The sequence below is a fragment of the Dioscorea cayenensis genome, chromosome 4, assembly GCF_009730915.1.
Source record: "Dioscorea cayenensis subsp. rotundata cultivar TDr96_F1 chromosome 4, TDr96_F1_v2_PseudoChromosome.rev07_lg8_w22 25.fasta, whole genome shotgun sequence".
In the NCBI taxonomy this organism is placed as follows: Eukaryota; Viridiplantae; Streptophyta; class Magnoliopsida; order Dioscoreales; family Dioscoreaceae; genus Dioscorea; species Dioscorea cayenensis.
This window is the reverse complement of record NC_052474.1, coordinates 12866630-12938718: the sequence shown is the minus strand read 5'-3', so window position 1 is coordinate 12938718 and position 72089 is coordinate 12866630. Positions and strand designations below refer to the sequence as shown.

At 41.9% G+C, this 72089-nt stretch overlaps 4 non-coding genes across 4 annotated transcripts; 2 read left to right on the top strand and 2 right to left on the bottom strand.

Annotated features, from left to right (window-relative positions):
- The first annotated feature begins 23307 nt into the window (after positions 1–23307).
- On the top strand, positions 23308–23414 carry LOC120259755. The gene has a single exon (XR_005536307.1). It is a non-coding gene; the product is annotated as a small nucleolar RNA R71 (small nucleolar RNA).
- Positions 23415–41324: 17910 nt separating this feature from the next.
- LOC120259665 lies at positions 41325–41431 on the top strand. Its single transcript, XR_005536222.1, has one exon. It is a non-coding gene; the product is annotated as a small nucleolar RNA R71 (small nucleolar RNA).
- Positions 41432–52303: 10872 nt separating this feature from the next.
- On the bottom strand, positions 52304–52410 carry LOC120259718. The gene has a single exon (XR_005536273.1). It is a non-coding gene; the product is annotated as a small nucleolar RNA R71 (small nucleolar RNA).
- A 6529-nt stretch (positions 52411–58939) lies between these two features.
- Positions 58940–59046, bottom strand: LOC120259731. Its single transcript, XR_005536285.1, has one exon. It is a non-coding gene; the product is annotated as a small nucleolar RNA R71 (small nucleolar RNA).
- Between the last annotated feature and the right edge of the window lie 13043 nt (positions 59047–72089).

Sequence of the window (72089 nt, the reverse complement as noted above, 5' to 3'; positions counted from 1 at the left end):
TCCCTGTGGATTCGACTACCCACTCACCGTGGTAATTATTACTTTGATACCTGTGCACTTGCGGTTTACACGCAACGCGAGAGCGTGTCAAGCTTTTGGTGCTGTTGCCGGGGAACGGGATATTAGGAACACTAGGACTTGGTTACTTTAGTCATTCACATTTTCATTTACTATTTCTACATCATATTTTCCTCTTTCACCACTCTTTCCATTCCATCTTTTTCTTCTTTTCCTATTTCTATTTCGGTGAACATTAATTTTCTGTTTCCTTTTTGATAAGTGCTTGTGTGATAAGAATAAGAAGTGTTATTTCCATGTGTTGAGCATTACTTTTCTCGGGTTTTAACGCTAATATGGGTGTATTTATGTTAATTTCATGCAGGTAGGGTTGTGAGGCTGATTATGAGAGAAAGAAGCCAATGTGGGTCGTAATGCACTAATTTGGAGAAAATCTTGCTAAGGTTCAAATGCGAAGACATAGGTCGGGTTCCAGATACAGGAATGTGTGCCAACATCCTCATACTCGAGTTAGCACAACTATTTGGAGGGGCACAAGGGCAGTCACATTCAAGCATTCTGACTTGTGCATATAGAATAGGATCTCTACCAACATGTCCGTTATTAAAGAAGCAAGGCGATCCACGATGTAAATGTGTGCCCGTTTGCGTTACCTCAATGAAAGCATGGATTCGGGAGTATTTCAGGCCGATACTGTAGCAAGGTATTGTAGAAAACACTGTAGCAAAAAATATCGCAGCAGCACTGTTTACAACCAGCCGAGAAAATAGGAAAATAGAGAATTCACTCGAGCGTGTGGAAATTCCACAAGCCCATGTGAAAAATCCTCAGGGGCGCCCACATGGGCGTGTGGATTCCTGATTCTAGCCCTTTTAAAGCCGATTTTAGCCCCGATTTCAGCATTCTTTTCTCCATCTTTTCCCTAACTTGAGAGAAGGTGGCGGTTAGGGTTTTAGAGGTATTGGCTAGGGCTTTGGAGGGGTTCTACGGCTCCGACATCGCGTGCCATTTGGAAGAAGATTAGTGGGAGAGTTTTCGTCGGCACCGATCCGGCGAGTTGTATCCTAGGCCGGACAAATGGACCCTTGCGACAAGTAGAGGACTCTCCACAAGACCATCTCCATAACTAACAAGGGGGTTTTCTATGGATGCTTTGTTTTTCCATTCGATTTCATTGATTGTATCTAGCTCCATGGAGAGCTAAACCCTAGTGGGTACTTGGGTATTTGTGAACCCTAGGATGTATTCGTTTTATTTAATCTCTTTATTATGCTTTCAATTAATTGATGCTTATTGTGAGTTCCAATCTTGGAGACTTAATTGTACGAATATTCCCCTAGAGTGACACTTCGGTTGAGAGTTCTTGTTGGTAACTCTTGTGAGTGTGTGACACACCATGAGAGTTAGACAAAACTAGATTGGAGAGGGTTGAGAGGGTGAGTCGAGAGGTAGTGGAGGGTCCCCTTTCCCCTCCGGTGTGATCTATCCTACCTCCACGTTCCAAGAGTTCTTTGCGGCCATAGTAGAGTGAATGGGCTAAGTGATAACCTTCCGCTGGGGCTTAGTTGCGAGTGCAACGGAGTGAAGCGTTGAAGTGATTTTATCACCTAGGGCTTAATTATAGCTAGGGATCTTCCAACTGGACCAAAGGGTTAGGTCTATACATAGGAATAGGGTTTATCACTTGGAATCCCTAGAGCTCATTGCAATTCTATGCGAGTGAGAGGTAGAGAGGTTATTCAATCTCTCCTCCGGGACATGTATAGAGTTAGGCATGGTTGACCTTAGATTTGGGATCATGTAATTAAGGATTTCCATGACTCATTGTTGCATCAATTAGGAAGTATAATAGAGGGTTCTTGCACTTGAAACGATTGTCCTAAGAGGATCAATATCCGGGCACCCCATCTTTATCGATTGCCTTGCCTTCTCCTTTACCTGTGCTCTCTATCTTGTTGCTTTTATTTTTGTTATTTAATATTTTGTAACACTTATCACTATTCATCTTCCATATTAGTTAAGAAGCAACTTAAGTGTCGTTATTCCCTACTCTCTGTGGATATGATACCCACTCATCTGGGATTATTACTTCGACACCCGTGCACTTGTAGTTTACACGCATATTCGGTCATGTCAAGTTTTTGGTGCCGTTGCCGGGGAATATGCATTTAGGGAAACTTTGCACTTTGCTATTTTAACTATTTATCATTCATTATATTTCACACTTTCTTATTCTTCCATCATTCTCATTTATTTTCTTTTGTCATGTCTTACTTTTTCTTGCAAGGAGTTTAAATGATGATTGATCCGCTCATTGCTCTGTATTCTCGAGTTGAAGCTCTGAGTGGAAAAGTTGATAGAATTATTGATTCACAACAACAGGGCATTCCTTGTTACAACACATATCACTCAATTGAAAAGGGCTACCCAAACTTCTTGTGGAATAGTGATGGACAATATTGGGAAGCACATCAAGAGGAATGTAAAAAGGGTGAGATACTCGGAGAGGATGCACTTTAGTTGCAAAGAGTATTAGCTAACTTCATTGAAGCATCCGATGTCTGCGTCCAAAATATGGAGACCACACTAAGATGTCATGAAGCCTCCTATAAAAACCTTGAGCATCAATTAGGAGGGATGCTTGGCACACTCTCCAAGGAACAACAAGCATTTGAGCAAGCAATTCAAGTCCCTTATAGAGATGATGTGGTAGTGAACAACAATGAAGAAGTTGGGAAAATTGAGTACATTGGTGTATAAAATGAAAAGGGAAATCTGAATACCATTTTGAGATTTTGGGCACTGTGAATGAAGATTGTGCTTGTGAGCGAGAAACTTTTCAAGGGGATTTGCTAGTGTCATGTTCCTTTCAAGCTGAAAATACACAAGAAGAAGTAAATCCTAAGGTAATGGAACAAGCACCACTCTTTGGGATTGATCAATTCATAAATTGCAAGAAAGGGATTTTGGGTTTGGAAGACGATGTGGGTAGGAGATTGAAGCCATCTAATGACCCACTTGTGTTAAGCTTGGACAATTCCCAACCCAAATTGTTTTCTTGGAGGCCAAAGATAAGATGGTTGGACTCTCCAACAAATATTCCACCCCGATAAGTAGATTTTTGGTTTAAAGGAAGTAGCTATGCAATATCTAGTCGGGAGGAATACACTCTTTTCAAGCTTCCATAAGGTAAGGAAGAGGTACATCAAGCTAAGTGACGTAAAACAAGCGCTTCTTGGGAGGCAAACCGAAGTTTTTAGTTAGTATTTGCATGAATAAGGCCTTGAGTGTTGGTATCTTGATTCTTAGATGCTTTCGATATGATTTTCTTGTGGATATTGTGGTGTTATCATGTGCCTAATCATGTGTGGTGAAAAATCTTGCTCGTTTGAGCGTGTTTTTCCTATTTCTCTATGGTTAAAATTGCATTGTTAGGAAGGCTCTGAGTATATATTTGTGTTCAAGAATTTTGTGCAGAGCCTGCAAAGTTTTCTAATTGTCAATAGAAAACACACTCCCGTGTGGAATTTTCGCACGGGCTTGCGTTTTCATTCATAGCTCATCCGGAGATGGCACAGGGGTGTGAACTCGACCCTGTGAGCGACCTTGTGATGGTACACGCCCGTGCGGAATTTCTGCACGGGTGTGTGTTTCTCTACAAGGAATTTCTCCTACATCCCAAGAAGACACAGGGGTGTGTGCCTGCACATGTGAATTGCCCAGTAAGGATCAACGCCTGTGTGGAATTGTCGCACGGGCGTGTGAAACACTTAGAGAATTTTCTCAATTGGACAGAGAAGCCACAGTGGTATGCGTCTGCCCCTGTGGGTCTCTCCTGGGGAGTCACACTGGCGTGGGTAATTTCGACATGCTTGTGTGGATGCACAAAAACTCCCAATCACTCAAAGAACACCCTTGCACTCTCCCGACCTTTCACCATCATTTTAAAGGGTTGTTAATAGAGTTTTCCGGTCGTTTTCTAGTCTCTCATTCTCATTTCATCGGTAAGCTTTTCTTTCTCTTTTCTTCGCCCAATCTTCATTTATTTTGCAGCACCAACGTCATCTTCACCAGTAGCGGCAACAGATGCACCAGCAATTGACACCTACACTTGAGGCATCTTTACCTTCTCTGTTCTTATTTTTCACATTTTATTTTGGACTTGTATGCTCAGAAAGGATCCTCCTTCAAAGTTTATCTTTTAGTTTTATCTCGAGTTGTATTTCATTGCTCTATTGTTTTTTATATACTCGAATTGTTTTTGTTTATTGAACCTCACTGAATCCCCTTGTGTATGCGTGCAGATGGTCTTGTCAGTATGGAAATTGAGGGTTAGTCATAGACACGGTCAATGTGTTTTACACTTGGTCGTGTGTGCTTCATAACCCGTTGGAATTCAACTCCCAAGGATTTGGCTCCATCAAACGCACCACTAGGAGTCAGGGGAGTATTGTTTCAATTGCCCACTCCCACATGTGTTTTAAATTGTTATACTTTTATTGTGCTTGCATGTGTACATTGAGGGCAATGTACATCTTAAGTGTGGGGGGAGTTCACATTGCACATGTCCCTTACTTAAATTTTTATTGACATACATGCTCACATAGCCAATGGGGGTTCACCTTAGTTGCAATGATTGTATTCTTGAGTTTAGGAGAATTTTAAGCATTGAATGTTCTCATGCTCTAGTTTTTGCTTGAATTTCTAGGAATTTTTTCCTGATTGACATTTGTTGCACTATTCACTCTTTAAAGTCTTTTGGAAACTCAAGTTTGATGTAAAAGGGACTAGTTATAGTTGCTTCTTTTGTTAATTCTAAAAAAAATGGAAAATGAAAAGAAAAAAAAATATAGTTTTATTGCTTAGTTCTCCTTGTTGGGTGGAAATAGCTACCACCTATGAAGTATGAAGCTACTATCATAAGTCAGATACTAGTTATGCCCTAATGAGCGAAAGAGCTATCTCATAGGATGAGTGAAAGCTACCACTCCGGTAGAAAGAGCTACCACCTCGAAAGTGTAAAAGCTACTTTAGCGGCTGCTTCGGAAAGGGCTAACTTAGAGGATGTGTGAAGCTACTACCATCTTTGAAATTTTTGTTACTTTGTGTAGATAAATAAGTCCCTTATACTTAGAACTTTGAGGAGTATACCTTGGTTTGACTTGAGTGAGTTCACACACTTACACGATTTCGGGTTTGTTGTCCTTTTTGATTCAAGTTTTTAGCTAAAGCATTGATTTTTTGTATTTAGTGTGGAAATTTTCCTTACTTGTAGAATGCTCTCTTTGTATGCTTTGGTGAACCTAAGGCCAAGCACTTCCAATATTTCCTTCATCCATGCACATAATGTTTTAATCTTTGCTTGAGGACAAGCAAAAGCTTAAGTGTGGGGGAGTTTGATAAGTGCTTGTGCGATAAGATTACGAAGTGTTCTTTCCTTGTGTTGATAATTACTTTTCTTGGGTTTTAATGTTGATATGGGTGTATTTATGTTACTTTTATGAGGGTAGGGTTGTGAGGCCGATTATGAGAGAAAGAAGCCAATGTGGGTCGTAATGCACTAACTTTGGAGGAAATCTTGCTAAGGTTCAAACGCGAAGACATAGGTCGGGTTCCAGATGCACGAATGTGGGCCAACCTCCTCGTACTTTGGACGAAATGATTGTCCTAGGTGGATCAATATCCTGGTACCCCATCTTTATCGATTGCCTTACCTTCTCCTTTACTTGTGCTCTCTATCTTGTTGCTTTTATTCTCGTTATTTCATATTTTGTCACACTTATCACTATTCATCTTCCACATTAGTTAAGAAAAAACTTAAGTGTCTTTATTCCCTACTCTCTATGGATACGATACCCACTCATCTGGGATTATTACTTCGATACCCGTGCACTTGCGGTTTACTCGCATATACAGACGTGTCACTTTTCCATTTCATGACCAATTTGAATTAAGCATCAATTATGGAGACATTGAAGGATAGGATGGTATCCAATGAAAAAAAATGTAACAGTTTGTGGCTGAATTTGATTCGGGTAAACGACATGATGAGATGCTGAGTCTAAGTATAGTTGAGCCATTCATGATGAATGAGGATAGTGGAATACAATATCAAGGGGCTGAATTGACAACATTGTTGGAACACTTTAAAAAATCTGCGTTTATGTCTTTTAGGAATGAGGCTGAAATTCAGTCGGAGGCAATTCCCTCATCTTTTTGAATGACATTTGCAGCAAAATGTGTTGGGTGTGGATCCGAGTCAGATGAAAAAGATGAAGCCAAAATTTGTGTTGAATCAATCTCATCAATTGAAGTGTGTGGGTTGAGTAATCAAGTGGAAGATGAAGATAGCTTGGATATCCTTGGGTTAAACAAACCGGAACAAGAGGTACTCGAGGAAGAGTTAGAAGATACTTCCAAGGGGTTTGAAGAAATTGATAGGAAACAAGCAAATCGGCTACGACCTTCAGTGGAAGAACCTCCCGAGTTAGAGCTAAAAGCATTACCGGAACACATGGAGTATGCTTTTCTAGCCAAAGGATCGAAATTGCTGGTGATCATTGCTTTGAGTCTTTCTCCGGAGCAAAAAGAACAGCTGGTCGCTATGTTAAACTTGCACAAAATAACCATAGCTTGGAAATTTTCAGATATCAAGGGAATCAACCCCTCCTTTTGCACTCACAAGATTTTTATGGTAAAAGCTATGATTCAACCTCAACGAAGACTGAACCCAAACATGAAAGAGGTGGTAAAAGCAGAGGTGGTGAAACTCCTTGATGCAAGAATTATTTACCCCATTTCGGATAGTGCATTGATGAGCCCAACACAAGTGGTACCAAAGAAGGGTGGTATGACAGTGGTGAAAAATGAGCAAAATGAGTTAATTCCGACAACAACGGTCACAGGATGGCGTGTTTGCACTGATTATCGGAGGTTGAGTGATGCCACAAGAAAGGATCATTTTCCATTGCCATTCATTTATCAAATGTTGGAGCGACTAGTAGGCCACAAATTGTATTGTTTCCTAGATGGTATGTCGGGGTATTTTCAAATCCCAATTGCTCCCGAAGATCAAGAGAAAACAACCTTTACATGCCCTTTTGGTACTTTCTCTTATAGAAGGATGCCCTTTAGACTTTGCAACGCACCGGCTACTTTCCAAAGATGTATGACGGGCATCTGTATGACGCCTATTTTTGTCCGATTGCTCTTTATGCACTTTTCTCACTCATTAGACCTATGAAAACTCTATTTCATTATTTTTGGGACTTTAGTATGCTAGTTATATTCGGAAAAAAATGGAAATTGTTTGTTGTTTGTACATAGGGGGTGGAAAGAGCTACCACCCATGATGTAGGTAGCTACTCTCATAAGTCGGATACTTGTTATGCCCCAATGAGAGAAAGAGCTATCTTATGGGATGTGTGAAAGCTACCATCCTTGGTAGAAAGAGCTACCACCTCGAAAGTGTGAAAGCCACTCGGGAGGCATCTTAGGAAAGTTCTACCTTAGAGGTTGTGTGAAGCTAATACCTATTCTTTGTGTTTATAAATAAGTTCCATGTTAATAAGAACTTGGTAGTGGACATAGTGTTGACATGAGTTGAATTTTTTTTTCTCACACACACACGCATTCAGATTTTATCACTTTCATTTTTGATTGGATTGTTTGCTAGAGCATTGATTATTTTGTCTAGTGTTTTGACTCTCTCAATGACTTTAGAATTTTATTCTTGTACTCTTTTGGTGAACTTAAGGCCATTAAATTCTCTTTTCTTTCCATGAGTTTAATGTTTAATTATGCTTGAGGACAAGCAAAGGCTTAAGTGTCGCGGAGTTTGATAAGTGCTTGAGTAGAAATATTTTTTATATATGTTTACATGCATTGAGCATCATTTTTTACCTTGGTTTAAGTCTCATATTGTGTATTTGGTGTTCTTTTATGCATATAGGTTGTGAATGCCTTGAAGAGTGAAAAGGAAGCAAGGTGGCTAGGGTTTTTGGCACGTGATGACACAGTTTTGGGCTTTAAATAGGCTGTTTGCCCTATTCTTTAGGGACTTTTTGCGAGGCTTTTCATGAGCACTTTGAAGGCAAGGCGGCTAAGGTTTTGGTGGAGGTCTTCGGTGACCTAGCTTCGGAGAAGGATTCTTCAAGATGTTGGGAGACCCATGAAGGCCATCATCATGAATTTAAGGGGGTTTTTCTTCATGTTTTTCATTGCTTTTCATTGTATTCACCATTGTTTTGTAACTTGCTCTATGGAGGGCTAAACCCTAGTAGGTATTTGGATATGTGAACCCTAGGATCTATGTTTTTGTATTGATTTGCTTTATGTTTCTATTAAATCTGAGTTGATTTGAGTTTTAATCTTGTTTTCCCATTGCTTGCATGTTTTATTAATCCTTGTGGTTGATTGGATTTGCATGATTTATTGCGTTGATGAGAGAAAGGTCTCCATTAAAGTTAGAACTTCAAGGTTAAAGAGGGTTGAGAGGGTGAGTCATGAGATAGTGGAGTGTCCCCTTTCCCTTCCGATTGAGTGTTTCCTATCTCCGTATTCCCTAGACTCTATGCAACCATATTTGGTGTGAGGAGTAAGATTGAGAGATTACTCTGCCGCGACCTTGTAGGGGGTTAGGGATCCTTCACTGGGAATTAGGGTTGGATCTATCTTTAGGAATCGGTTTCACTCTTAGGTGTCCCTAGTGCGTAATGCGGTCATATGGGGTGTGAGGTGTTGAGATTGAACGATTTCTTTGCCGGGACCTTGTAAGGGACTAGTACCGGTGGCTTGGAGGCAAGGGCTGGTTGTTCTTAGATTACCTCGACTCATTAGACTCGGTTTAGATGCATTTAGTGAATCTTGAGCTTCATGTTAGATCCTAGGGGGAGCATTGTCCAGGGACCTCATCTTTATTGATTGGGATCTCTTTTACTTGTTCTTTTTCTTGCCCATTTGCTTGCTTATTAATTCTCTTGCAATTAGTTCATTACATCACATCCATTGATTTCAACTAGATAACTAAGAATTGGTTAATACTAATACTTCCGTTCCCTGTGAATTCGACTACCCACTCACTGGGGTAAGTATTACTTTAACACCCGTGCACTTGCAGTTTACACACAACGCGAGTGTGTGTCAGATGTCTTCCACGAACGCTGTAATAGGGGTGGCTTCATTCGTCATCTCCACGCTTCTCAAGGGTGGAATTGATGAAGATCTTGCCCAATGAGGCTTCTCCTCTCGATTTTCCCTCTCTATATCGTCAAATTAGGCCTCAATTAGCTCTGGTGAAGTTGTCCTCGCAGAGAGCCTCCAGGATGGGCAAAGAGATGATGATAGATGGGAAAAGGATTCCCTAAAAAAAAAAAGCTTTACTTAAAATCCATTCACCCCAAGCCACGCGGGTAGTCCGCAGGATGCACTGTGCCTGCGTGGCTTAATGTCTTTCCACTCGCAAAAACCCGGATCGGGTGCTACAATGCTCTTCTATAGTAACCAGCTACAATACTTTTGCTACATTGATTTATCTACAGTACTAGCTCTAAATTCTTCAGAGGGCCTCGCCGATGATGCGCGGGCATGCAATGTCCGTGAGGTTCACAGCTTGATTCATGTAGGACCAGATTTCCATACTGCATTACCGCTACAATATTCTTGCTTCAAAAATGAGATTTTTGGTGCTAATTTCACCCCAATCACGTTATCGAGCTAATTTTAGCTTCTTCGAGGCCTGCAACAAGAATATATTCAATTTAGGTGAAAAACAAACATTGATTCATCCGAAATAGCTTGCAAAGATATACAAAACCAATATATAAATACATATGTCTAGGCTCTTATCAAACATCCCCACACCTGAGCTTTTGCTTGCCCTCGAGCAAAAAAAACATGAAGAACATGAGGATAATGATAAGATGCTAAATGTATGACCTCAAGCTCAAGAGTAGAGGACTCCACTAGCATGAATGAAATGAAATCAAGATAATGAGCTGTAAATAATCAACACATCAGAAATAGTTCCATCCCAACTAATGTGCTTCTTCATGAGTATGTGTGTACTTCATCTCTTTCTCTTCCTAATCACTGCATGTGTCATGGCTATAGGTGTTAGGGCTGCTAAAAATACCCTGAATGATCAACCAAGAGTCTTTTGTTCCTTAGTAGAAAGTTTAGGTTCTAAGCGAATACAGGAAAGTGTTCAGGAGATCAACCACTAATTTTCTATTTTTTTTTTAGTCCGCATAACGTATACTTGGACAAAATCTTTCCTATGAATGCACATGCTGATTAGGCACAAGAGCCACCCAGCTTACTCGATTACAACCCTATATAGACGCATTCATGCTGCATGAGCAGAGGAATACTGAGATAGAGTGTCTTTTTTTTTAACAAATATATAAAAGCCTATAGTTCATGTCTCCTGACCTTTTCCATGCAAAACTTCATTTAGGACTAAAAGCAAAAATACATGATTGCTAGGAGCTCTTAGGTGATCATTGAATGTAGATTTTAACAACCTAATACCTTAAGTCATAGCAATGGGTCTAGTCAGAATGAACAAGGTAGAAGCATATGCTAGAAAAATTTACAGAAAGCACTAAAGTAGTAATAGAACTTCATTTCATGCATCATAAAAAAATAGCAACTCATATCTATCCTTCTTTTAGCTAGGAAATCTTTAACATTAGATCATAGCTATCATTAGTCAATAAGCATGCAAAGGTACGAATTAACCCATCCCCACACCTAGAGTCATACATTGTCTTTAATGTATAATAAATAGTAGTACATGATGGGGAACAAAATGATAAAAAGAAAATGCAAGATAAGGGTAAAAGGAGACTGCCCAATTTTGATGTAGAAGAGTGTATGGAGCGTGTACGACATGGGGCTATCAAGACTATAGAGGAAGGAGGGGTTAGAACCCACATCTCGGCTTTTCTACAAAAAATAGACAAGAATATCATGATTCCAATGACAAAAAATAGGGATAAAAGAAAACAATACACCATAAAAAGAAAATACAAGTTTAGCAAGGGAAGAACCCTTACTAACTAATAAGTGCAAAACATGACCAAACAGAAACACATGAAATAGTAAAAGATACAAAAAAAGGTCCTACTCTCTCAGTCTTTGAGACGAGTTTCTGCAGGTGGTACTCGGTGTAGTGGAAGTGGTGGTTCCGGAGGAGGTACCGGTAGAAGATGAAGATCGGCGAATGAATGAGAAAACCTCGCTCATGTCCCTTGTCAACTGACCAAGTATGATCATGGCCTCCTGATGTCTGCATCAGATGGACTGAATCTCACTCTGAATTTCTTATAAGTGAAGCTCAACCAAAGTCCCTTCTTTAGGCTTGAACTCGGACTGTGATAGGGGTCAACGATGTGCTCACCCATGACGGAATGATGAATGAGGGCATATCCACACCCCACATTGTTCTACTAGTCCCATGCCGCATAATGTGGCCATCCCAAGAGGGGACGCTCCTGTACCTCTCGACTCACCCTCTCAACCATCTCCAACCTAGCTTTGTCTAACGCTCATGGTGTGTCACTCACTCACAAGGTTACCAACAAGAACTCTCAACCCTAGTGTCACTCTAGGGGAAATGTTCATACAATCAAGCATTCAAGGTTGGAACTCACAATAAACATCAATTTATTGAAAGCATAATAAAGAAGTTCAATGAAACGAATACATCCTACGGTTCACAATCACCCAAGTACCCACTAGGGGTTTAGCTCTCCATGGAGCTAAGTACAATCAAAGAAATCGAATGTAAAAGCAATAAATCCATAAAGAAACCCCCTCGATGGTCATGTTGATGGTCTTGTGGAAAGTCCTGTACTCCGTCTTCCAAGGATTCCTTCGTCCGGTATAGGATATGCCTCGATCGAAGCTCCCCTACCAACCTTCTTCCTAATGGAATTGCGATGTCGGAGCCGTAGAACCTCTCCAAAACCTTGGCCAATACCCCTCGAAACCCTAGCCGAAGCCCTCTCGCAAGTTGGGGAAAAGATCGAGAAAAGAATACCAAAATCGGGGCTAAATCGGCTTTAAATAGGACTGGAATCGGGCAACTCCACGGGCGTGGATGGTACACGCGCCCGTGCGGAATTTCCACACGGGCGTGGATAATTTCCACACGCCCGTGTGGATTCTCTGTCTCTCTGGTTTCTCGACATATTCTTTTGCAACACCACCGAACTAGAAGTCTCTAGAATCGCAGATGCACTTTCCTCCAACTTCATCTTGTTGGTTAAGAGGTCCTTCAAAAACTTTGCATAACGAGGCATTTGAAACAACGCCTCCATAAATGGGATATTGATGTGCAACTGCTTGAATAGACACAAGAATTTCTTGTATTACTCATCATTTTGGTCGTTCTTTAATCTCGAAGGATAAGGGATTTTCTGCTTATAAGATGGGGATGCTACCTCCTTCCTTTTGGGTCTCTCCTCAACCTCCATGACCTCGGGTGCTTCAACATTGGTCTTCTCACTCGGGAGTCTACCCTCGACTTCACGACCAATTCTCAAAGTGATCACTTTCACATGTTCTCTTGGGTTTGTCTCCGTGTTGCTAGGGAAACTCCCTTGAGATCTTTCCAAGAGTGACTTTGCAATTTAGCCCACTTGATTCACCAAGTTGTGCGGTGATGCCATGTGGTTGCGAAGTGTGGCCTTATGATAAGTGCTTGTGCAATAAGAATGCAAAGTGTTCTTTCCTTATGATGAGCATTACTTTTATTGGGTTTTAGCGCTAACATGTGTGTATTTATGTTACTTTCATGTAGATAAGATTGTGAGGCCGAGTATTAGAGAAAGAAGCCAATGTGGATCGTAAATGCACCATTTGGAGGAAATCTTGAGAAGGTTCAAATGTGAAGACATAAGTTAGTTTCGGAATGCGGGAATGTGTGCCAACCTCCTTGTATTCAAGTTAGCACAATGATTTGGAGGGGCACAAGGGCAGTTACATTCAAGCATTCCGGCTTGTGCATGTATAGTAAGATCTTTACCAACATGTGCGTTATTGAAGAAGCAAAGCAATCTACTACATAAATGTGTGCCCATTTATGTTACCTCGATGAAAGCATGGATTCAGGAATGTTTCGGGGCCGGTACTGTAGCAAGGCACTATAGCAAAACTGTAGCAAAACACTATAGCAAGTACTGTTCACAGCCAGCCGAAGAAGGGTGAAAATAGAGAATCCATACTGGTGTGTGGAAATTGCACATGCCCATGCAAGAAATCCACAGGGGCGCCCATATAGGCTTGTGGATTCCCGATTCCAGCAATATTTAAGGCCGATTTCACCTTGATTTTAGGATTCTTTTCTCCATCTTTTCCCCAACTTGAGAGAGAGCAGCGGCTGGGGTTTTGAGAGGTATTGGCTAGGGATTTGGAGAGGTCCTATAGCTCTGACATCGTGCTCCGTTTCGAAGAAGGTTAGTGGGAGAGCTTTCGTCAGCACTGATCTGGCGAGGTGTATATTAGGCTAGACAAAGGGACCCTTGGACGAGTAGAGGACTCTCCACAAGACCATCGCCACAACTATCGAGGGGTTTTCCATGGATTCTTTGCTTTTACATTTGATTTTATTGATTGTAATTAGCTCCATTGAGAGCTAAACCCCCCTAGTGGGTACTTGGGTATTAGTGAACCCTAGGACGTATTCATTTCATTGAACCTCTTTATTATACTTTCAATTAATTGATGTTTTATTTTAGTTGCAATGTTGAATGCTTGATTCTATGAATACTCCCTTAGAGTAACACTAGGGTTAAGAGTTCTTGTTGGTAACCCTTGTGAGTGAGTGACACACCACGAGAGTTAGATAAAGATAGATTGGAGAGGGTTGAGAGGGCGAGTCGATAGGTACCAGAGTGTCCCCTTTCCCCTCCGGTGTGATTTATTCTATCTCAATTTCCTCAAGTTCTTTGCGGTCATAGTAGAGTGAATGGTCTAAAGGATGACCTTCTGTTGGGGCTTAGTTGCGGGTGCAACGGAGTGAAGCGTTGAAGTGATTTTAGCACCTAGGGTTTAATTGTGGCTAGGGACCTTCCACCTTGACTAAGTTGCTTGGGCCCGGCAAGAATTCCTTTGAGTAGCCCACCACAAAGTTGCTTGGGCCTCCATGGAAAAAGGTTCGGTCGAGAATTATTCAAAGTTGGTATGGGTGGGTCCTTGGACGGTTTCAACCTCCTACCAAAATTTTCTTCCTCGACCAATGTCAAATTGCCTTGAACTACCCACAAGTGTTGTTTGGGCTTCCAAGGGAACATGTTTGGTTGAGAACTTGTCAAGCTTTGCATAGGTGGATTAATTGGAGGCATCAACATCCTATCCATAATTTTTCTCTCAACCCTGTTGTGATGAACTTCAATGGCGAACAAAGTTTGCTTTGGCCGCCAAGGAAAAATCTTCGGTTGGGAGGCATTGGTGGGTTCAATGATGATCTTAGCTTAGTACCCACATCTTCAAATACAATTCCCGTAATTTTGTTTTTGCACTTGACAAAAATTGATGGATGGATGGAAAAATCTATGTTGAGGCAAGTAGCATCTTCAAATGTGGTCGATGGAGTTTCTTACGCTTCCTCACATGTTTCCTTAGCCATGATGCCATCCTCCCCCTTTTTTCTTCTTCAATTTCCCATTGAGGTGGAACTTCTACCATTTGCTCGAAAAAGGTATTGATGCTACATCACTTGCTTCTTCAACCTCCAACACCTCAATATCGGTTTCCACCTCAATTTCACTGCTTTTTTCTCTTCATTCATTGTACCATTTTCAGATAGGGCATCTATAGTTCATGGTAACTCGGTTGATATGTTAGAAGACTCAGCAATCCTGTTCACCATACTTTGAAAAGATGGTCGGGCATTAAAAGTTGCGGTATCCATGGCTTTTAAATTCGAGCATCGGTTTGCATCATGAATCTTGCAAACACATCTTGCGTATTGAATCCCCATTCATTAAGTTGCTTAGTATGAAAAAAATTGGAGGATGATAATGCCACGGTTCGGAAAGGAGGGTTCTTGCGAGCAATCCCCGGTGAGGGTACTCCCATTGTTGAGTATGATCATGTGTCGAAAAAGTGCGGGTGTCCTCCCCAATATGGATTATAAACATCGAGTGTATCTGATTGCTATGGCTTGCTCTCTTGGCATCCAATTCTTCCATTTGCTTTTTCAAGTGCATACATTTTTAGCGGCCAATAATCTTTCCCTGAAAATCCATGGCCGGATCGCTTCGGTGTGCTCTCATGGCACTTAATTCTTCCATCTCATTTTCAAGCGCATACATTTTGGCCGCCAATAATTTTTCTTCGAAGTCCACGACCCTGTGTAATAAAAAGAATAAAACTAACAATAGTAAGCTATCAAAGAAACGATAAAAGAAACAAAATAAATATTTACAAAGATAGATATTTACAACAACAAAGATAAATGACTAGAGCAATAGACTACAGGTTTTCCTAGTATTCCTTGTGTCCCCGGCAACGGCGCCAAAAACTTGATGAGCGAGATCCGCAAGTGCACGGAGTCGTCAAGTAATACCTCTCGTGCGAGCACGAGAGGGTCGTATTCCCTGGGCCCAAGGAGCTACTATTACTTCCCTTTCATCTATTTCCTAGGCTAACACTCCGAAAGATGAATAGTAATTATAAAAAGAGAAAGAATTAACTACAATGAAATCCGGTGTACTACTACACACAATACGAACTCAAGGGAGAATCAAACAGTGAAGGGAGTGATTTGGACAACGAATCCCCCTAGGGTTGTCATTAGATCCTAAATTTAGGATGAAATGTGAGATGGTAGTTGGGCCAAGAGAATCCTAAATTAGCTCAACCCGATGGTCACGGCAATTGAACCCTAATCCCAAACAAGTATTGGCTTACAATCGCTTCCGCCCAAATCCTCGTATGATTGTATTACACTCAGGGAAATCTCTAATCAGGGTCGATACTCAAACTAGGTCCAACCCTAATTGCTGGAGGGGTACAAAATACCCGATGGTCACGGTGTATCTCTACATGGATCCCTTCCAAGCCAAGTGCGTCTAGTACAAGGGCGATGGTCACGCAACCAAGTACAACCTAGAAGTTGAAATACAGAGTTCTCATGCAAATCAACACATCAAAGTACACAAGGCTTGAACCACAAACTACAAGATTCCATAAAAGAAATACAACATCTAACAAAGCATCAATAAAAATGATTATCCAAATTACAAACAATCAACCCTAGAGTTCATCATATCCAAATCACAAATAAGTTAGTGCCTCATGATAGAGGACCACTCATACAAGTCCAAGGAACAAATAAACAAGAAAAGAACTAAGAACTACTCCCTCTAGCTTTAGATCCCCTTCGATGGTGAAGGTCTTGAATATTTCAAGAGATCTCCCCTCAAATGATGCCTTGGACGCCTAGGATCTTCTCCCAATTTTCTCCTCCAAAGCTTGGCTCCCTTTTGGTGAAGTCTTGCGTAGTAGATCGCCGGGCGGGAAGAGTGGGGCGGCGCCTAAGAGGCCCAAGAGAAAACTGCCCCTCCAAAAGCTCCCCCTTTGCCCTAGAAAAATCGGTTTCATTTATATCCCGTCAGTCCATGCGGGCATCCATGCGGGCGCATGGAGCCCGGTGAAGCTCACGCCCGAAATGCCCAAGAAAAACATGTCGGTGCTACGAGTACTCAGCTACGGTGTTTTTGCTACATTATTTTTCAGCTGTAGTAACGAGGGTTGTGAGAATTTCCAACAAACCTCACGGGCACCCATGCAGGCGCATGGAGCCCGTGAAGCTCACAGCCAAATGCCGCAGCATGAACAGTGACCCTGCTACAGTACGCTACTGTTGCAGCTAGGTCTGGAACCCCCAAAAAAATGCTCGCTTTTTTTGGTGTCGAATTCATCCAATTTGCATTTTTGAGCTTCGTTCGGCTCTTTTAAGATCTGCAACACCGAAATAACCAAATTACACTTAAACGGGCATCAATTCATTAAAATATACACAAAGTAATACAAGATTAATACGTATAAAATACATACATTTAGGCATTTATCAAACATCCCCACACCTAAGCCTTTGCTTGTCCTCAAGCAAACACACATGAAAGAATAGGGGCAAGAAGATAAACGGCTAAATGTACGACCTCAAGCTCAAATAGTGAAGAACCCCACAAGCACAGATGAAATGAAATCAAGAAAATGAGTTGCACAATAACCAACTTAGTAAAGATAGTCATGAGTCCTCTAGAGTGCTTTCCTCGTGAGTGTGTGTATATACTTCTTCCCTCGCTCTTCCTATTCATGCCACATTCAATGATTACCGGTGTGAAAATGTTAAAGACACCCTCAATGGCAAGTCAAAAGTCCTTTGGTCTATAGTCCATACTCTAGCTTCTAAGTGAATGCATGATAGAGTCCAAGAGAATAAGCATTTTTTTTTTCATTTTCATTTTTTTTTTCCGAGTCCGCCTAACGTAGACTGTACAAAATATCTTATAATCTTTCAGAAGGATGCACATGCTGATTAGGCACAAGAGCCACCCAACCTACTTGATTACAGTCTACATAGACGCATTCATGCTAAATTAGCAGAGGAATACTGACATAGACTCATTTTTTCATTTTTCAATTTTTTATTTTTTTATTTTTTTATTTTTTATTTTTTATTTTTTTAAGATAACAAGTATATACATGTCTCCTGAGCACTTTCATGCAAAACTTCACTTAGGGATAAAGCAAAATGAACAAAAGAACTAAAAGCTCTTAAAAGACCATTGAGTGATGAATTTACCACTCTAACACTTTAAATCAAAGCAGTGGGTTAGCTAGGGCAAACAATGTAGAAGTTCTGTGTTAAAGTTCCGAAGAAAGCCCTAGAGAGAAAACATGACTTCCTTCTAGCACAAATAACACTACAACTCATTACTATCATTCATTCAAGCCAGGAGGTTCTTAACAATAAATCATAGCTATCACTGGTGAAGTAAGCATACAAATAACCCATCCCCACACCTAGAATCGTACATTGCCCCTCAATGTACATTAATCAGCAGTAACATGGTGTAGAATTCATAATAATTAAAATCAAGCATGAAAAGGGAAGGGTAAAGAGACCGCCCCATTTTTGTTGATGAAGATTGTGCAATACATGCATGAACAAGGGGTAGGTTCAATTCTTGAGGGGTGGTGAGAATGAAGCTCATATCTTGAGTCCTCGTAAATGTCAAAAGAAACATAGTTCATCTCACCAATGAATATGTAGGGAGCACACACAAACAAACACTCTAAAAAAACTATGAAAAACAAAAATTCCATGCAAGTTCTTTTGTTCAATCAATATCATGATGTCTAAATCTCTCTAGTGCAAGTGTTTCTAGGGGGTTATCAAAGATGCTACAAGTGTCAAACAAATTCAATATAAGCAACATTCAAAAAGTTACTCGTAGCTACGGACTGAAATTTTTGCAAGAATTTCCCCGACTTTTGAAGCCCCAAAAAAATTTACAAACCATGGATAAAAAAATTTAAATAAATAAAGGATCAAACAACCATACAACATTCCTCATGGTTCAAAGTAAGATAAGCATGCACAATCAAGATGAAGAGGCAAGGTTGCTCCAAAACAAAAACTAGGGCTTCAAAGCTTGAATCGATGAAGATTGGTGAGATAGATGGTAAAACTTCAATTAATCCACAAGATCTAAGTTGGAAGAGGTAGGAGAGGAGTGAAGAGGAAGAAAAATGAAGAAAAATGGTGAAAGAATGAAAGAAAATGGATGAAAAACGAGTGAGAACAAGGGAGAGAAATGTGGCTACTTAAGGCTGGAAATTCCAGACCGCAAGCCATATGGGCTCCATGCGGGCGCATGGAGCCTGTGAGGGTTTCTGTCCTTTTCTAGCCCTTGAAGTAGTAAGCCTCATGGGCTGCCTCACGGGCACATGGCACCCTTGAGGCCCCTGGGGAGCATAAAAATGGTCCATACGGTGTATACAGCCCGTATGGACCTGGAGAAAAAAAATTTTGGCATGGGCTCCCATGTAACTTAGAACAAAACTAATTTACAACATCTATAGCACCAAAATATGCATTGAAACACAACCAAACAACGTCAAAGCACTAGATCAGATTCACAAATATAAGACAAGCATGGATCATTCAAACAAACAAAAATACAAACACAACACAAACACAAGCTTTATGAATAAACTCAACAAACATGTAAAATACGAAAAATGAAACATGAATAATTTGAAACTTGGGTTGCCTCCCAAGAAGCGCTTGTTTTACGTCATTAGCTCGACGTACCTCTTTCTTACCTTAGGGAGGCTTGAAGACGGTATGTTCATCCCGGCTAGAATTGGCATAAGAACTACCGAAAAAAATGAAACGTACCTTCCGGGATGGTGTCAAGTTGAAAGCCAAGCATAAGTTACCTTTTGGCCTCCATGGAAAAAGCTTGGGCCGGGAGTTGTGCAATTTAAACTTGGGCGGCTCCTTAGATGGCTTAAGCATCCTCCCCACTTCTTCTGTGGTCCCGGCAAGAATTCCTTTGAGTAGCCCACCACAAAGTTGCTTGGGCCTCCACAGAAAAAGGTTCGGTCAAGAATTATTCAAAGTTAGTATGGGTGGGTCCTTGGACGGTTTCAACCTCCTACCCAAATTTTCTTCCTCGACCAATGTCAAATTGCCTTGAAATACCCACAAGTGTTGTTTGGGCCTCCAAGGGAACAAGTTTGGTTGAGAAATTTTCAAGCTTTGCATAAGTGGATTAATTGGAGGCATCAACATCCTATCCATAATTTTTCTCTCAACCCTGTTATGATGAACTTCAATGGCCCACAAAGTTTGCTTCGGCCGCCAAGGAAAAATCTTTGGTTGGGAATTGTCCAAGCCCGGCATTGGTGGGTTCAATAATGATCTTAGCTTAGTACCCACATCTTCGAATACAATTCCCGTAATTTTGTTTTTGCACTTGACTAAAATTGATGGATGGATGGAAAAATCTATGTTGAGTCAAGTAGCATCTTCAAATGTGGTCGATGCAGTTTCTTCTGCTTCCTCACATGTTTCCTTAGCCATGATGCCATCCTCCCCCTTTTCTTCTTCAATTTCCCATTGAGGTGGAACTTCTACCATATGCTGAAAAGATATTGATGCTACATCACTTGCTTCTTCAAAATCCAACACCTCAATATCGGTTTCCACCTCAATTTCACTGTTTTTCTCTTCATTCATTGTACCATTTTCAGATAGGGCATCTATAGTTCATGGTAACTCGGTTGATATGTTAGAAGACTCAGCAATCCTGTTCACCATACTTTGAAAAGATGGTCGGGCATTAAAAGTTGCAGTATCCATGGCTTTAAATTCAGCATCAGTTTGCATCATGAATCTTGCAAAACACATCTTGCGTATTGAATCCCCATTCATTAAGTTGCTTAGTATGAAACAAATTGGAGGATGATAATGCCACGGTTCGGAAAGGAGGGTTCTTGCAAAGCAATCCCTCGGTGAGGGTACTCCCATTGTTGAGTATGATCATGTGCCAAAAAGTGCGGGTGTCCTCCCCAATATGGATTATAAACATCAGTGTACTGATTGCTATGGCTTGCTCTCTTGGCATCCAATTCTTCCATTTGCTTTTCAAGTGCATACATTTTAGCGGCCAATAATCTTTCCTGAAAATCCATGGCCGGATCGCTTCGGTGTGCTCTCATGGCACTTAATTCTTCCATCTCATTTTCAAGCGCATACATTTTGGCCGCCAATAATTTTTCTTCGAAGTCCACGACCCTGTGTAATAAAAAGAATAAAACTAACAATAGTAAGCTATCAAAGAAAACGATAAAAAGAAACAAAAATAAATATTTACAAAGATAGATATTTACAACAACAAAGATAAATGACTAGAGCAATAGACTACAGTGTTTTCCTAGTATTCCTTGTGTCCCCAAGAACGGCGCCAAAAAAACTTGATGAGCGAGATCCGCAAGTGCACGGAGTCGTCAAGTAATACCTCTCGTACGAGCACGAGAGGGTTGTATTCCCCGGCCCAAGGAGCTACTATTACTTCCCTTTCATCTATTTCCCTAGCCTAACACTCCGAAAGATGAATAGTAATTATAAAAAGAGAAAGAATTAACTACAATGAAATCCGGTGTACTACTACACACAATACAAACTCAAGGGAGAATCAAACAGTGAAGGGAGTGATTTGGACAATGAATCCCCCTAGGGTTGTCATTAGATCCTGAATTTAGGATGAAATGCGAGATGGTAGTTGGGCCAAGAGAATCCTAAATTAGCTTAACCCGATGGTCACGGCAATTGAACCCTAATCCCATACAAGTATTGGCTCACAATCGCTTCCGCCCAAATCCTCGTATGATTGCATTACACTCAGGGAAATCTCTAATCAGGGTCGATACTCAAACTAGGTCCAACCCTAATTGCTGGAGGGGTACAAAATACCCGATGGTCAAGGTGTATCTCTACATGGATCCCTTCCAAGCCAAGTGCGTCTAGTACAAGGGCGATGGTCACGCAACCAGGTACAACCTAGAAGTTGAAATACAGAGTTCTCATGCAAATCAACACATCAAAGTACACAAGGCTTGAACCACAAACTACAAGATTCCATAAAAGAAATACAACATCTAACAAAGCATCAATAAAGATGATTATCCAAATTACAAACAATCAACCCTAGAGTTCATCATATCCAAATCACAAATAAGTTAGTGCCTCATGATAAAGGACCACTCATACAAGTCCAAGGAACAAATAAACAAGAAAAGAAGTAAGAACTACTCCTTCTAGCTTTAGATCCCCTTGGATGGTGAAGGTCTTGAAGATTTGAAGAGATCTCCCCTCAAATGATGCCTTGGACGCCTAGGATCTTCTCCCAATTTTCTCCTCCAAAGCTTGGCTCCCTCTTGGTGAAGTCTTGCATAGTAGATCGCCAGCGGGAAGAGTGGGGCGGCGGCCTAAGAGGCCCAAGAGAAAACTGCCCCTCCAAAAGCTCCCCCTTTGCCCTAGAAAAATCGGTTTCATTTATATCCCGTCAGTCCATGCGGGCATCCATGCGGGCGCATGGAGCCAGTGAAGCTCACAGCCAAATGCCCAAAAAACATGTCGGTGCTACAGTACTCAGCTACAGTGTTTTGCTACATTATTTTCGCTGTAGTAACCGAGTATTGAGAATTTCCAACAAACCTCACGGGCACCCATGCGGGCGCATGGAGCCCGTGAAACTCACAGCCAAATGCCCGCAGCAAGAACAATGACCTGCTACAATACTGCTACAGTGCCACTACAGTGCTGGGACCCCCCAAAAATGCTGTTTTTGGTGTCGAATTCATCCGATTTGCATTTTTGAGCTTCGTTCGGCTCTTTTAAGATCTGTAACACCGAAATGACCAAATTACACTTAAACGGGCATCAATTCATTAAAATATACACAAAGTAATACAAGATTAATACGTATAAAATACGTACATTTAGGCGTTTATCATTAAGAAACAATTTAAGTATTTTTATTCCCTACTCCCTATGGATACAATACCCCACTCATGTGGGATTTTATTACTTCAATAAACCCATGCACTTGCATGACATACGCAAGGGGTGTTGTCATCTTAACCGATTGAAATCTTGTATTTGACGATTGAATAAACTTGGTCAAGGCCTTCACTAGATCGGTCATCCGGTTCTCCGACCCTGAAACTCGATTCTCCATGTTTGGGGCTTGTTGTTGTTGTTGCTGGAAATTGGGTGGTGTTGTTGTCTTCTGTTGCCCTTGATTACTCCAAGAAAGGTTTGGGTGGCTCCTCAAACCTGGATTGTAGGTGTTGCTATATGGATTTCCTTGTCCTCTCATTACATTACCCACAAAATCCACTTGTTCCACCGAGGATGTACCACCAATATAAATCGGTCAATCGGATGAAGCATGTCCTCCCCCACACCCAGTATAACTCATCATAGCTGCCACTTTAGGAGAAGTTAAAGTGTCTAACTTCTTACTCAATGACTTTACCTGGGTTGCCAATGAGGTAACTGCATCAATCTCATGAAGTCTGGCTATCTTCTTTCCGTTTCTTGTGTTCTACTGATAACTATTTATAGCCATTTATTCAATGAGATGTCGGGCCTCATTGGGGGTCTTGCTTCCTAAGGTACCTCCTGCTGCGACATCAAGTAACTATTTTGTGCTTGGGTTCAAACCATTATATAAAGTCTGAATGATTATCCACTTAGGAAACCCATGTTGAGGACATTTCTGCAGGAGCTCCTTGAACCTATCCCATGTCTCATATAGAGACTCCAATTCTATTTGCATAAAAGAGGATATTTCATTCCTAAGCTTCATGGATTTTTTGGGAGGGAAATATGAGGCAAGAAAAGCTTCTACCATCTCCTCCCATGTAGTGATCGATGCTTTAGGTAATAAATGTAGCCATTGCTTTGCTCTCTCCTTTAAGGAAAATGGGAAGGCCCTCAACTTAATAGCATCTTACTCCATTAATCTTGAGCATGTCGCAAACTTCCAAGAAGTTTTCAATGTGATTGTTTGGATCCTCATTAGCCAATCCATTAAACTATGCCGACTATTGTAGCATCAGGATTAAGCCTGGCTTGAGCTTGAATTTCTGAGCTGTAATCGGTGGTCACACAATACTGGATTGCATGCTAAGAACTATAGGTCTGGCATAATCTGAGAGTGTCCTATGATGCTCATTCTGTTCTGCCACATTATTAGACCCTTCACATATTATATCCGCTAGATTTGATTGTTGACACGTCCGTATATGCGTGTAAACCACAAGTGCATGGGTATCAAAGTAATAATCCCAGATGAGTGGGTATCATATCCACAGAGAGTAGGGAATAAAGACACTTAAGTTGTTTCTTAACTAATGTGAAAGATGAATAGTGATAAGTGTGACAAAATATGAAATAACGAAGATAAAAGCAATAAGATAGAGAGCACAGGTAAAGGAGAAGGTAAGGCAATCGATAAAGATGGGATACCCGGATATTGATCCCCCTAGGACAATCGTTTCAAGCGCAAGAATCTTCTATTCTACTTCCTAATTGATGCAACAATGAGTCATGGAAATCATCAATTACATGATCCCAAATCTAAGTTCAACCATGCCTAACTCTATACATGTCCCGGAGGAGAGATTGAATAACCTTTCGACCTCGTACTCGCATAGAATTGCAATGAGCTCTAGGAATTCCAAATGATAAACCCTATTCCTATATATAGACCTAACCCTTTGGTCCAGGTGAAAGATCCCTAGCCACAATTAAACCCTCGATGCTAAAATCACTTCAACGCTTCACTCTGTTGCACTCGCAACTAAGCCCAAGCGGAATGTCATCCCTTAGCCCATTCACTCTACTATAGCCGCAAAGAACTCTTGGAACGTGGATGTAGGATAGATCACACCGGAGGGGAAAGAGACGCTACGCTACCTCTCGATTCACCCTCTCAACCCTCTCCAATGTAGCTTTATCTAGCTCTCATGGTGTGTCACTCACTCACAAGAGTTACCAAGAAGAACTCTCAATCCTAGTGTCACTTCTAGGTGAGTATTAATACAATCAAGCATACAAGATTGGAACTCACAATAAACATCAATTAATTGAAAGCATAATAAAGAGATTTAATAAAATGAATACATCCTAGGGTTCACAAATAGCCAAGAACCCACTAGGGGTTTAGCTCTCCATGGACATAGATACAATCAATGAAATCCAATGTAAAAACAAAGCATCCATAGAAAACTCCCTCGTCAGTCATGGCGATGGTCTTGTGGAGAGTCCTTTACTCGTCGCAAAGGTCCCTTTGTCCGGCCTAGGATACACCTTGCCGGATTGGTACCGATAAAAGCTCTCCCACTAACCTTTTTCCAAATAGCGCGCGATGTCCGAGCCGTAGAACCTCTCCAAAGCCATAGCCAATACCTCTCAAAACCATAGCCACCGCCCTCTCTCAAGTTGGGAAACAAATGGAGAAAAGAACGCTGAAATCGGGGCTAAAATCGGGAATCCACACGCCCATGTGGGCGCCCCTGTGGATTTTTCACACGGGCGTGTGGAATTTTCACACGCCCGTGTGGATTCTCTGTTATCATGTTTTCTCAGTCAGCTGTAAACAGTGCTGCTACAGTATTTTTACAATACCCTACTACAGTACCGGCCTGAAATACTCCTGAATCCATACTTTCATCGAGATAACACAAACGGGCACACATTTACGTCGTGGATCGCCTTTGCATCTTTAATAACGGACATGTTGATGGAGATCTTGTTCTATATGCATAAGTTGGAATGCTTGAATGTGACTGCCCTTGCGCCCCTCCAAATAGTTGTGCTAACTCGAGTACGAAGAGGTTGGCACACATTCCTGCATCTGGAACCCGACCTACGTCTTCTCGTTTGAACCTTAGCAAGATTTCCTCCAAATTAGTGCATTACGACCCATATTGACTTCTTCATCTCATAATCGGCATCACAACCCTACCTGTATAAAAGTAACATAAATACACCCATATTATCATTAAAACCCGAGAAAAGTAATGCTCAATACAAGGAAAGAACACTTCGTATTCTTATCTCACAAACACTTATCAAAATCCCCCACACTTAAGCTTTTGCTTGTCCTCAAGCAAAGATTAAAACATTATGTATAAGGAGGAAGGAAATATTGGAAGTGTTTGGCCTTAGGTTCACCAAAGCATACAAAGAGAGCATTCTATGAGTAAGGGAAATTTCCACACTAAATACAAAAAATCAATGCTCTAGCTAAAAACTTGAATCAAAAAGGACAACAAACCAGAAATCATACAAGTGTGTGAACTCAATCAAAACAACCCAAAGTATACTCCTCACTGTTCTATTTACAAGGGACTTATTTATCTACAAAAAGTAACAAAAATTTCAAAAATGGTAGTAGCTTCACACATCCTCTAAGGTAGCCCTTTCAAAAGCAGCCGCTAAGGTGGCTTTCACACTTTCAAAGTGATAGCTCTTTCTACCGGAGTGGTAGCTTTCACTCATCCTATGAGATAGCTCTTTCTCTCATTAGGGCATAACTAGTATTCGACTTATGAGAGTAGCTTCATACTTCATAGGTGGTAGCTCTTTCCACCCAACAAGCACATATAAACAATAAAAGTATTTTGTTCCATCTTTTCATTTTTTCAATTTTATTTTTCAGAATTAACACAAGAAACAACTATAACTAGTCGCTTATACATCAAACATGAGTTTCCAAAAGAGTTCAAAGAGTGAGTAGTGCGACAAGTGTCAATAGGGCAAAAAATTCCTAGAAATTCAAGCAAAAACTAGAGCATGAAAACATTCAATGTAAAAAAATCTCCTAAACTCAAGAATACAATCAATACAACTAATGTGAACCGCCATTGGTTATGTAAGCATGTATATCAATCAAAACTACTATAAAAGCGATGCGTGCACTATGAAATTCCCCCACACACTTAAGTTGTACATTGTCCCCAATGTACACATGCAAGCTCATTAATAATGTAAATTAATTAAATTCAGATGTGGGAGAAGCAATCAAAACAATACTCCCCTGACTCCTAGTCTTGCATTTGATGGAGCTAAGTCCTTGGGAATGTTGTTCCAACGGGTTGTGAAGCTCACACGGCCAAGTGCCGAAACACCATGGCCGTGGCCATGACAAAGTCTCAATTCTCATGATGACAAGACCATCTGCACGCATACACGAGGGGGTTCAGTGGACCTCAATAAAAACAAAAATAACTCGAGTATATAAAAGATAAGATAATAAATACAACTCAAGATACAAAATGAAAATGAACTCAGAAGGAAAGTCCTTTCTGAGTATACAAGTCCAAAATAAAATGCGGAAGTAAAAGACGAGGAAAATAAAATCAAGTGTCGATGTCATCCTCTAGCTCTGCTGGTGGTGGTGGTGGTAATGAAGTACATGGTGGGTGAACCGGTGCTGGAATAGGAGATGAAGGTGTCGGAGAAGTCGAGGGGGCCTGAGGAATCCTTGGCCGCAGGATAAATGACGAGCCGATGTCTCGCTCTAAGATCTGCTGTAATGTGTCAAAACGTGCCATAAACTCTGTATACTGTGTGGCTTGCGCAGACCTAATATCGGCAATATCTACTCGGGCCTATGCTATCTCCGTCTGTATCACCCCCTACAGATGCTCTCATGCCTCTCAAAATGATTATGGGCTCGAGATGGTGAAAACATGCGCACGGGGGGTGGTCCTCTATTACCGGAGGCGGCTAGGTCTCCATAGGTGCTGACTGAGGCTCAGGGGCAGGCTGGGAAGCCTCGGCATTATCACCCTCCTCCTCGGCTATCTCCACAGCCGGTAGAACCAGAGCATAAACCCCGTGGGAACCCTGCAAACCATTCCCATCAATCTCATCGTCTCTAGGCTCAAGGCCGCAGGTATACTCATCTTCTTGGCCCCACGAATTGCGCCCAAGAGACCCATGCCCAGAACTAGTCTCGTAATGTAAAGGCCTGAGAAGATCACTCCCAATCTAGCATAGTGGCCCTGATGTCGAATGTACTCAGCGACGATGTGCCCTAGATGGATCGGTATGCGCTGCATCATCGAATACAAGTACAGAAGCTCCTGTCATCTCAGAAAGCTAGTACTATCACCACGGCCATTCACCGACCTGCTATTGATGCCATGTAGATATTGGGATGTAGATCGGGAAAGGCACATGGCCTTGGACACCCCCACCTCATACTGGCTTTGACCACATAATGCTCTGTAAGCTCTCTGTGGGGTCAGGGCCCCAGGATAATCTGTCGATAACGAGTAGTACTCCTTAGTGTCTGTAAATACCTCCGTATACAAGCTGAGCCAAACTAAAAACTGAGTGATACTCAGACTATAGTGATGTCCAAGTGCTCTGAACATAATAGTGTCGAGGTCGCCGAATCTCACATAGGATCTGTCGAACTCGAATGACGACAGAACCTCCAGTGTAAGCTTCCGGATGGCTGGCTCTCTAATTAACAACAACTGCCTCCAACCATCCACCGACACGAGATCCTCAACCTCATCACCAAACTCATCTCCCTACTGTAAATCTCTCAGTATGCTCGTGTCTAAAAATTGAGTCTATCCAAACCTAAGTCTCGACAAATGCTTGAACCGAGCTTGGTGCTCGAGAACGGTGAATCTCATACTCTCAGACTCAGGAGACGACTCTTGCGATCTCTTATCAGCTTGCTTCTTTGGCTGAGGTTCCATAATCTGTAAAAATTAAAAGAGAATCGATCAAAAAAGTTAATTAAACATAGCTGTAAAAATCCACATGGTCGTGTGGAATTTCCGCACGCCTGTGTGGATCCACGGGGCATGAACAAACGCACGGCCACGCCTCAAACTCCACAAATGCACCATTATAACGCTTCTACTTTGTTCTATATATAGATAAACATTCTAAATGAAGAAATGAAGCATTATTTACTAGTTTCATCGATGAAAACCATGAATTTGTGAAGGAAATCAAAGATAGGGCTGGCCGTCGAGTTGAAATGAGAAAGCTTTGAAAACAGCCACAAAACCAAGGAAAATCCCTCCAAGTTGACGATACAAGGTCGGGAAACAATATATGAGTGCTCTCAGACAAATGGAGGATATGAGGGTGAAGAGAAATGATAATCCTTTTAAAAGGACTCATGCCTCTTGGCGTTTGGTACATCCGCACGAGTGAGCGGAAATTACCCACGCCCGTACGCCGCCACAGAAAAGCATCACAGGGGGAGATGTACGCCCATGTGCTATCTCGGGAAAACACTCACTGCCTCTGAATGCTACCACACAAGCAAGGTGAAAATACCCAAGCCCGTGTACCCGATCCACAGGGCCAGGCGCATACCCCTGTAGCATCTCTGGATATCCAAGAAAATTAGCTAAGTGTTCCGCACGCCCTTGTGAAAATTGCGCACGGGCGTAGACATTCACAGGCCCAACTCACAGGGGCATGAGCACAATCCTACGTCTTCTTGGGATGGAGAGAGCTCCTCTGCATAGATTCGTACGGGCATGCAGAAATTACCCACGCCTGTGTGATTTTCACAAGGTCACCCACAGGGGCGAGTTCAAGCCCCTGTGTGATCTTGGGATAATCTGCCAATCTCTGCTAGAATTCAAACGCCCGTGCGGAAATTACCCTACGGATGTGCGAGAATCACATGGTCATTCACAGGGGCGAGTCCACGCCCCTGTGCCTTCCCTGGATGAGCTCGCAATGCAAATTCATGGGCGTGCAAAAATTCCACATGCCCATGCGTTTTCTCTAGATGCCTTAGAAAATTCTGTAGGCTCTGCAGAAAAATTTTTGAACATGTTTACAAACTCAGAGCCTGCCCTAATATGCAAATTTTACCACTGAAAAACATGGGAAATAGCTCAAACGACCCAACTTCACCAAATCCACATGAAAACACACGATGACAATTCAAAACCCACAATAAAATCGTAGCACAAGTATATAAAAATCAAGACACCAACACTCAACACTTTATTCATACACACACTAAACTACTAAACTACGAAAATAGTAAACACTTGGGTTGCCTCCCAAGAAGCGCTTGTTTACCATCACTTAGCTTGACATACCTTGTCTTACCTCACAGGGGCTCATAGATGAAGATTGCTCTCTTACCCATGGCTTGAAAGCATGATGAGCAAAGTCTCTTAAAGGTAGAGGGGGAGTTATCGAGCTTGGGAGCACCTAGCAATGGTTCATCCAACTTGTTCGGTTCACGCACATCTCAAACAGCATTGGAGCATTTCTGGTGGTGTCTCCTCGCCCTCTTCATCTTCTGAAGCACCTTCTTCAAGATCCCAGGTGTAGATGGTACTTTTTTCGTTGAACCAAGCATCATTACTTCTTCATTGTCCTCCTCTTGGCCGAACAAGCCTTCGTATGGATCCGGATTGAACATTTCCTGCATGTATTCATCAACAATCTCATCAGTAGCGTCTAGAAAATACAAAGTATCATCAAAATCAAGAGAATGCTGCATGGCTTCAGTAAGGCGGTATGTCAGCTTGTCATCTCCGACTCTCAATATTAGCTCTCCGACGTCCATGTCAATCAAGGCTTTGGAAGGCCACAAAAACGGCCTCCCAAGTATCGAAGATACATCCCCATCCTCATCGACGTCTAGCACTAAGAAGTCAACCAGAAAAATGTACTTGTCCACCTTGACAAGCACATCTTTGATGATGCCCCTCGGATGTCTCACCGTTCGGTCCGAAAATTGCAAAGTCATCCGAGTGTGTCTAGGCTCGCCCAAGCCTAACTTTTGAAAGAAGGTGTATGGCATGACGTTTATACTAGCCCCTGAGTCCGCCATTGCCATTTCTTCACCAAGATTGCCAATATTACATGGAATGATGAAGCTTCCCGGGTCTTTCTTCTTGTTCGGCATGTTCTTTTACAAAACCGCCGAGCAAGATGCATTTAAAATCATTGAAGCACTATCCTCTAACTTCCTCTTGTTGGTCAACAAGTCTTTCAAGAATTTTGCATACTTGGGCATTTGGGCCAATGCCTTAATAACAGGAATATTGATGTGGAGTTGCTTGAACAAACTCAGGTACTTCTTGTACTGTTCATCCCCTTGGTCATTCTTCCATCTAGAGGGATAAGGAATTCTTAGCTTTAAAGGTGGGATGCCACCTCCTTCTCTTTGCTTGCTCCCTTCTCAACCTCTAAAACCTCGGGTTCCTGTTCATTGGGCTTCTCACTCGGAAGCTTACCCTCAACCTCACGACCACTTCTCAAAATGTTAGCCTTCACATGCTCTCTAGGATTGGTCTCGATATTGCTTGGCAAGCTTCCTTATGGTCTCTCCGATAGAGACTTCGCAATTTTCCCCACTTGATTCTCAAGATTATGCAAAGAGGCGGTGTGATTGCTGATCACTTCCCCTCAAGTGTACGGGATAACCAAGTAATACCCCTCGTGCAAGCAAGAGGGGATCGTATTCCCAAGGGCCCGAGAAGCTACTCTTACTTCCTCTACGCTATGTTGTTTAACCTCCAAGTTTGAATGTGATAGTGATAAAACAAATAAACAAATAAAATGCAAATAAAATGCTAACAATGAAGGCAAGATACAGGGGATAATCAAGAAAAGAAAGCGGTCACGGATGAGGATCCTCTCAGGGGCTACTAAAGTGTGCAGGATGCCAGAACTAACATGCAATTGGCTAGTTGGACTGAGAAAACCCTAGATTAGGTCAACCTGATGGTCACGGCAATTAACACCTAATCTGGTACGAGTATTGGATACGGAATCTCTTCCGCCCAAATCCTCCTACGATTGAAATGGGAAAGGTGGTTTTCTCAAGTTAGGATTAGAATACAAGCTAATACTTAACCCTAGAATTGGAGGGGTATAAATATCCGATGGTCACAGCGTATTTATACGTGTTTTCCTTCTAAACTTGGTGAGTCTAACACTAGAGCAATGTTCATGCAACCTAGCATTACCCAAGAATTGATACACCGAGTTCTCATGCATACCAAAGCATTCAAATACACCAAGCAAGGATCACAAACAAGCCAAAATACAATAGAAAGAACCAAGCATCCATACAAGCACAAGTTCACCCCCAAGGTTCACCTACATCCGGTGACCTTGGGGTTTAATTGTTCATAGTCATCAAATACAACAAGAAATCCATGCAAACAACCAAACAAAACATAAGAAACACTCCCTCAAAGAATGAAGGCCGGAGAAGCTTCCAAAGACGCCACACAAGAGGTGGCTTCCCTTGTCTTCAACCTCCTCTACACAAGCCCTAGGAGTAGATCTCACCCAAAATCACGCTCTCCTCATCGAATCCTTTGTGGAAATACCCTCAAAACCTTACTTCTATCTCCGATTTGGTGTGGTGGTGGTGAGCTCCAAGAAGAAGGCTTCCTCCCCTCAAAAGAAACCCTAACAATGCTTATAAAGGGATGAACTCGGGCATCCCTGCGGGTGGCCTCACGCTCACAATACTGCCTGGAAGGATGGTCATAATACTGCCTGTAAGGAAATCCAGACTTAGACTTTTTCTGAAATTTTCATGTTCTGGGCTGCTATAGTGCATGTAAAGTGCCCAGGGTCCAAAAATGACGTTTTCGATGTCGATTTCTTCTTACATTCCATCGTTGAGCTCACTTAGGCTTTCTTTGTGCCTAAAACATGAAATAAAATGATTAAACCATAAAAAAAGGCATCGAGTTCTCAATAAAATAAAATAAACATGCGTATTGGTACGTACCAAATACTTACATTTAGACGTTTATCAAACATCCCCACACCTAAGCGTTTGCTTGTCCCCAAGAAAACAAACATGAAGAACAAGGGCAAGAAGATAAATGGCTAAATGCACAACCTCAAGCTCAAGTGTAAAGGACTCCACAAGCACGAATGGACAGAAATCAAGAAGTGAGTTGTTCAATGAATAGTAAAGTGATAATAGTTCTGTCTCATCTAGAGTGCTCCTGTGAGTGTAAGTGCTAACTCCCCCTTGACCTCCACACCCTGGATTACCCCAGGATGCCCATTCACATCACATAAAATGAAAATGACATTAAGACGCTAAAAACATCCTCAATACTCAATTAAGAATCCTCTGGTTCCTAGGTAAAACTCTACCTTTCAAGTGGCTAACGTAGACTGCACAAAAATATTTACAATCTTTCTGAAGGATTGACACGTCCGAATATGTGTGTAAACCGCAAGTGCACGGGTGTCGAAGTAATAATACCCAGGTGAGAGGATAGTCAAATCCTCAGGGAATAGTGCTTAGAACCACCAAGATTGCTATTTACCTAGAATGAAAATATGTTGAAAGTGATGTGGAAACAAACTCAATGCAAATAAAAATAAGAAAAGATAAAGGAGGTGCAAGTAAAAGATAGGAAAGGCAATCGATGATAAATGGGGTACCCGGATATTGTTCTACATAGGACAATCGTTTCAAGTGCAAGAACCCTCTATTATACTTACTAATTGATGCAACAATGAGTCGTGAAAATCCTTAATTACATGATCCCAAATCTAAGGTCAACCATGCCTAACTCTATACATGTCCCGGAGGAGAAATTGAACAATCTCAATACCTCGCACCCGCATAGAATTGCAATAAGTTCTAGGGATTCCAAGTGATAAATGTCTTCCTAATTATAGAACTAGCCCTTTGGTCCAGGCGGAACGTACCTAACCACAATTAAGCCCTAGATACTAAGATCACTTCTGCGCTTCACTCCGTTGCACTCGCAACTAAGCCCCAACGGAAGGTCATCCCTTAGACCATTCACTCTATTGTGGCTACAAAGAACTCGAGGAACGGAGGTAGAATTTAACACATCGAAGGGGAAAGGGGACGCTCCTGTACCTCTCAACTCACCCTCTCAACCCTCTCCAACCTAGCTTTGTCTAACACTCATGGTGTGTCACTCACTCACAAGAGTTACCAACAAAAACTCTCAACCTTAGTGTCACTCTAGGGGAGTATTCATACAATCAAGTATACAAAATTGGAACTCACAATAAACATCAATTATTTGGAAGCATAACAAAGAGATTCAATGAAACGAATACATCCTAGGGTTCATAAATACCCAAGTACCCACTAAAGGTTTAGCTCTCCATGGAGCAAAATACAATATATAATGAAATAAAAAGTATACAGATGTAATCCATGAATGAAAACCCCCTTGTGTTCGTGTCGAAGGTCTTGTGGATCGGCCGCGTCTTCTTCAAAGGTCCCCTCTTCAAACCTAGGGCACACCTCGTCGGATCGATGCCGACGAAAGCTCGCCCAATAGCTATCTTCCGAAGGAAACGCGGTGTCGAAGGCCGTCAAACCTCTCCAAAGCCTCGCCAAAGCCTCTCCGAACCCTAGCCGCCGGCGCCTCTAAAGATGGGGAAAGGTGGAAGAAAAGATAGAGAAATCGGGGCGGAATCGCGGCTTTTAAAGGGCTAGAATCGTGCATCCACACGCTCGTGTTAATTCTATGGAATTTCCACAAGGCTGTGAACAGTTATTTAACTACAGTACTCCCGAATCCACTTTTCATCGAGGCAACATAAACGGGCACACGTTTATGCCGTAAATCGCGTTGCTTTTTCAATAAACGGATTCATTGGTGAAGATCTTGCTATCAATGCACAAGTCGGGATACGCAAATGTGACTGCCCTTGTGACCCTCCAAATCATTGTAATTGCTTGAATAAATGGAAGTTGGCACACATTAACGTATCTTTGAGCCCAACTTGTGTCTTCGCATTTGTTCCTTCCAAGATTTCATCAAATAGTGCATTCGCGATCTACTTTTGGCTTCTTTTTCTTAAAACATAGCTTCACAACCCTACCTGCACAAAAAAACACAAATACACATGTATTAGGGCTTGAACCTGATAAAAGTAATGCTCATTGTAAAGAAAGAACACTTCGCATTCTTAATACACAAGCACTTATCAAACTCCCCCACACTTAAGCTTTTGCTTGTCCTCAAGCAAAAGTTAAAACATTGTATGCATAGATGAAGGGACTATTGGAAGTGCTTGGCCTTAGGTTCACCAAAGCATGCAAAGAAAGCATTCTAATAGTAAAGGAAATTTCAACACTAAATACGAAAGAATCAATGCTCTAGCTAAAAACTTGAATAAAAAAGGACAACAAACCCGAAATCGTGTAAGTGTGAACTCACTCAAGTTAAACCAAAGTATACTCCTCAAAGTTCTAGGTATAAGGGACTTATTTATCTACAAAGAGTACCAAACATTTCAAAGATGGTAGTAGCTTCACACATCCTCTAAGGTATCCCTTTCCAAAGCGGCCGCTAAGGTGGCTTTCAAACTTTCGAGGTGGTAGCTCTTTCTACCGGAGTGGTAGCTTTCACTCATCCTATGAGATAGCTCTTTCTCTCATTAGGGCATAACTAGTATCCGACTTATGAGAGTAGCTCTATACTTCATAGGTGGTAGCTCTTTCCACCCAACAAGTATAACTAAACAATAAAACTATTTTTGTTCTTTCTCTTCATATTTCCATTTTTTTTGTTTTGTTTTTTTTTTTTCAGCAAAATAACATAAGAAACAAAACTAAAACTAGTCCCTTTAACATCAAACTTGAGTTTCCAAGAGTGTTTAAAGAGTGAGTAGTGCACAAGTGTCAATCGGGCAAAAATTCCTAAACAGTCAAGCAAGAACTAGAGCATGAGAACATTCAATGTTAAAAATTCTCCTATACTCAAGAATACTATCATTGCAACTAAGGTGAACCGCCATTGGCTACGTGAGCATGTATGTTAATCAAAACTTGTGTAAAAGCCATGTGTAATGTGAACTCCCCCCCAACCACCCACACTTAAGATTTACATTGCCCTCAATATACACATGCAAGCACAATAAAAGTAATACAATTTAGAACACATGTGGGAGTGGGCAATTGAAACAATACTCCCCTGACTCCTAGTGGTGCATTTGATGGAGCTAAATCCTTGGGAGTTAAATTCCAATGGGTTGTGAAGCACACATAGCTTGACCGTGTCTATGACTAATCCTCAATTTCCATACTAACAAGACTATTCCCCGGCAACGGCGCCAAAAACTTGATACGTCTGAATATGCGTGTAAACCGCAAGTACACGGGTGTCGAATTAATAATACCGCGGTGAGAGGGTAGTTGAATCCTCAGGGAATAGTGCTTAGAACCACCAAGATTCCTATTTAACTAGAATGAAAATATGTTGAAAGTGATGTGGAGACAAACTCAATGCAAATAAAAATAAGAAAAGATAAAGGAGGCGCAAGTAAAAGATAGGAAAGGAAATCAACGATAAATGGGGTACCCGGATATTGTTCTACATAGGACAATCGTTTCAAGTGCAAGAACCCTCTATTATACTTCCTAATTGATGCAACAATGAGTCATGGAAATCCTTAATTACATGATCCCAAATCTAAGGTCAACCATGCCTAACTCTATACATGTCCCGGAGGAGAAATCTAACAATCTCAACACCTCGCACCCGCACAGAATTGCAATAAGTTCTAGGGATTCCAAGTGATAAATCTCTTCCTAATTGTAGACCTAACCCTTTGGTCCAGGCGGAAGGTCCTTAACCAGAATTAAGCCCTAGATACTAAGATCACTTCTGCGCTTCACTCAGTTGCACTCGCAACTAAGCCCCAGCGGAAGGTCATCCCTTAGACCATTCACTCTATTGTGGCCGCAAAGAACTTGAGGAACGGAGGTAGAATTTAACACATCGAAGGGGAAAGGGGAGGCTCCTGTACCTCTCGACTCACCCTCTCAACCCTCTCCAACCTAGCTTTGTCTAACACTCATGGTGTGTCACTCACTCACAAGAGTTACCAACAAGAACTCTCAACCTTAGTGTCACTCTAGGGGAGTATTCATACAATCAAGTATACAATATTGGAACTCACAATAAACATCAATTATTTGGAAGCATAACAAAGAGATTCAATGAAACGAATACATCCTAGGGTTCACAAATACCCAAGTACCCACTAAAGGTTTAGCTCTCCATGGAGAAAAATACAATAGATAATGAAATAAAAAGTATACAGATGTAATCCATGAATGAAAACCCCCTTGTGTTCGTGTGGAAGGTTTTGTGGATTGGCCGCGTCTTCTTCAAAGGTGCCCTCCTCAAACCTAGGGCATACCTCGCTAGATTGGTGCCGACGAAAGCTCCCCAAATAGCTCTCTTCCGAAGTAAACGCGGTGTCGAAGGCCGTTAAACCTCTCCAAAGCCTCGCCAAAGCCTCTCCAAACCCTAGCCGCCAGCGCCTCCAAAGATGGGGAAAGGTGGAAGAAAAGATAGGAGAAAAGATAGAGAAATCAGGGTTGAATCGCAGCTTTTAAAGGGCTGGAATCAAGCATCCCTACAATGATTTTACTACAGTAACTTGCTACAGTACTCCGCCAAAAATACTCCCGAATCCATTTTTCATCGAGGCAACATATACGGGCACACACTTATGCCGTAGATCGCGTCGCTTTTTCAATAAACGGGTTCATTGTTGAAAATCTTGCTATCAATGCACAAGCCGGGATACGCAAATATGACTGCCCTTGTGCCCCTCCAAATCATTGTAATTGCTTGAATACATGGAGGTTGGCACACATTCACGTATCTTTGATCCCAACTTATGTCTTCGTGTTTGTTCCTTCCAAGATTTCATCAAATAGTGCATTCGTGATCTACTTTTGGCTTCTTTTTCTTAAAACATAGCTTCACAACCCTACCTGCTCAAAAGAACACAAATACACATGTATTAGGGCTCAAACCTGATAAAAGTAATGCTCATTGTAAAGAAAGAACACTTCGCATTCTTAACACACAAGCACTTATCAAGGATGCACATGCTGATTAGGCACAAGCGCCACCCAACGTACTCGAATACAGTCTACATAGACGCATTCATGCTATACTAGCAGAGGAATACTGTCATAGACTATTTTTTTTTAATTTTTCTCATTTTTCTCTTTGTTTTTCTTTTCTTTTTACATGCACATACTGTATCTCATGTCCCCAAGTATAGAACTTGCTACAATAGTTCACTTTAAGGTAGAAAAAACAATAAAGGAACTCAAAAGCGATTAAAAGTGCATTGAAGATAGAATTTAACAGATTAATGCCAAAATCATAATGATGGATTGGTTGGAGTGTACAAGGTGAAAGTGCTCTTGAACATGTATAAAGGTGCACAAAAGATGAAACAGATCTACATTCAAGCACAAATAGAGTACAACTCACAACTATCATTCTACCAAGCTAGGAAGTCCTTAACAATGAAATCATAGCTATCATTGGTGATTCAAGCATGCAATTGTAAAAAGACTCCATCCCCACACCTAAAGTTGTACATTGTCGCCAATGTAACTAAATCAGCAGAACAAGGTGGGAAAGATAGGCAATAAATAAATGGAAATGGAGTAAGAAACTTCCCCAGTTAGATGATGAAGAGATTGACACTCGGGGCCAGACTTAGGAAAAAACAGTGTGATGAGGATCTCCCGAATGCACGAAAGGAGATAGAACTTGGTTGCTGAGTGAATGGACAATGCTTCGCAACCTCGATGGTGCTCAAAACTTCTAGTGTTAACTCCTTGTAGGTGGGCTCTTCAATGGAGAATAATTTGTCCCACCCACTATGGGAGATGAGCTCCAAGATGATACCATCCAACCCCAACAGCTTCAAGACATCCCAATCTATTCTCCGAATGGTTCCAAACCCCTTCCGCGTTAAAAGTGCATAATGTGTCTTGTGCTTTTCATTCTTCAACTTTGGTTCGTGGGGAGGGGGAGAAGGGTCCCTGCTTGCCTTCTTGTAGGCAACTTTCTTCACCCTCATACCAACAAGACCAAGGGGTAAACAATTAACCAAGTTTTAAACAAATACAAGCTCAATGGAATGAAAACTAGTGAAAAATGCCCAGTGCTACAGTAATCCCGAAAACATTTTGCAAGAACCTTGTTTGTAAATGGAGCACAACAAATTTACAATCACATAGTTTCATTCCACACATGTTCCATCATCCAAAGAGAGCAAAAACCCCACAGAATCAGCCCAAAGAGAACATCAAAAGCTCAAGGTTTGAGAGATGAGAGACATACTTTAACCCTAGAGTAAATGGGGTGATTCAAAAGCTTAAAATGGCCAATAGAGTGTTTAACCCTTGAAATTCCTTCACAAAATAATATTAGAGGAGCAGGAGAGTGATCTAGAGCAAAAGAAATGAGTGGATTTGGTGGAGAAATGAGAAAGTTATGAGAGAAAGAAGATGAGTGTGAGTGAGAAGAAAGAAGATGAGTGAGGGGCTGATTTAAACCCTTACTCGGGTGTCCTTGCAGGTGCCCTTGCGGCTGCAAGGGCAACCGCAAGGGCCCTCAGGATTGCTCATGGGTGCCTTTGTGGGTGCAAGGGCACCCGTGAGAGCTCTCTGGATGCCTCACGGGTGTCCTTGGGGGCGCAAGGACACCCGTGAGAACTCTCTGGATGGCTCATGGCCTCTCTCACGGTCATAAAACGGGCGATTTCCAGATTTACATCAACTTAGGCTCCTATAAACCCAAAAAACAATGAAAACAAACCAAATTAAGCACATAAACACTCAAGAATTTAATTTCATGTAGTCTAATCATCAAATCACTCAAGGCATTCTCAGCGACATGGATGAAAAACATAAGAAAGACGATGAACAAGGCTACCAAACATGCACAAAAACTAAAGAACACAAACCACAACCACTCAAATAATATGAAAAGAGAAGGTAAAGAGTTCAAAAGCTTGGGTTGCCTCCCAAGAAGCACTTGTTTAATGTCGTTAGCTTGACATGTTTTACCTCATGATCATGGTGGAACATATGGTGGAGAGTTACCTCCATTCTTTGGCAAAGTGTTGTTACCCAGAAAGTTCATTGAGAGACATGAAAAAATTTGGAACTTGCCTTGGCTCTCGAAGTATAAGCGGCCCACCTCCTTGGGTGGCATTGTGGAGACAAACACACTTCTTTTCAATCTTTCATTCGTTTTTCTCCACACTTTCTTCAAGGTTTTCTTTTTTTGTCCATGAGGTGGTGGGCTAGCCTCCATTTGGGCTACTTTGTGAGTTGGTGGAGGAGAGGGGACCTTGGCCTCAACCTCGTTGATCTCGAACCCCTCCAAGTACTCGTCTAAGGGATTTAGAGCCAAAACCTCCTACACACAATCAGAGATGATTAAATTAGTATTATCAGTAAAGTATAAAGTATCATCATGATCAAGTGTGTTTTTCATTGCTTCAGGGAGGGTGAAGACCACTTGTTCATCTCCAACTCTCAAGGTCATCTTGCCTCCCTTGACATCAATCAAAGCACCATAAGTGTTAAGGAATGGGCGACCGAGAATCAATGGGACTTCAACATCATCATCCACATCTAAAATCACAAAGTCCACTAGAATGATAAGTTTGTCGACTCGAACTAGAACATCCTCAACCACTCCTAGAGGTCTTCTCACTGAGCGATCTACAAGCTGCAGGGTCATCCAAGTGGGCCTCAAATCTTCTAACTCTAACTTTAAGAACAAATTATATGGCATCACATTTATGTTGGCCCCGGAATCGACTAAAGCATTTTGTTTCATTCCTTCCCCAATCACACAGGGGATGATGAAGCTGCCGGGATCGGTGAGTTTCTTAGGAAGCATCTTCTGGATCACAGCAGAACAATTCCCCGATAGAGTCACAGGCTCCAAGTCTTCTAGCTTCCTCTTGTTGGTGAGGAGATCCTTCAAGTACCCCATTATTAGAGGCATTTGGGCTCTCCTTGGCCCTTGCCTCCAACTATTTCCCACTTCTTAGTGTGACAGCCTTCAAATGCTCCCTCGGGTTGCTTTCAGTGTTGTTTGGTAAGCTACCTGAGGGTCGTTCTGATTGTGCTCTAGTAAGCTATCCCACCTGGTTCTCAAGAGATTGCCCAGACGCTTGAAGATTTCTCAACACAGTGCTTATCTCAATGAACTGTCCCCTATGCTGTGTTAACTGATTGTTAATATTCTGAAATCTTGCCTCAATATTAATCATGAACTTTACCAACACATCTTCAGTGGTATATTTCCTGTCTTGTGGTTATTGGGGCTGAAACTGAGGACCTTGAGGTGGTGGTGGTCTTTGTTGTGACTAACCTTGGTACCAAGAGAAATTTGGATGGTTCTTCCACCCCGGGTTGTAAGTGTTACCGAAAGCATTTCCCGGACCCCTTGGTCCTCCACTGACATAATCTACTGACTCAGTCGGTGCAGGGGAAGCAACAAGAATAGGGTATTGGGTTGTTGCATGCCCAGCACCACATATTTCACATGACATCACAGCCTTAGGACTTGAGCCAGAACCCAACATGAACTGATCAAATCTCTGTGTTAAAGTTTCAACCTTTGTGGCCAATGCATTGTTATCCATGACACTCTTGGTCAACGCATCCACTTTTGCAGCCAAAGCAGTGGTTTTATTCACCTCGTACAGCTCTGCTACTCTTGGTGCCTTTTGTCTAGTGCTCCAATGACATTCGTTGCTAGCCATGTTCTCGATTAATATATCAGCTTCTTTAGGGAGTTTATTACTCAAAGAACCACCAGCTGCTGCATCGATGAGCTGCCTTATAGCATAATTCAGCCCATTACAAAGCATCTTCACTCTCATCCATGTAGGGAATCCATGATGAGGGCACATGCGTAGAAGATCCTTAAACCGTTCATTTGCCTCAAACAATGTCTCGGTGTCCCCTTGCCTGAAGGATGAAATCTCCTATCTCAGTCTCATTGCCTTGCTTGGTGGGAAATATCTAGCAATGAACTTCTCCACCATGTCTTTCCATGTTGTGATAGAACCAAGAGCTAAAGAAGTGAGCCATCTGTATGCCGCTCCTCTCAGACTGAATGGAAATAATCTCAACCTAATGGCATCATCAGATACAGAGTTGATCTTGAAAGTTGAACAAATTTGAAGGAAGCGAGAAAGATGAGCTTGTGTGTCCTCATCAGCTAACCCATCAAACTGTACTGAGTTTTGAACCATTCCTATCGTGCTTGCCTTGATCTCAAAATTATTAGCCGGAACAGTAGGTGCTTGCACACTAAATTCCTCCTCGGTAAATTGTGGCCTCTCAAAATCAGATAAAGTTCGCCTTGGCTCGGCCATAACTGAAGGCTCACTAGATTCAACCCGGATCTCTTACTGTCTTGAACTTTCGGCCACTTCTCTCAACTGTTGATGCAAGGCTCGTTCAATCTCGTCGTTGGGCTCAACTAAATTCACTTGACTCACTCATGTCATAAGATGGGTACCTTGCAAGATAATTAGAGTCAAGACATAGATATTGAAGAAGAAAAAAAAAAGAAAAGAGAATACAAATGGAAGAATGATGAAATATATACACAAATGATAAACAAAAACAAAACAATGGTCAAATCAACAAGCTTAAATTTTTCCGAGTATTCCTCATGGTTCCCCGGCAACGGCGCCAAAAACTTGATCACTTCCCCACAAGTGTACTGGATCGCGAAGTAATACCCCTCGTGCGAGCATGAGGGGGTCATATTCCCAAGGGCCCGAGAAGCTACTCTTACTTCCTCTTCGCTATGTTGTTTAACCTCCAAGTTTGAATGTGATAGTGATAAAACAAATAAACAAGTAAAATGCAAATAAAATGCTAACAATGAAGGCAAGATACGGGGGATAATAAAAGAAAAGAAAGCGGTCGCGGATGAGGATCCTCTCAGGGGCTACTAAAGTGTGCAGGATGCCAGAACTAACATGCAATTGGCTAGTTGGACCGAGAATACCCTAGATTAGGTCAACCCGATGGTCACGGCAATTAACCCCTAATCCGGTACGAGTATTGGATACGGAATCTCTTCCACCAAAATCCTCCTATGATTGCAATGGGAAAGGTGGTTTTCTCAAGTTAGGGTTAGAATACAAGCTAATACTTAACCCTAGAATTGGAGGGGTATAAATACCCGATGGTCCCAGCGTATTTATACATGTTTCCCTTCCAAACTTGGTGAGTCTAACACTATGGCAATGTTTATGTAACCTAGCATTACCTAAGAATTGATACACCGAGTTCTCATGCATACCAAAGTATTCAAATACACCAAGCAAGGATCACAAACAAGCCAAAATACAATAGAAAGAACCAAGCATCCATACATGCACAAGTTCACCCCCAAGGTTCACCTACATCCAGTGACCTTGGGGTTTAGTTGTTCATAGTCATCAAATACAACAATAAATCCATGCAACAACCAAACAAAACATAAGAAACACTCCCTCAAAGAATGAAGGCCGGAGTAGCTTCCAAAGACGCCACACAAGAGGTGGCTTCCCTTGTCTTCAACCTCCTCTACAAAAGCTCTAGGAGTAAATCTCGAACAAAATCACACTCTCCTCGTCGAATCCTCCGTGGAAATGGCCTCAAAACCTTACTTCTAGCTCCGATTTGGTGTGGTGGTGGTGAGATCCAAGAAGAAGGCTTCCTCTCCTCAAAAGAAACCTTAACAATGCTTATAAAGGGATGAACTTGGGCTTCCCTGCGAGTGGCCTCACACTCACAATACTGCCCACGAGGATGGTCATAATACTGCCTATAAGGAAATCCAGACTTAGACTTTTTCAGAAATTTTCATGTTCCGAGATGCTACAATGCATACACAGTGCCCGGGGTCCAAAAATGACGTTTTCAATGTCGATTTCTTCTTACATTCCGTCGTTGAGCTCACTTAGGCCTCCTTTGTGCTTGAAACATGAAATAAAATGATTAAACCATAAAAAAGGCATCGAGTTCTCAATAAAATATAATAAACATGCGCATTGGTAGATACAAAATATGTACATTTAGACATTTATCACGTATCTTGCTCCATGGAGAGCTAAACCCCTACTGGGTGCTTGGACTTTAAAACCCTAGAATGATTTTGTTTCAATAACCTTTTATTATGTTTTCTTTAATTGATGTTCTAATTGAGTTCCAATCTTGAACGCTTATTAAGTTAATTTTCCCTTAAAGTGACACTAGGGTTGAGAATCCATCTTAGTAATCCATGTAGATGACTGACACACCATGAGGGTTAGACAAATCTAGGTTGGAGAGGGTTAAGATGGCAAGTCGAGAGGTGGCAGAACATCCCCTTTCCCTTCCAGTGCGATTTATCCTACCTCCATGTTTGAATAGTTCTTTACAGTCATAATAGAGTGAAGTTCTAAGAGAGGAACTCTGCTGGGGACTTAGTTGTACAAGCAACAGAGTTAAGTGTTGAAGTAATCTTTAGTGCTAGGGCTTAATTATAACTAGGGGTCTTTTGCCTAGACCAAAGGGTTAGATCTAGATTAGGGAATAGGGTTTATCACTTGGAGTCCCAAGAGCTTTAAGCAACCTTGCACAGTGTGAGATATTAAGACTGAGCGATTTCTCTGCTTGGGCATAGTGTCGGGTTAGTCATGGTTGATCTTAGGTTTGGGACAATGTGTTTTAGGATTTCCATGACTCATTAGACATCAGTTGGGAGATATAATGATTGTCTTGTACCTTAAGCAATAGTCCTAGGGTGAGCAATGTCCAGGTGCCCCAATTTCTAGCGATTGCCTTTCCTCTCATTTTATTGCATCTCTCTTTCTTGTTTTCTTTATTTCTTTTCTTTTTCACATTGATATTGTTCTCACCACTATTAATTCATCTTCACCATAGTTAAATAGCAAATCTTGTATTTTTTATCACTATTCCCTGTGGATATGACTGCCCACTCACTAGGGTTCTTTTATTACTTCGACAACCAGTGCACGTGCAGTTCACACGCAAAAGGGGCGTGTCAAAGTTTTTGCGTTGTTGCCGGGGAGTAGGCATTTTGGAAACATTTTGCACTTTGATATTTTTTCTATTCATCTTTTATTTTATTTCATATTTTCTTATTTTTCCATCATTCGAATTTGTTTTCTTTTCTTTGGTTACAGCTCCAAGTTATGACCTGAGGAAACCCTTCGACATCTATTGAAGAAAATCCAGACATTGAATGAAGAATTCATAGAAGGGGAAAAGAACCTGTGCAAGAACAATCAAATCACACTGAGATAGAAGATGAAGGGTCTAATAGCATGGCAGAACAGAATGAGTAGCAGAGTACACTCTCAGATTATGCTAGACCCACCTTGTAGTCCCTTGTAACAACATGTAATCCATAGATATAACCCCCTTGTAGTCCGTATCGATGGTCTTTTGGAGACGCCTCGTCTTCTCCAAGGATTCCCTTGTCAAGCCTAGGGCACACCTTGCCGAATCGATGCCGATGAAAGCTCCCCCAATAACTCTTATCCAAATGAACGGGATGTCAAAGGCCGTAGAATTACTCTAAAGACCTTAGAATTACTCCAAAGACCTAGCCAAAGCCTCTCCCACCCTAGCCACGAGTGCCTCCCAAGGTGGGTAAAAGATAGGAAAAAAAGATCTCTCTAAAAAACTAAAGTTGCAGTATTTACAGGGGCTAGAATCGGGGGCTTGCGGAATTTTCACACGGTTGTGTGGATTTCCAGAACTTGTTTACCGCAAGCTGTGAATAGTAATTGCTACAATGATTTCTAACAATAAACTGCTATAGTACTTCTCCAAAATGTTCCTGATGCCACACTTTTCATCAAGGCTACATGAATTGGCACACATCCATGCGGTATTGCTAGTATTACACAAGACCCAATCGAACTAAAAACTGTGTAACACTCATACTGTGATACTGTCCAAAGGCTCTGAGCTGAATGGCATCAATGCTGTCGAAGCTGGAGTACGAGCGGTCAAACTCAAATGATGCAAGCACCTCTAAAGTGAGCATATAGATAGCTGGCTCTCGAATAGAAAGTAGTCAACTCCGGCTACCCATGGAGATAAGCTCCTCTAACTCATCGGCCAATTCATCTCCCAACTGAATCTCCCTAAGTGCTCTCAAGTCGGGGAAATATGACTGACAAAATTTGAGCTTCGCCAATCTCTCTAAACGGACCTGATGCTTGGGGATGGCGAACTAGATGTGCTCCAGCTTAGGAGAAGTCTCTCTAGGGTACTTACCGGCCACTTTCTTTGACCTAGGAGCCATTCATGCAAAGATTTAAAAAGAAATCAATCAAATTTAACTTGAAAATAATCTCTATAGGAATCCACACGATCATGTGGAAATTCCACACGCCCGTGTGGATCTTCGAGGCGTGAAAGCCGTATGACAGCAAGCTCCAATAGGCCCAATAATACACAAATCACTCTCTAAATCCTTTCCAAAAACATCTACTAGCAATTTAAACATGTAAACATGTGAAATCAACCACAATAAGCAAAAGAAATGAAGATTTGTGAAGAGAAAGGGAAAATGAGGCTTACCGATGAAATGAAGTCAAACACTTTGAATGGGGTTGGGAAACTCACTCAAATCTCTATAAATAGATGGTGATGGGTCGGGGAGATGAAGAGGAGCGTTCGTTGAGCATTTAGGAGTTTTAGAATGAAGAGATGCGAGTGGGTTTTAAAGAAAAATCGCGCCCATTGGTGTTCTGTGCACCACACAGGCGTGTGGAAATTACCCATGCCCGTGTGACTCCCACAGGGTCACTCGCATAGGCATACACACGCCCTTGTGTGCTCTCGAGATAGCCTCCTTAGACTCTGAACACATCCACACGGGCGTGTAGAAATTACCCATGCCCGTGTACCTGACCTACAGGGGCACCCATACGCCGCTATGCCTCTTCTATTTTCCCTAGAATTTGTCAAAGTGTTCCACATACCCCTATTGAAATTCCACATGGGCTTGTGGATGCTCATAGGGGTACTCACAGGGGCAATCACACGCCCCTGTATGCTCTCATTATGGAGATAAAGTCTCTGCAGAGTTTCACACGGGCGTGTAGAAATTACATACGCCCGTGTGCCATTCACAGGGTCATCCAAAGGGGCATTCACACGCCCCTTGATAAGTGCTTGTGTATTAGTAAGACAAAGTATTCTTTTCTTTTGATGAGCATTACTTTTATCAGGTTTTAGCGCTAATGCATGGTATTTGTGAACTTTCGTGCATGAAAGGTTATGGAGCCAAATAATGAAAGAAAAAAAGCAAAGTAGATTGCAATTGTACTTTGTTGATGAAGTCTTGGAGTGAACAAATGTAAAGACACAAGTTGTGATCGAAGATATGTGAATGTGTGCCAACCTCCATGCGTTCAAGCAATTACATGGTTTGGAGGGGCACAAACGCAGTCACATTTGCATATTCTGACTTGTGCAATGTTAACAAGATCTTTACCAATATTGTATTTTATTGAAGTAGCGATGCGATCTATGGCATAGACATCTGCCCGTTTATGTTTGCCATGATGAAAAGTGTGGATCGGGAGTATTTTGGTGAAGTACTATAGCAAATCATTGTAAACATTTATTGTAGCAGTTACTATTCACAACCCGCAAAAAATCAGATTTCCAGAAATCTACACCAGCGTGTGTAAATTGCCCATGCCTGTGTGGATGCCCGATTCTAGCCCTTTATAAAGCCATACTTGTACCGATTTGGTGATCCATCTTTCATCCTTCTTTCCATCTTTTCTCCAACTATAGGGAGGCCTGCGGCTAGGGTTTAGAGGATCTTTGGCAAGGGTTTTGGAGTGGTTCTACAGCTTTGACACCATGTTTCTCTTGGAAGATAGTTATTGGGAGAGCTTTCATCGGCACCGATCCTGCGAGGTTTGGCCTAGGCTTGACAAGGGGACCTTTGGAGAGGACGAGGCTACTCCACAAGACCATCGACACGAATACCGAGGGGATTTCCTTACGGATTACATGTTTTTACTTTCAATTTCATTATTGATTGTATCTTGCTCCATGGGGAGCTAAACACCCTAGTGGGTACTTGGACTTGTAAACCCTAGGATGTTATTATTTCATTGACTTTTAATATGTTTTCCTTAATTGATGTTTTTAATTGAATTCCAATCATGAATGCTTGTTGAATGATTTCTCCCTTAGAGTGACTGACACATTCGAATATGCATGTAAACCGCAAGTGCACGGGCGTTAAAGTAATAATCCAAGATGAGTGGGTATCTGATAAACGTCTAAAAGTACATATTTCGCATGTATTTGTTTTATATTATTATTTACAGTATTTGTTGAATCAATGCCCTTTTTGGTCTAAATTGGGTTATTTTTACATTTCAGGCCTAGTAGAAGCCCTGGGGACTCGGCGACGAGATTGGGGATGAATTCGGAATCGAAACGTTGTTACTGTAGCAGTTACTGTATGTCATCGCGGGCTTCTCAGCAGAAAAACTGAAAATCCCGAGGGGTCGGCATACGGCCGGTATACTGACCCATTTACCCATCGGGATCTGGGCATATATAGGCTTGTTAGGGCATTATTTAGGGGGACTTTTGGCCACTACTCTCCACCATCATTTTCTAGAGCTTCAAGGCTGCGGGAGAAGGCAGATCTGACAGGCAAATAGAAGGGGGAAGAAGGTTACACTCAAGGAAAATGATCTAGGAGCTCGCCGGCGTGGATCTAACGAGTTCTCATCACCATCTTCTAGTCTTCATCTTAGGGGAGTTTGATTGAGCTTTTCTTTGTATCTCTTACCTCCTACACTTTCTCTTTTGTTGATGTTGAACTAAACTCCCAAGGTCACCGGGCATCCGGTGAACCTTTGGACAAACTTGCTTGTATGGATGCTTGATTTACATTTATGGTATTTGTGTGGTTTGTGATCCTTGCTTGGTGCTCTTTGATGTGTTGTTTTGCATGAGAACTCTATGATCCAACTTCTAGGTTGTATTTGGTGCGAGACCATCGCCCTTATACTCGACACACCTTGCTTGGAAGGAATACATGTATGAATACACCATGACCATTGGGTATTTCATACCCATCCAACTATTAGGGATGTACCTAGGTTGAGTTTCGGCCTTAATTTGAGATCTCCATACTTATAATGCGATCGTAGGAGGATTTGGTCGGAAAAAATTCTGAGCCAATACTCTTATTGGATCAGGGATTACCGTAGTGACCATCGGGATGATCTATTTTTGGAAGTCTCTTGGTCCAACCACCACTGTCTTTGTAATTCTAACATCCATCTAGTTTTAGTAGTCCCGAGGAGATCCTCGCCCCGGGACCTCGCACTTTCATTGTTATTTGCTTCCTTCATATGTCTATGTGGTGAGCCTTAGTCCATGTGTTTATAGTTTTCTCCTTGTTATTTTCCTTATCTTGTTTTAGTCCTATATTTGGTAGACTAGACAGTGCGGTCTAGGGGGAAGTAATAGTAGCTCTTGGGACCCTACGGAATACGACCCCTGTGTCACGCACAAGGTATTACTTGACGACCCATGCACTTGCGGATTCATCAGTATCACATCCACAGAAAGTAGGGAATAAAGACACTTAAGTTATTTCTTAACTAACGTGGAAGATGAATAGTGATATGTGTGACAAGATTCAATTCTCAGAAGTAACAATTCTCAGAAGTAAAAACAACAAGAAAGAGAGCACAAGTAAAGGAGAAGGTAAGGCAATCGATAAAGATGGGGTACCCGGATATTGTTCCGCCTAGGACAATCGTTTCAAGTGCAAGAAACCTCTATTATGCTTCCTAATTAATGCAATAGTGAGTCGTGGAAATCCTTAATTACATAGTCCCAAATCTAAGATCAACCATGCCTAACTTTATACATGTCCCGGAGAAGAAATCGAATAATCTCAACACCTCGTACTCGTATAGAATTGCAATGAGCTCTAGGAATTCCAAATGATAAAGCCTATTCATATGTATAGACCTAACCCTTTGGTCCAGGTGAAAGATCCCTAGCCACAATTAAGCCCTAGATGCTAAAATCACTTCAACGCTTCACTATGTTGCACTCGCAACTAAGCCCCAGCGGAAGGTCATCCCTTAGCCCATTCATTCTACTATAGCCGCAAAGAACTCTTGGAACATGAAGATAGGATAGATCACACCGGAGGGGAAAGGGACGCTCCACTACCTCTCGATTCACCCTCTCAATCCTCTCCAATCTAGCTTTGTCTAACTCTTATAGTGTGGTGTGTCACTCACTCACAAGAGTTATCAAGAAGAACTCTCAACTCTAGTGTCACTTCTAGGGAAGTATTCATACAATCAAGCATACAAGATTGGAACTTACAATAAACATCAATTAATTGAAAGCATAATAAAGAGATTCAATGAAATGAATACATCCTAGGGTTCACAAATACCCAAGTACCCACTAGGGGTTTAGCTCTCCATGGACCTAGATACAATCAATGAAATCGAATATAAAAACAAAGCATCCATATAAAACCCCCTCGTTAGTCATGGCGATGGTCTTGTGGAGAGTCCTCTACTCATCGCAAGGGTCCCTTTGTCCGGCTTATGATACACCTCGTCGGATTGGTGCCGACGAAAGCTCTCCCACTAACCTTCTTCCAAGCAGCGCACGATGTCAGAGCCGTAGAACCTTTCCAAGGACCTAGCCAATACCTCTCAAAACCCTAACCGCAGCCCTCTCTTAAGTTGGGGAAAAGATGGACAAAAGAATACTGAAATCGAGGCAGAAATCGGCTTCTAAAGGGCTGGAATTGAGAATCCACATGCCCGTGTGAGCGCCCTAGTGAATTTTTCACACGAGCGTGTGGAATTTCCACACGCCCATGTGGATTCTCTGTTTTCCTATTTTCTCAGCTGGCTGTGAACAGTGCTGGTACAATATTCTTGCTACAGTTTTTGGTACATTACCCTACTACAGTATCGAACCGAAATACTCCCGAATCCATGCTTTCATTGAGTTAACACAAACGGGCACATGTTTATGTCGGGGATCACTTTTGCTTCTTCAATAACGAACATGTTTATGGAGATCTTGTTCTATATGCACAAGTCAGAATGCTTGAATGTGGCTGCCTTTGTGCCCCTCCAAATAGTTATGCTAACTCGAATACGAGGAGGTTGGCACATATTCTCGCATCTCGAATCCGACCTATGTCATCGCGTTTGAACCTTAGCAAGATTTCCTCCAAATTGGTGCATTATGACCCACATTGGCTTATTTCTCTCATAATCGGTCTCACAACCCTACCTGCATGAAAGTAACATAAATACACACATATTAGCATTAAAACCCAAGAAAAGTAATGCTCAACACAAGGAAAGAACACTTCGTATTCTTATCGCACAAGCACTTATAAGTGACACTAGGGTTAAAAGTCCATCTTGGTAGCCTTTGTCAATGAGTGACACAACATTAGGGTTGGACAATGCTAGATTGGAGAGGGTTGAGAGAATGAGTCAAGAGGTAGCGGAGCATCCCCTTTCCCCTCCAGTGTGATTTATCCTATCTCCATGTTCCTAGAGTTATTTGCACTCACAATAGAGTGAAGTGTTAAGAGAGGAACTCCATTGGGGCTTAGTTGTGCGAGCAATAGAGTGAAGTGTTGAAGTAATCCTTAGTATCTGAGGCTTAATTATGACTAGGGGTCTTTCGCCTGGACCAAAGGGTTAGATCTACATATAGTAGTAGGATTTATCACTTGGAATCCCTTGAGCTTCTTGCAACTATGCATAGTGTGAGGTGTTGAGACTGAGCAATTTCTCCACCAAGGCATAGTGTAGAGTTAGTCACGGTTGACCTTAGGTTTGGGACCGTGTATTCTAGGATTTCCATGACTCAGTAAGCATCAGTTAGGAGACATAATAGTTGGTCTTGCACTTGAATCAATAACCCTATGGTGAACAATTTCTGAGTACCCCGCTTTTTATCGATTGTCTTTCCTCTTATTTTATCATGCCACTCTTTTTATTTTCTTTAGTCTTGTTCACATTGATTTTATCCACACTATTATTGTTTTATCTTCACTTAGTTAAGTAGCAATCATTGTGTTTCTATTCACTATTCCCTATGGATACTATAACCCATTCACCTGGGATTTATTACTTTGATAAACCAGTGCACTTGCGGGTCACACGCAAGGGGCGTTATCAAGTATTTGGCACTGTTACTGGAGAGTAGGCATTTTAGAAATATTTTACACTTTGCTATTTAGCTATTTATCATTCAATCTATTTCACACTTTCTTATTCTATCATCATTCTGACTTGTTTTTCCTTTCTTATTAGTTGAAGGCGATCCTGAACTTGAATGAACACTTTGTAGAAGTGGTAAAGAACTTGTGCAAGAATAGAATCATTCAGATGAAATAAAGGGTGAAGGATTTGAAAACATGGCTGAACAAGAGGGCCATTGAAGAATCCTTTCAGATTTTGTTAGATCTACTATTCAAGGGACACAATCGAGCATTGTGAGGCCACCAGTAGCAGCCCAAAATTTTGAGTTGAAGCCGGCCTTTATTCAGATGGTTCAACAATCTGGACAATTTAATGGGTTAGCCGATGAAGACCTGAATAATCATATTGAGAACTTCCTTGAAGTGTGTGACATGTTGAAGATCAATGGGGTCTTTGATAATGCAATTTGATTAAGGGCTTTCCCATTCTCTTTGAAAAGAAGGACCAAACAATGGCTTTCATTCATTGCCAAGAGCTTCCATCACAACATGGAATGAAATGGTCGAAGCTTTCCTTGCAAGGTACTTCCCTCCGAGAAAATTGGAGAAGCTTTGTTATGGGATATCTCTATTTGTTCAGATGGAACTTGAAACTTTGTTTGAGACTTGGGAATAATTCAAAGATCTTTTTCGGAAGTGTCCACAACATGGGTTCCTCGAGTGGATGATCATTAATACATTTTATAACGGGTTAAGGTCAAGCAATAAACAACTTCTAGATGCTGCCACAGGAGGTACAATAGGAAATAAGGCTCTCGAACAAGCCCGGTAATTGATTGAAGAAATGTGTTTGAATAGATACCAATGGAATGCAAGAGAAAGGAAGAAAGTGGCCGGACTCCATGAAATTGATGTGGTTACATCCTTGGCAGCCCAAGTAGAGGTATTAAGCATTGAAATTTGATACATTGACTTCACCAAGGGTAGCTGCAATCACAAGTTGTGTTGGTTGTTGGGGTTCACATATGCCATATGATTGTCCTATTTCAATTGCTACATTAGCTCCAACTGAACAAGTAGACTTTGTGGGCAATTCGGGAAAAGGACAAGGTAATCCTTATAGCAACACCTACAACCAATGATGGAGAAGCCAGCCCGACTTTTCTTGGAATAACCAAGGGCAATGAAAGGCCATGATACCATCGGGTTTCCAACAACAACAACAAGCCCCGAACATGGAGAATTGAGTTTCAGGCTTGGAGACACGAATGACCGACTTAGAGAAAGCTTTGACATGATTCGTCCAATCATCGGATACAAGGTTCCAATCAGTCGAAGCTACACTTTGCAATCACACCGTGTCATTGCGCAATCTAGAAAATCCAATGCGGAAAATTGCGAAGTCATTGTTGGAGAGGCCACAAGGAAACTTGCCTAGTAACACTGAAACCAATCTGAGAGAACATGTGAATGCAATCACTTTGAGAAGTGGTCATGAGGTTGAAAGTAGGCTTCCAAGGGAGAAGACTAATGTTGAAGCACCCGAGGTCATGGAGGTTGAGGAGAGAGTAAACAAAGAGAAGGAGGTGGCAACCCCACCTTACAAGCCAAGAATCCCTTATCCTTCAAAGTTGAGGAACGATCAAAATGATGAGCAATACAAGAAGTTCTTGGGTATATTCAAGTAATTCCACATCAACATTCCTTTTGTGGAGGGGTTGTCCTAAATGCCTCGGTATGTAAAGTTTTTGAAGGATCTTTTGACCAACAAAAGAAAGTTAGAGGAGAGTGCATCGGTCATCCTTGATGTCTTTTGTTCAGTAGTTTTGTAAAAGAATATGCCGAACAAGAAGAAAGACCCTGGAAGCTTCATCATCCCGTGCAACATTGGTAATTTGGGTGAAGAGATGGCATTGGCGGATTTAGCGGCTAGTATCAACATCATGATATACTCTTTCTTTTAGAAACTAAGCTTGGGAGAGCCTAGGCCTACTCGTATGACACTTCAATTGGCGGACCGAATGGTGAGACATCCGAGAGGCATCATTGAAGATGTGCTTGTCAAGGTTGACAAGTACATATTTCTATAGACTTTATAGTGTTGGATGTCGATGAGGATGTAGATGTTCCTTTGATACTTGGGAGGCCATTCTTGCGCACTTCCAAGGCACTTATAGACATGGACGGCGGGGAGTTGACACTGAGGGTTGGAGATGACAAGCTTGCATACCGCCTCACCAAAGCCATGCAACATTCTCTTAACTTTGATAATATTCTTTATTTTCTTGGCACTACCAATGAACTAATTGATGAATATGTGCAGGAAAGGTTGAATCCGGGCAAGTACGAGGGGTTGTTAGGCCAAGAGTGGAAAATAAAGAAGTCTTAATTAATGCTTGGTCTAGAGGAAAAGGTACCGTCTACTCCAGGGATCATATAAAAAGTGCTTTTAAAGATGAAGTGTACAAGGAGACATCATAAGAAACGCCACAAGGCTAATGGGGATGAGCAAGAATGGAGTAAGGGTGATGAACCCTTGTGCGGTAACAAATCTGATAACTCTCCCTCTACCTTCAAAAGACTGTTCATCGTGTTTTCAAGTTATGGGTAAGAGAGAAACCTTCATTTTATGAGCCCCTGTGATGTAAGGCAAGGCACATCAAGCTCATTGACGATAAACAAGCTCTTCTTGGGAGGTAACCCAATTTTGTACTGTTTTTCTAAGTTTTAGTCAGTACTTGCATGAATAAGGTTTTGAGTGTTGGTGTCTTGATTTTTACATGCAAATTGCTGTGTTTTTCATGTGGATCAATGATCTTATCATGTGCCAAATTGCACATGGCAAAGTTTCTTTGTCGTTTGAGCATGTTTTTATGTTTTTCATGATTCTCTGGTTAATTTTGCATTGTAGAGGTAGGCTTTGAGCATGTATACATGTTCAGGAATTTTCTGTAGAGCATACAGATTTTTTTTAAGTTAACCAAAGAAGGCACATGGCCGTGTGGAAATACCACACGGGCATGTGTTTTCATTCAGAGTTTATCCTGAGTGGACACAAGGACGTGTGTCTGCCCCAGTGAAGGACCTTGTGATGGTCACACACCTGGATGGAATTTCCACACAGGTATGTGTTTCTCTGCAAACGTTCAGAGCTCTATCCTAAGATGACATAGGGGCATGTGTCTGCCCCTGTGCATTACAGACGGGTGTGGGTAATTTTCACATGCCCGTGTGATTTTCTGCAGAGAAAATCTCACCATCATGAGAAGACACATGAGCGTGGGAATGCCCCTGTGAGTACCTCTATGAAGATCCACACGCCCATGTGGAATTTCCATAGGGTCGTGTGGAACACTTAGAGAAATTTTTTGGATGGACAAGGGAGTGTGGATGCCCCTGTGGGTCGGGCACACTAGCGTGGGGAATTTCCACAGGCCCGTGTGGTTGAGTTCAGAGGCAAGGAGTGCCATCCCATGAAATCACAAGGGCGTGCATCTGTCCCTGTGAAGATCTCTTGTTGAGTCACACGGGCATGAGTAATTTCCACACGCCTGTGTGAATGTGCAAAACACCAAGAGATGCGGATTTTCTTTAAAATTTCTTGGTGTTTCTTCACCTTTACACTCCAAATCGCTCAAAGAACACACTCACTCACTTTCTCGACCTTGCGTCGTCTATCTGGAGAGGTTTTACTCCAGTTTTCCGGCCATTTTCAAAGTTTTCATCTTCACCCTGTGTGTAAACCTTCTTTCTCTTTTCTCTTCGCCATACTTGATTTTAATTAATTAAAATAGTGAATGCTGCTTCGTTTTTATGATTAGATGGTCTATACATGCTTAGAAAGAGTTAGAAATGATTTGATGTGTATTTTTAAAATTTTCGGCACAAGGGCCATTCGGTTTTCACGCCCCGTGGATCCACACGGGCGCGTGGAATTTCCACACGACCGTGAGGATTTCTGCAGTGTTACTCTGTGAGCTTCTTTGATTGATTCTTCTTCAATTTTTGTAGATATGGCACCCCGGTCGAAGAAGCAAGCTGACAAGCATCCACGTGAGCCATCCCCTGAGCCCAAGGTTATGAGGTTTGCTACGCCCAAGCACCATATCCGATTTGAAAGGTTATCGAAGCTTAGGTTCGGACAGTCTCGCTTCCTAGACACAAGTATATTACAGGAAATACCATAGGGAGATGAGTTAGCTGATGAGATTCAGGATCTCATATCAGTGGGTGCTTGGAGGTAGTTACTGTTGATCAAGGAGCCAGCCATCCATGCACCTACACTTGAGGTTTTGTCATCATTCGAGCTCGACCGATGCTCTGCTAGATTTGATAGTGTCGACGCCATAGAGTTCAGGGTACTTAGACATCACTATGTTATGAGCGTCACTCAGTTTTTGATCCTGTTGGGCCTATATGGCGAGACTTATACGGCCATTGAGGAGTATGAGCATCTTCCGACTGACTACCCCAGTATGTTGACTCCTTAGAGAGCTTATAGCACTTTATGTGGTCAGGGACAGTACGAGCCAGGGGTGTCCAAGGCCACGTGCCCTTCTTAACTTCCATATCATTATCTTCATGTCATTTTGAGCAGGTCGGTGAATGGCTGTAATGACAGTACTGGAGTCTTGAGTCGGCAGGAGCTACTATATCAAAACTCTAGTAGAGTTGTACAAAGTGTTCTTTCCTTGTGCGATAATAAGTGCTTGTGCGATAAGAATACAAAGTGTTATTTCCTTGTGTTGAGCATTATTTTTCTCAGGTTTTAACACTAATATGGCTATATTTATGTTACTCTTATACAGGTAGGGTTGTGAGGCCGATTATGAGAGAAAGAAGCCAATGTGGGTCATAATGCACTAATTTGGAGGAAATCTTGCTAAGGTTCAAAAGCAAAGACATAGGTCGGGTTCTAGATGTAGGAATGTGTGCCAACCTCCTCATACTCGAGTTAGCACAACTATTTGGAGGGGCACAAGGGCAGTCACATTCAAGCATTCCAACTTGTGCATATAGAACAAGATCTCCACCAACATGTTCGTTATTAAAGAATCAAGGTGATCCACGATATAAATGTGTACCCGTTTGTGTTACATCGATGAAAGTATGGATTCGGGAGTATTTCAGGCCGGTACTATAGCAGGGTATTGTAGAAAATACTGTAACAAAAATACTACAATAGCACTGTTTACAGCCGGCCAAGAAAACAGAAAAACAGAGAATCCACACGGGCATGTGGAAATTCCACGGCCGTGTGAAAAATCCATAGGGATGCCCAGCATAGGCGTGTGGATTCCCGATTCCAGCCCTTTAAAAGCCGATTTCAGCTCCGATTTCAGCATTCTTTCCTTCATCTTTTTCCCAGCTTGATAGAGGGCGGCGGCTAGTGTTTTGAGAGGTATTGGCTAGGGATTTGGAGAGGTTCTACGGCTCTAACATCGCATGCCATTTGGAAGAAGGTTAGTGAGAGAACTTTCGTCGGCACCGATCCGGTGAGGTGTATCCTAGGCAGGATAAAGGAACCCTTGCGACGAGTAGAGGACTCTCTACAAGACCATCATCATGACTAATGAGGGGGTTTTCTATGGATGCTTTGTTTTTATATTCGATTTTATTGATTGTATCTAGATCCATGGGGAGCTAAACCCCTAGTGGGTACTTGGGTATTTGTGAACCCTAGGATGTATTCGTTTTAATTAATCTCTTTATTATGCTTTCAATTAATTGGTGTTTATTGTGAGTTCCAATCTTGGAGACTTGATTGTATGAATACTCCCCTAGAGTGACACTAGGGTTGAGAGTTCTTGTTGGTAACTCTTGTGAGTGAGTGACACGCCATGAGAGTTAGACAAAGCTAGATTAGAGAGGGTTGAGAGGGTAAGTTGAGATATAGCGGAGTGTCCCCTTTCTCCTCCGGTGTGATCTATCCTACCTCCACATTCCAAGAGTTTTTTGCGGCCATAGTAGAGTGAATGGGCTAAGGGATGACCTTCCGCTTGGGCTTAGTTGCGAGCGCAATGGAGTGAAGCGTTGAAGTGATTTTAGCACCTAGGGCTTAGTTGTGGCTAGGGATCTTCCACCTGGACCAAAGGGTTAGGTCTATATATAGGAATAGGTTTTATCACTTGGAATCCCTAGAGCTCATTGCAATTCTATGTGAGTGCGAGGTTGAGAGGTTATTCAATCTCTCCTCTGGGACATGTATAGAGTTAGGCATGATTGATCTTAGATTTGGGATCATGTAATTAACGATTTCCATGACTCATTGTTGCATCAATTCAGAAGTATAATAGAGTGTTCTTGCACATGAAACGATTGTCCTAGGCGGATCAATGTTCGGGTACCCTATCTTTATCGATTGCCTTACCTTCTCCTTTACCTGTGCTCTCTATCTTGTTGCTTTTATTTTTGTTATTTCATATTTTGTCACACTTATCACTATTTATCTTCCACATTAGTTAAGAAACAACTTAAGTGTCTTTATTCCCTACTCTCTGTGGATACGATAACCACTCATCTGGGATTATTACTTCGATACCCGTGCACTTGCGGTTTACACGCATATAAGGACGTGTCAAGTTTTTAGCGCCGTTGCCGGGGAGTAGGAGTTTAGAGATACTTTGAACTTTGTTTTCATAGCTATTCATTCATTCCATTTCATATCTTCTTTTCTATCATCATTCTGATTTTGTTTTCTTTCTTTTGGCATAGCTCTAGGTTATGACCCAAGGGAACCCTTCGATAATGATCGAAGGAGATCCCGAGCTTGAACGTACACTTAGAAGAAAAGGGAAAGAACCTGTCCAAGAATAGTCTAATCTACCTGATTTGAAGTTAAAGAGTCTAAAAAATGGCAGAACAGAATGAGCAACAGTGAACATTATCCGATTATGCCAGATCTTCAGTGTTGGGGACACAATCGAGCATCTTGCATCCCTCGATTACAGCTCAGAAATTCGAGCTGAAGCTGACATTCATCCACATGTTACAGCAATCCACACAGTTCAATGGTTTAGCCGATGAGGATCCAAACAGTCATATAGAGAACTTTCTCGAGATGTGTGATATGCTGAAGATAAATGGGGTGACGGATAATGCCATCAAGTTAAGAGCCTTCCCATTTTCCTTGAAAGAGAGAGCGAAGCAGTGGCTACACTCATTACCTAGAGCATCAATTACCACTTGGGAGGAGATGGTAGAAGCTTTTTTTGCCCATTATTTCCCTCCCAAAAAATCTGTAAAGCTTAGGAATGAGATCTCATCCTTTGTACAATTGGAATTGGAGTGTCTATTTGAGACATGGGAAAGGTTCAAGAAGCTCCTGAGAAAGTGCCCGCAACATGGATTCTCGGAGTGGATGATTGTTCAGACCTTTTACAATGGTTTAAATCCGAGTACAAGCCAACTCTTGGATGCGGCAGCAGGAGGTACCCTAGGTAGCAAGACCCCCGGTAAGGGTCGTCAACTAATTGGAGAAATAGGGTTAAACAGCTACCAATGGAACGCTAGGAAGAAGAAAAAGGTGGCCGGTCTCCATGAGATAGATGCAGTAACTTCATTGGCGGCTCAAGTGGAATCATTGAGTAAGAAGTTAGATCTCCTAACTTCGAAAAGAGTGGCGGCCGTGACTACTTGCACCGGGTATGGTGGAGGACATGCTTCCTCCGGTTGCCCGATCTCTATTGGTGATGCATCAAGGAAACCCATACAACAACACCTACAATCTGGGTTGGAAGAGTCATCCCAATTTCTCATGGAGCAACCAAGGTCCATAAAAGGCCATGGGGCCACCGGGCTTCCAACAACAACAACAAGCCCCAAACATGGAAAATATAATTTTAGGTTTGGAGATCCGAATGAATGATTTGGAGAAGGCCTTAACTAGGTTTGTGCAATCATCTGATACAAGGTTCAAATCAGTTAAGGCTACACTTCGCAATCACACCGCCTCTTTGCATAATCTTGAAAATCAAGTAGGGCAGATTATGAAGTCCTTATCGGAAAGGCCATAAGGAAGCTTGCCGAGTAACACCGAGACCAACCCTAGAGAGCATGTAGAGGCGATCACTTTGAGAAGTGGTCATGAGGTTGAGGGTAAGCTTCGAGTGAGAAGCCCAATGAACACGCACCTGAGGTTATAGAGGTTGAGAAGGGAACAAGTAAAGAGCAAGAGGTGGTACCCCCACCTTTCAAGCCAAGAATCCCTTATACCTCTAGATTGAAGAATGACCAAGGGGATGAACAGTACAAGAAGTTCCTGAGTTTGTTCAAACAACTACACATCAATATTCCTTTTGTTGAGGCATTGGCTCAAATGCCTAAGTATTCAAAATTCTTGAAAGATTTGTTGACCAACAAGAGAAAGTTAGAGGACAGTGCTTCAGTGATCTTAGATGCTTCTTGCTCGGTGGTGTTGCAAAAGAATATGCCGAACAAGAAGAAAGACCACGGAAGTTTTATCATTCCGTGTAACATTGGTAATTTGCGTGAAGAAATGGCATTGGCAGACTCAAGGGCTAGTATCAACGTCATGCCATACACTTTCTTTCAAAAGTTCGGCTTGGGCGAGCCTAGACCCACTCGGATGACTTTGTAATTGGCGAACCGAACAGTGAGACATCCGAGGGGTATCATCGAAGATGTGCTTGTCAAGGTGGACAAGTATATATTTCCTGTAGACTTTGTGGTGTTAGATGTTGATGAGGATGCGGATATACCCTTGATACTTGGGAGGCCGTTCTTACGGACATCCAAGCCATTGATTGATATGGACGGCGGAGATCTAACTTTGAGAGTTGGAGATGACAAGCTCACATATCGCCTTGCTGAAGCCATACGGCATTCTCTTGATTTCGATTATACTTTGTATTTTCTAGACACTACTGATGAGATTGTCGATGAATTCATGCAGGAAATGTTCAATCTAGACCCGTATGAGGGTCTGTTCGACCAAAAGGAGGATAATGAAGAAGTAATGATGCTTGGTTCAACGGAAGAAGTACCATCTACCCCAGGGATCTTAAAGAAGATGCTCTAGAAGATGAAGAGGGCTACGAGATGCCACCGGAAATGCTCCAAGGCTATTGGAGACGATGCGTCAACCGAAGAAGTTGGATGAACCATTGTTAGGTGGTCCCAAGCTCGATAATCCACCCTCTACCCTCAAGAGATTTTGCTCGTCGTGCTTCCAAGCCATGGGTAAGAGGGCAACTTCATCTATGAGCCCCCGTGAGGTAAGACAAGGTACGTCAAGCTAAGTGACATTTAACAAGTGCTTCTTTGGAGGCAACCCAAGTGTTTACTATTTTCTTAATTTGGTAGTTTAGTGTTTGCATGAATAAATTATTGAGTGTTGGTGTCTTGATATGTAGATGCTTTTGTTGTGATTTTTTCGTGGACTTGTAATTTCACCGTGTGTTTTCATCTGAATTTGACGAAGTTTTGGTCGTTTGAGCTATCTATCATGTTTCTCACAGGTATAATTTGCATATTAGAGCAGGCTCTGGGTGTGTAAACATATTCAAAAAAAATTTTTGTAGAGCCCGCAGAGTTTTCTAAAGCATCCAGAGAAAACACAAGGGCGTGTAATTAACACACGCCCGTGGTTTTGTATTGTGAGCTCATCCAGAGAAGACACAGGGGTGCGGACTCACCCCTGTGAATGACCTTGTGATTCTCGCACGTCCGTGGGTAATTTCTGCATGGGCGTGTGATTTCTTGCAAAGACTTGGCAAACTATCCCGAGAGAACACAGGGGCGAGGACTCGCCCATGTGGGCGAACTTGTGAAATACGCACGGGCGTGGGTAATTTCCACACGCTCATGTGGATCTCTACACACGAGTTCTCTCCATCCCCTTGTGAATTAAGCTTGTGAATGCCCACGCCCGTGCGGAATTTCCTCACTGGAGTGCGGAACACTTAGCAATTTTTCTCGGATGTCCAAAGCAACCACAGGGGCGTGCAACTGCCCCTGTGGGTCGGGCGCACAGACGTGGGTATTTTCTGCACGCCCATGAGAGATCATTCAGAGGCAATGAGTAATTTCCTAAGATCGCAAAGGGGCGTGCATCTGACACTATAAGGCTTTCCTTTGGAGACGCATGGGCGTGGGTAATTTTCCGCACGCCCGTGCGGATGTACATAACGCCAATAAGCGCGAGTCCTTTTAAAGGATCATCGTTTCTTCTCATTCCCGCACTCCCTCTTCGCCTGAGAGCACCCTCACACTTCTTCCCGACTTCGCACTGCCGTATTTAGAGGGATTTTTGTGTGGTTTTCCGACCACTTCAAGGTTTTCCACTTCAACTCATCGGTAAGCCCTATCTTTTGTTCTCTTCTCAAATTCTTAATTTTAATCAATGAAACTAGTGAATAATGCTTCATTTCTATAATTAGAATGAGTATGCATGTTTAGAACAAAGTTAAAAGCGATTTAACGGTGTATTTTTTTTATTTTTGAGGCGTGGCCGTGCCTTTTTCACGCCCCGTGGGTCCACTATACCCGAGTAAAAGAAGCAAGCTGATAAGCGGCCACGTGAGTCATCTCCTGAGTCAGAGGGTATGAGATTTACTATACCCAAGGATCAAGCCTGTTTTGAGCGTTTGTCGAGACTTTGGATCGGACAGACTCAATTCCTAGACACAAGCATACTGAAAGATTTACAGCAGGGAGACGAGTTCGCTGATGAGGTTGAGCATCTCATGTCTGTGGGTGGTTGGAGGGAGTTGTTGTCAATTAGACAGCCAGCCATCCGTGAGCTTACACTAGAGGTCTTATCGTCGTTCGAGTTCGACAGATCCTATTCGAGATTCGACAACCTCGACGCCCTTCAGTTCAGAGCACTTGGACATCACTAGAGCATGAGTATCACGCAGTTTTCAGTCCATCTTGGCTTATTCGAGGAGGCATTCACAGATACTGAAGAGTATTCTCAGTTACCAACTGATTATCCTGGAGCTTTGACCTCGTAGAGAGCTTACAGAGCATTGTGTCTTCAGGGCTAGTACAAGTCCAAGGCCACGTGCCTTTCCTAACCTACGTACAGATATTTACATGCCATCTTAAGCAGGTCGGTGAATATCCGTGGTAATACCACTAGCGTTCTGAGCCGGCAGGAGCTTCTGTACTTGTATTCGATGATGCAGTGCATACCGATCCATCTATGGCACATCGTCGCTGAGTACATTCGACATAAGGGCCAGTATACCAGATTAGGAGCGATCTTCTAGGGTTCATACATTATGAGATTAGCTCTGGGTATGGGTCTCTTGGGCGTGATTAGCAAGACTGAGAAGATGAGTTTACCTGCGCCCCTGAGCCTGGAGACGATAAGATTGATGGGCATGGTTCGTATGGTTCGGACAACGGTTTATGCTCTGGTTCTACCGGCCCCAAAGATAGCTGAGGAGGAGGATGATGATGCCGAGGCTTTCCATCCTACCCCCGAGCCTCAGTCAGCACCTGTGGAGACCAAGACACCTCTGGTGACAGAGGACCCACCCCCCGTCCGCATGTTTTCACCATCTCGAGCCCAGGATCGCTTTGAGAGGCTCGAGAACGCTGTGGGGGTGATACAGACAAAGGTAGCAGAGGCCCAAGCAGAGATTACCGATATTAAGGCTGCGTAGGCCGCATAGCATACGGAGTTCATGACATGTTTCGACACATTACAGCAGATCTTAAACCGGGACATCGGTTCATCATTTGTCCTGAGACCGAGAACTCCCCCAGCATCTCCTGCAACTCCATCCCCTATTCTAGCACCAGTTGACCCACCATGTACTTCATCACCAGCGACAACAACAGCAGAGCCAGAGGATGACATCGACACTTGATTTTATTTTCCTAGTCTTTTACTTCCGCATTTTATTTTGGACTTGTATACTCAGAAAGGACTTTCCTTCTAAGTTTATTTTCCTTTTGTATCTCGAGTTGTATTCATTATCTTATCTTTTTTATACTCGAGTTATCTTTGTCTTTATTGAGCTTCACTGAATCCCCTCGTGTATGCATGCAGATGGTCTTCTCATCATGGGAATTGAGACTTTTTCATGGGCACGGCCAAGGTGTTTCGGCACTTGGACGTGTGAGCTTCACAACCCGTTGGAACAACACTCCCAAGGAGTTACCTCCATCAAATGCAACACTAGGCATCAGGGGAGTATTGTTTTGATTGCTTCTCCCACATCTGAATTTAATTGATTTACATTATGAATGAGCTTGCATGTGTACATTGGGGACAATGTACAACTTAAGTGTGGGGGGAAGTTTTATAGTGTACGCATCACTTTTATAGTAGTTTTGATTGATATACATGCTCACATAGCCAATGGTGGTTCATCTTAGTTGCATTGATTGTATTCTTGAGTTTAGGAGACTTTTTAACATTGAATGTTTTCATGCTCTAGTTTTTGCTTGAATTTCTAGGAATTTTTGCCCGATTGACACTTGTTGCACTACTCACTCTTTGAACTCTTTTGGAAACCCATGTTTGATGTATAAGGGACTAGTTATAGTTGTTTCTTGCGTTAATTCTAAAAAAAATGGAAAAAATGAAAAGAAGGAGCAAAATAGTTTTTTTGTTTATTTGTGCTTGTTGGGTGGAAAGAGCTACCACCTATGAAGTATGAAGCTACTCTCATAAGTCGGATACTAGTTATTCCCTAATGAGAGAAGGAGCTATCTCATAGGATGAGTGAAAGCTACCACTCCGGTAGAAAGAGCTACCACTTTGAAAGTGTGAAAGCCACCTTAGAGGCCGTTTTGGAAAGGGATACCTTAGAGGATGTGTGAAGCTACTACCATTTTTTAAATTTTTCTTACTTTTTGTAGATAAATAAGTCCCTTGTACTTAGAAAAGTGAGGAGTATACTTTGGGTTGTTTTGAGTGAGTTCACACACTTACACGATTCCGGGTTTGTTGTCCTTTTTTATTCAAGTTTTTAGCTAGAGCATTAATTTTTTGTATTTAGTGTGGAAATTCCCCTTACTTGTAGAATGCTCTCTTTGTATTCTTTGGTGAACCTAAGGCCAAGAACTTCCAATATTTCCTTCATCCATGTACATAATGTTTTAATCTTTGCTTGAGGACAAGCAAAAGCGTAAGTGTGGGGGAGTTTGATAAGAGCATGTGCGATAAGAATACGAAGTGTTCTTTCTTTATGTTGAGCATTACTTTTCTCGGGTTTTAACACTAATATGGGTGTATTTATGTTACTTTTATGCAGGTAGGGTTATGAGGCTGATTATGAGAGAAAAGAAGCCAATGTGGGTTGTAATGTACTAATTTGGGGGAAATCTTGCTAAGGTTCAAACGCGAAGACATAGGTCGGGTTCCAAATGCAGGAATGTGTGCCAACCTCCTCATACTTGAGTTAGCACAACTATTTGGAGGGGCACAGGGGCAATCACATTCAAGCATTCTGACTTGTGCATATAGAACAAGATCTCCACCAACATGTCTGTTATTAAAGAAGCAAGGTGATCCAGGACATAAATGTGTGCCCGTTTGTGTTACCTCGATGAAAGTATGGATTTGAGAGTATTTCAGGTCGGTAATGTAGCAGGATATTATAGAAAACATTGTAGCAAAAATACTGCAGCAGCACTGTTTACAGCTGGCCGAGAAAATAGGAAAATAGAGAATCCACACCAGCGTGTGGAAATTCCACCAGGGGCGCCCACATGGGCGTGTGGATTCCTGATTCCAGCCCTTTAAAAGCCGATTTCAGCCCCGATTTTAGCATTCTTTTCCTCCATCTTTTCCCCAACTTGAGAGAGGGCGGCGGCTAGGGTTTTGAGAGGTATTTGCTAGGGCTTTGGAGAGGTTCTATGGCTCCGACATCGCGCACTGTTTGGAAGAAGGTTAGTGGGAGACCTTTCATCAGCACCGATCCGGCGAGGTGTATCCTAGGCCGGACAAAGGAACCCTTGCAATGAGTAGAGGACTCTCCACAAGACCATCGCCACGACTAACGAGAGGATTTTCTATGGATGCTTTGTTTTTACATTCGATTTCATTGATTGTATCTAGCTCCATGGAGAGCTAAACCCCTAGTGGGTACATGGGTAATTGTGAACCCTAGGATGTGTTCATTTCATTGAATCTCTTTATTATGTTTTCAATTAATTGATGTTTATTGTGAGTTCCAATCTTGGAGACTTGATTGTATGAATACTCCCCTAGAGTGACACTAGGGTTGAGAGTTCTTGTTGGTAACTCTTGTGAGAGGATAACGCCACCGAGGGGTCTCAGTTAGCGAAGGGTTTCAGTAGAAAGATAGTTGAGTGAGAGGATGACGCCATCGAGGGGTCTCAGCCAGCGTAAGAGCCTCACCCAAAGCATACAGAGGCCGAGACACCCCCTGCAGCACAGGAGCCACCACCAGTGCACATGTTCTCCCCATCTCGAGCCTACTTTAAGAGGCCTGAGAGTGCTTTAGGGGTGTTAAGGACCGAGATCACCGAAGTTCGTGCGACACAGGCCGCGTAGCATGCCGAGGTGATGGCATGTCTCAACATCCTACAACGACTATTAGAGCGAGACATCGCCTCACCATTCATCATGAGACCGAGGACCCCTCAGGTATCTCCAGCACCACCATCACCCATTCTAGAACCAGTCGATCTACATATTGCAGTATCTTTACCAGCATCAGTAGATCATCAAGAGCATGACACCGATACTTGATGCGTCTTTCATTTCTTTATGCTTTTGTATTTTTCCTTTTGTATTATCCTTTGGACTTGTACGCTCAAAAAGGATCTTCCTTCTGAGTTTATCTTTTATTTTTGTCTCAAGTTGTATTTCATTTCTTTACTTTTATATACTCAAATTATTTTTGTTTGTTGAGCTTCACTGAACCCCCTTGTGTATACATGCAGATGGTCTTGTTAGTATGGAAATTAAGAATTAGTCATAGACACGGTCAATGTGTTTTACACATGCCCGTGTGTGCTTTAGAATCCATTGGAACTCAACTCCCAAGGATTTAGCTCCATCAAATGCACCACTAGGAGTTAAGGGGAGTATTGTTTCAATGGCCCACTACCACATATATTTTTGATTGCTATATTTTTATTGTACTTGAATGTGTACATTGAGGGCAATGTACATCTTAAGTGTGGGGGGGAGTTCACTTTACACATGTCCTTTACATAAATTTTGATTGACATACATGCTCACATAGGTGGTTCACCTTAGTTGTAATAACTGTATTCTTGAGTTTAGGAGAATTTTCATCATTGAATGTTTTTTATGCTCTAATTTTTACTTGGATTTTTAAAAATTCTTGCCCAATTGACACTTGTTGTACTACTCGCTCATTAAACTCTTTTGGAAACTCACGTTTGATGTTTAAGGTACTAATTAGTGCTATTTCTTGTGTTATTTATGCTGAAAAAAGAAATGTTATTCTTATTTGGTTGTGCAATTAGGGTGGAAAGAGCTACCACCTACGAAGTATGAAGCTATTCTCATAAGTCGGATACTAGTGAAAGCTACTACCCCGAGTAGAAAGAGCTACCACCTCGAAAGTGTGAAAGCCACCTTAGCGGCCGCTTTGGAAAGGGTTACCTTAGAGGATGTGTGAAGCTACTACCATCTCTTTGTTTTTTGTTGTTTTGTAGATAAATAAGTCCCTTATACTTGGAATATTGAGGAGTATTATTTGGGCTGACTCGAGTGAGTTTACATACACTTATAGGATTTTGGGTTTGTTGTCCTTTTCGATTCAAGTTCTTAACTAGAGCATCGTTTTTTCGTATTTAGTGATGAAATTTCCCTTACTTGAAGAACACTTCCTTTGCATGCTTTGGTGAACCTAAGGCCAAGAACACTTCTATGCTTCAATGTTTTATTTTTACTTGAGGACAAGCAAACGCTTATGTGTGGGGAGTTTGATAAGTATTCTTTTCTTACTATGAGCATTACTTTTATCAGATTTTAGCACTAATACATGTGTATTTGTGAACTTTCATGCATGAAGGGTTGTGGAGCCAAATAATGAAAGAAAAAGCCAAAGTAGATTGTGATTGTACTTTGTTGATAAGTGTTTGATAAGTATTTTTTTCTTACTATGAGCATTACTTTTATCAGATTTTAGCGCTAATACATGTGCATTTGTGAACTTTCGTGCATGAAGGGTTATGCAGCTAAATAATTAAAGAAAAAGCCAAAGTAGATTGCGATTGTACTTTATTGATAAAGTCTTGGAGTGAATAAATGTGAGGACACAAGTTGTGATCGAAGATACGTGAATGTGTGCTAACCTCCATGTGTTCAAGCAATTACATGGTTTGGAGGGGCACAAAGGCAGTCACATTTGCGTATCTTGACTTGTGTAATGTTAGCAAGATCTTCACCAATATGGCATTTTATTGAAGAAGCGATGTGATCTATAACATAGATGTGTGCCTATTTATGTTACCTCGATGAAAAGTGTGGATTTGGGAGTCCATTGGCAGAGTACTGTAGCAAATCTGATAATTGCTTGTGTGATAAGAATACGAATTGTTCTTTCCTTATGTTGAGCATTACTTTTAGCAGGTTTAAGTGCTAATACATGTGTATTTGTGTTCTTTTGTGCATGTAGGGTTGTGACGCTAAATATTGAAAAAAGAAGCCAAAAGTATATTGTAAACGCATTATTTGGTCAAATCTTCGAAAAAACAATCGCAAAGACACAAGTGGGACTCCAAGATACGTGAATATGTGCCAACCTCTATGAATTCAAGTCACTACAATGAGTTGAAGGGCACAAAGGTAGTCACATTTGCGTATCCTGACTTTGTGCATTGATAACAAGACCTCCGCCAATATAGCTTTTGATTGAAGAAGACGATGCGATCCTGACGAGCGATCTACGGCATAAACGTGTGGATGTTTATGTTGCCTTCATGAAAAGCGTGGAATTGGGAGTGTTTTGGCTGAGTACTATAGCAGGTTAATGTAACAAAACATTATAGCAAGCACTGTAGCAGTTACTGTTCACAGCCGGCCAAAAACAAGATTTTCTAGAGAATCCACATGGGCGTGTAGAAATTCCCCATGCCCTGGGAAAAATCCACAAGGGCGTGTGGATTCTAGATTCCAGCCCTATTTAAGCCGTAATTCAGCCCGATTTTTGGGATCTTCTTTTTCCCCTTTTTTTCAACTTTCATCCATCTTTCGAGGGGCTGTCGGCTAGGGTTTAGAGAGGCTTTTGGCACATCTTTGGAGTGGTTCTAAGGATTCAATACCACGCTCCACTTGGAAGAAGGTTATTGGGGGAGCTTTCGTCGACACCAATCCTGTGAGATGTGCCCTAGGCTGGACAAGGGGACCTTTGGAGAAGACTTGCCTACTCCACAAGACCATCGACATGACTACCGAGGGGGTTTTCTTATGGAACACTTGTTTTTATTTTCGATTTCATTATTGATTGTATTGTACTCCATGGAGAGCTTAACCCCCTTGTAGGTACTTGGATTTTGTAAACCCTAGGATGTTATTATTTCATTGACCTTTTATAATGCTTTCCTTAATTGATGTTTCAATTGAGCTCCAATCTTAAATGCTTGTAGAATGGTTTCTCCCTTAGAGTGACACTAGGGTTGAGAGTCCATCTTGGTAATCGATATAGATGAGTGACACACTACGAGAGTTAGACATTACTTGATTGGAGAGGGTTGAGAAGGGTGAGTCGAGAGGTAGCGGAGAGTCCCCTTTCCCCTCTTGTGTGATTTATCCTACATCTATTTCCTTAAGTTATTTGTGGTCATAATAGAGTGAAGTTCTAGAGGATGAACTCCGCTGGGGCTTAGTTGCGCGAGCAACAGAGTGAAGCGTTTAAGTGACTCTAGTGTCTTGGGCTTAAATGTAACTAGGGGCCCTTTCGCCTAGACCAAAGGTTTAGGTCTATACATAGAAAGAGGGTTTATCACTTGGATTCTCTAGAACTCCATGCAACTTTACACAGTGTGAGGTGTTGAGTGATAAGTGCTTGTGTATTAAGAATGTGAAGTGTTCTCTCCTTACGATGAGGATTACTTTTATCAGGTTTAAGCGCTAATACATGTGTAGTTGTGTTCTTTTGTGCATGTAGGGTTATGAAGCTAAGTATTAAGAAAAGAAGCCAAAAGTAGATCGTGTACGCACAATTTGGTGGAATCTAGGAAGCAACAAACGTGAAGACACAAGTAGGGCTCTAAGATATGTGAATGTGTGCTAACCTCCATTTATTCAATCAATTACGATGAGTTGGAGGGACACGAAAGCAGTCACATTTGCGTATCCCAACTTGTGCAGTGATAGCAAGATCTTCACCAATGAACCCGTTTATTGAAGAAACGATGCAATCTATGGCATAAACGAGTGCTCGTTTATGTTGCCTTGATGAAAAGTGGATTCGGGAGTGTTTTTGGCGGGGACACTGTAGCAGGGTTGTAGTAAATCACTATAGCAACTCGCTATAGTAATTACTGTTCACAGCCGCCCAAAAATCAGAATTCCAGAGAATCCACATGTGGAAATTCCCCACGCCCTTGTCGAAATTCCATAAGGGCATGTGGAACATCCACAAGGCCGTGTGGATGCCCTGATTCAGCCTATTTAAAGCCGTTTTCAGCCGGATTTCAGGATTCTTTTTCCCATCTCTTCTCCATCTTTTGAGAGGCCGGTGGCTAGGGTTTAGAGAGGTTTTGGCAAGGCTTTTGGAGTGGTTCTCCAGCTTCAACACCGCAATTCTCTTGGAAGATAGTTATTGGGGAAGCTTTCGTCGGCATTGATTTCGGCGAGGAGTGCCCTAGGCTTGACAAGGGTACCTTTGGAGAGGACGGGGCCACTCCACATGACCATCGATGCAAATACCGAGGGTGGTTTTCCTGTGGAATACATGTTTTTACTTTTGATTCCATTATTGATTGTATCTTGCTCCATGGAGAGCTAAACCCCCTAGTGGGTACTTGGATTTTATAAACCCTAGTATGTTATTATTTCCTTGACCTTTTATTATGCTTTCCTTAATTGATATCTTTAATTGAGTTCCAATCTTGAATGCTTGTTGAATGTTTTCTCCATTAGAGTGACACTATGGTTGAGAGTCTACATCGGTAGCTTTTGTGCATGAGTGAGACACCATGAGGGTTAGACATTGCAAGATTGGAGATAGTAGAGAGGGTGAGTAAAGAGGTAGTTGAGCGTCCCCTTTCTCCACCGTTGTGATTTATACTACCTCCACGTTCTAAGAGTTCTTTGCAGCATAACAAAGTGAATGGGCTAAGGGATGACCTTCCACTGGGGCTTAGTTGCAAAGGCAACAGAGTGAAGCGTTGAAATGACTTTAGCACCTAGGGCTTAATTATTACTAGGGGTCTTTTGCCAGGACCAAAGAGTTAGATATACACATAATAATAGGGTTTATCACTTGGAATCCCTAGATCTCCATGCAACTTTGCACAGTGTGAGGTGTTGAGACTGAGTGATTTCTCAGCCGGGGCATAGTGTAGAGTTAGTCACGGTTGACCTTAGTTTTGGGACAGTGTATTTTAGGATTTTCATGACTCATTAGGCATCAATTAGGAGACATAATAGTTGGTCCTGCACTTGAAACATTAGTCCTAGGGGGAGCATTATCTGAGTACCCCACTTTTATCGATTGCCTTTCCTCTCATTTTATTGTACCTTTGTTTCTTGTTTCTTTTTAGTTACTTTCATATCAATTCTATTCGCATCACCATCGATTTATTCTCATCATAGTTAAATAGAAATCGTTGTGTTTCTATTCACTATTCCCTGTGGATATGATACCCACTCACCTGGGATTTATTACTCGACAAACCCATGTACTTGCGGGTCACACGCAACGGGTGTTGTCATTGAGACTGAGTGATTTCTCCACCGGGGCATAGTGTAGAGTTAGTCATCGTTGACCTTAGATTTGGGACAAGTGTGCTTAAGGATTTCCAAGACTCATTGAGCGTTGATTAGGAATCATAATAGGGGGTCTTGCATATGAAACATTAATCTTAGGGGGATCATTGTCCGAGTACCCCACTTCTATCGATTGCCTTACCTCTCACTTACTTGCACCTCTCATTCTTGTTTCTTTTATCTTTGTTCACATTATATTTTATCGACACTATCATTGTTCACAATCACTTAGCTCTAAAATCTGATAAAAGTAATGCTCAACACAAGGAAATAATACTTCACATTCTTAACACCCAAGCACTTATCAAGTACCCCAGTGAGTGGGTAGTCGTATCCACAGGAAATAGTTGTTAAGAAGGAAGTAGTCATGCTATTTAGCTATCGAGTGAACCAATTCGTGATTTGAGTGGACAATATCAATGCAAATAAAAAAATAAAGAAAAGAGAAAAGAGAGAAATGGGAATAAAGAAAGGTAAT